Source organism: Acipenser ruthenus, chromosome 42 (genome assembly GCF_902713425.1).
Source record: "Acipenser ruthenus chromosome 42, fAciRut3.2 maternal haplotype, whole genome shotgun sequence".
Taxonomy (NCBI): Eukaryota; Metazoa; Chordata; class Actinopteri; order Acipenseriformes; family Acipenseridae; genus Acipenser; species Acipenser ruthenus.
The window spans coordinates 5,176,172-5,248,025 of record NC_081230.1 but is presented as its reverse complement, the minus strand read 5'-3'; the positions used below and the strand labels follow the sequence as shown (position 1 = coordinate 5,248,025).

The window sequence follows — 71,854 nt, the reverse complement described above, 5'->3', positions numbered from 1 at the left end:
TCAGATTTTACATTAGACCAGTGCAGCGTTGCCTTTGTCAGAAGGTACAGTAATCTGACATACTGTAACACAGAACACATATTCCTGTTTGTCGTGGAACTCAAATACAGTACATTAAAAACATAAATACATTTCTCAGTTTGCAACCTATTACACAGTACAGCATTGTAATAATTAAAAAAAAAAGCATGCTGACACATACAAGGCATTGTTTGATACCGTGCTGCGTTTCAGTACTGTACAGCCACCAATTTACAGCTAAACCTTCTATTTGTTTCACAGGATTTTATACTTAATTAACAGTGAACGTTGTTTTAATAGACCTATTTTTCTAGGTCCATCTTAACCAAGTCTCATGAACCAGTACGGACGGCTGAAAACCAGTCAAACAGCAGCTCACACCAGCGCCGCTCTCGGGGAATTACAATAGAATCAACTGCAGTCAATTGTCGGCAGTGTCGGAGTTAAGCAGCTGTGTGTGTGTGTGTGTGTGTGTGTGTGTGTGTGTGTGTGTGTGTGAGTCTGTGTGTGTGTGTGTGTGTGTGTGTGTGTGTGAGTCAGTGTGTGTGTGTGTGTGTGTCTGTGTGTGTGTGTCTCTGTGTGTGTGTGTGGTGTGTGTGTGTGTGTGTGTGTGTGTGTGTGTGTGTGTGTGTGAGTCAGTGTGTGTGTGTGTGTGTGTGTGTGTGTGTGTGTGAGTCAGTGTGTGTGTGTGTGTGTGTCTGTGTGTGTGTGTCTCTGTGTGTGTGTGTGGTGTGTGTGTGTGTGTCTCTGTGTGTGTGTGTGTGTGTGTGTGTGTGTGTGTGTGTGTGAAACATGACACGCTGCGTGCGGCTCCCTGCGCGGGGGGTCCTGTGAAATGTATCCTCTGGCGGACACGCCCACCGGCACAATTTAAACATTCCGCTTACAGGAAGCGGCTGCAGCTTTCTAGAGTCCAGGCGTGACACACGGACAGACACTAAGCGGACTTTACTCTGAGTACGACGTTAAACTTACAAAGGTAAGGCTTCTTATACAGATATACAAATTCATTTTTAAAAAGATGTTATTCTTCAGCTCGAAACACGGATATGTATGATATTTCCACCACGACTCTGAGCGTTTAAAAAACGATTTCAAATAAGCAAGGAATGTGCTTTCAAATAATATTTATTTATATATATACACACATACGCTTACTGAGGTAAACCCTGCGTTGCAATTTGTATGATCTATTTCAAACAGTAAGCCAGTATGCAGTGCCGTACCTCATACTAAACTCGTAGAATGCGGTTTGAGTTTTTTTCGTTCACTTGTATTGCTTATTGTTATGTTTTTCAATATTTGTCAATGTTTGTGTCTATGTAAAGCGCTATAATGTTAGTTCCAGGGCACTTTTGTAGATTCTTGGCAGTTCAAACAAATGTCAGGATTTCACACACATTCAATACAAACAAATATCAATGAAAAACCTAGAACTATGTGGAATTACAAGTTCCCTTTAAAAAAAATGTCCTCTTTAAAATAAATTCCACAAAGCTATTGCACATTTCAAATGAAGCAGTGGACATGCAACCTGCCCTGGTTCCCGATGACATTTCTGCTGACAGGAAGTCACATGACAGAGTGAATTCGCTGCATAAAGCTAAAGGTACAATAAAAGATCTACTGATCTTCGTAAACTCTCTGCATGTACAAATTCAGATCAATTCTCAGCCTGAGTTTGTAAGGCTTTACAGAATCAGAATTGGTTGTCAAAATGACTAAGATATGTGAATTTAGAAATTGTTAGTAAAGTAGAAATTATTACTGATTTACAAATTGTTTATGATGAGCTAATAACAATGCTGTTGTGTCCAAACATGGATGGTACCAACATATATTGAATCTTTACTGGCAGCCATTAAGTTCTATATACAATATTCGGTTTGTTGCCCCTTTAAAAATACTGACCCAGACACAAGAAATTGATTTTTCAAAGCGCTAACGCGCTATTTTTAATAAACACAACAAAAATAAAAATAAACACCTTGCTCCTTTTTGGAGCACTTACTAACCCTTCTTTGTGCAATGAAAAAATATGGTAATAAATTACATATTTTCATAACAACATAAATTCTAGAACTAGAAAAGGCCATTCAGCCCACCTGTGCTCGCTCGCTTTGATGCAAGCGTGGTCCGTTAGCACTCAGGAGAGGAAAAAAAAAAACAGGTTAGTAGAGGAAATGAAACCTCTGGGAATCCGTGGCTAAACGGACCGCCCTTCCACCAGGCAGCTAGCTAAAGGTCTTATGGTCACAGAGAGGGTTATACAGTATTGTTCATGACAGCATCCAGTCTGTTCTTGAAGGATCTGATAGTCTGCTTCAACAGCTCTGTCCGGCAGCCTGTTCCAATGGTTCACCCTCCTTTCTGTGAAAAAGCTCCTTTTCCCCTCGGTTCTGAATATGCCCTTCTTCAGCTTCCACCTGTGACCCCTGGTTCTGTTCTCTGTGACCTGTGAAATATTTCTCAGCAGTTACTTTGTTAAACCCCTTGACAATTTGAAATACCTCTATTAAGATGCCTCTGACTCTCCTTCTTTCTAGGCTGTACAGATTCAGCTCTTTCAGTCTATGTTCATTTGACATGCCCTTCAATCCTGGAATGAATCGTGTTGCTCTCCTCTGTACTCTCTCCAATGCCTCAATGTCTTTCTTATGATATGGGGACCAGAACTGAACACAGTATTCTAGGTGTGGTCGTACCAGTGCATTGTATAATTTTAATATAACTTCTCTTGATTTTAATTCGAATGTCTTAGCTATAACCTAACTAGGGCTGCAACGAAGGGTACGTTTTGACCTTCGAAGGTTCGAACCTTCAATGGTGCTCATTTGCATAATTTACTGGTGACATCACCATAGCTACTTGTTTATATTTAATTGAAAATCCTATTTTACAGGTAATCCATATAAATGGAATAAAAGTCACATGTAGTTTAAAAATATGTTATACAGAACAGTAATCATGTTTTTATAATTTAAATAAAAATACACATTGTTTATTTACACATAATTGATGCTGCTGTCATTGAGGCAAAACAAAGCTTTATTTAACAGTCACCGTTTCAAGCAGGTTTTCAGTCACATTTTACTACTACTAAAAATATTAATAATACTAATAATAATATGAGATTGGTTATGCCTCCATGATACGAGTCGCTTGCACAGTTTACATTCAACTTTTTGTTTTTGGTCGTCTGGGCATTTAACAAAAAAATCCCAAACAGCAGAGGGGTTTCAAGACATTTCTTTCAATATAGCTTACGCTACACAACGTTTTGCTGTCAAGACGGTGAATGAAGAAATTAAAGGTTTGCCTCTGGATAACACGAGCTGGAGGCGGGAGGGGCGGACAGTGTTCAGTTTTTTAAATTAAAATTATTAGTTAGTGGATATTTTGTATGATTCAAACATGTTCTACCATAGCACTTCTCTTACACTGTCTTGTACACTAGGTACTCAGCACATATTTTACCCTGCTTTGGATACTATACCTGCTCCACACACGGCAGCGGCGCCATGTAGAGTTACTATACATATAACGATGTGCTAGCGGGTTATAATAACAGCTTTTGTTTACGTAATGTGCATTCTACAAATCAAAAGATCGAATTTTGCATGTGAGTGACATTTAATGTGTGATTTGTAGTATTCACACACTGTCATCCATTTCCACTTACTGAATACCAATACATGAAAACGATTGAAGCCGGGAGCTTTTTCTGACACAGTAATCGGAAGAAGAGAAGTAAAACAGTGGCGAGCATGCGCAGCACAACAAGAAGCAAAACCTGATGAGAAGCAAAACCTGATGCAACAAATGCATGTCGACTGTGTACAGCAGCATTCCTGTTTTCAATCAGACCGGCTCACCCCAGTTACAGCAGCATTCCTGTTTTAAGTCAGACCGGCTCACCCCAGTTACAGCAGCATTCCTGTTTTCAATCAGACCGGCTCACATCCAATTGGTGTAGAAGTTGCTACAATTCTCAGCAATTGTAGAGAAAGAATATTCAGTCATCGGTAGTTGCTTGCAAGAATGATTCAGGTAGACAGGATTGAACCTGTGCTCCTGTCAATCTCATTCTTACAGCATTGAACCTGTGCTGCTCGTCGATCTCTCATTCTTACAGGATTGAACCCGTGCTGCTCGTCGATCTCTCATTCTTACAGGATTGAACCCGTGCTGCTCGTTGATCTCTCATTCTTACAGGAATGCTTTTTGAAGAAGCAGGGTCGACCTGCATTACAGAAGACAGTACGCAATGCCCCAGAAGCAGCAAGCTTCACATCTTCCATCTGTTCAGCTTCTCTGGATTGAACCGTCGGCCCAGATGTTGATGAGAGCAAATTTTTCTTCATTCCTGCTGCAATCTGGCTCATGCTGTGTCTCAGTCAACAGAAATATGGCTAAACAGAATAAACAGAAATGTTCCTTGTGGAAGTGAAACCTTCGCACAGGCATGGCTGTTTGTTATTGCGTCGGCTCGCAAACGGCCGTCAAGCATTTTGTCTCGCTCGACCCGGGTCACAGCGTGTCGACCCACATACTGAGGTGGCGGTTTCACAATCCGCAGGATTGTGATCCGGGTAGCCAGAACCCGGGTTGAGACCCAGGTAGGGGCGCCAGTGTGAAAGGGCCTAATAAGTCAATAAGGCTCAAGACCTGATATTAAGAGACATTTCTTCACACAGAGAGTGGAGGAGGTGGAATGGGTCACACAGAGAGTGGTGAGGGGGTGGACTTGGTCACACAGAGTGGTGAGGGTTGAATGGGTCGCACAGAGTGGTGAGGGTGGAGTGGGTCACACAGAGTGGTGAGGGTGGAGTGGGTCACACAGAGTGGTGAGGGTGGAATGGGTCACACAGAGAGTGGAGGGGGTGGAATGGGTCACACAGAGAGTGGTGAGGGGGTGGACTTGGTCACACAGAGTGGTGAGGGTTGAATGGGTCGCACAGGGTGGTGAGGGTGGAATGGGCTGCCTAGCCATATTGTTGATTCTGAATCACCAGGCTTGACAGCGTTTTGAGATCAGTCAGCTTCTTGGAACTGAATGAGCACTGATGGGCCGAATGGCCTCCTCTCATTGGTAAATCTGCTGCTGTTCATATGAAATATTTTGAGAGCGGGGCTCACACGACCCTGTGAAGTGTTTAATCAGGAAGCAGTGGCTTTAGAGCAGGTGTCATTAATTAGTGTCATTTCGGTTGTTGTTAATCTAGGGCGATGTATGGTTTGTTTTTCTGATTGGAGTTTGACAGCTTGATTCTAGCAGTTGTTCTTTTCTGTTTCAGCAGTCTTGCACCCTCCCTCTCTCCCTCTCCACCTGGATGGCAGGGGTGTTGCGAGCGCTTCTTAGCGCCTCAGAGAAGGCTGCAAACATTGCTCGAGTGTGCAGACAGGAGGGGGCGCTGTTCCAGCTGCTCATCCAAGAGAAGACGGGAGCAGACAAGAACAAAAAGTTCATCCAGGACTTCAAAACCCTGGCAGACGTCATCATACAGGAAGTAGTGAGACACGATGTCGGCAAGCAGGTCTGCTTAATGACTTATAAAAATACAAGCATGAAAATAGAGCTGTCAGAATGGAGCTGTCAGAATGGAGCTGTCAGAATAGAGCTGTCAGAATGATGACAAGTACCAAGATGTATATCAATAGCACATGCAGAACAGTACATGCAGTAATTAGAAATAGCAATTCATATTTTAATGTAAATTGGATAAGTGGTACAGTATTTAAGATCTTCATTAGGTAAGCAAATGAGGTGTCCTGGTAAAGTCTATTAAAATGACAGATGTACAGCGTGTGGAACAGTGTGTTTTTAGCTTAAAGTGTGACATATAGACACGTCTGGTTTCCATGTTTTCCAGGCATATGCAAACATTTGCAAATGTGTGCTCACCCTCATACACCCCCAGGATCTGATACTGTCAATAACTAAATACTGTTAATACCAAGTGTCAGCACAATCAGATAAGCAATTTGAGATATATGCAAAAAAGTAAAGTGTGACATAGCTCTGCCTATAGGGTCAATAGGTCCAATCCCCAGGGATTTCACAGCTGTGCGTACAGGACCAATCCCCAGGAGATAAATTACAGAGGTGACAATTTTTTTTTTTTATTCAAAAAAATGATTCATAGTAGCTATAAAAGTGAAGCTGTGCAGTACTGAAGGAGTCAATGTTGAGATATATGGACAGCTGGTGTATAAATCTGTACCTGGATGTTTCATTCTCTGTGGTACAAACCACATGCCATGAATATAACAACCGTGTCTGCTTTCAGTTCCCAGAGCTCCTGCATGCCATCCATGGAGAGGAGTCCAATACGTTTGAGAACAAACTGGGTGAGTCTTCCTTCTCCTCTTGGCTCGTGTTTCCATGTGATGGACCCTTTCTTCACTCCCCTCTCCCGTCTGGTCTCTCAGAAGGGCGTGTGGAGGTGGTCGACCCTTTCCTCACTCCCCTCTCCCGTCTGGTCCCTCAGGAGGGTGTGTGGAGGTGGTGGACCCTTTCCTCACTCCCCTCTCCCGTCTGGTCTCTCAGGAGGGCGTGTGGAGGTGGCCGACCCTTTCCTCACTCCCCTCTCCCGTCTGGTCTCTCAGGAGGGCGTGTGGAGGTGGCCGACCCTTTCCTCACTCCCCTCTCCCTGTCTGGTCCTTCTCCACTTGACTATTGGCTTGTGTTTCCATGTGGTTCTTTCCTCACTCCCCTCTCCCTGTCTGTTCTTTCTCCTCATGGTTCGTGTAGTGTTTCCATGCGGTCGACCCTTTCCTCACCCCTCTCCCTGTCTGGTCTCCAGGAGGGCGTGTGGAGGTGCAGGTGTGCTCCACGGAGACGGACACCGCCGCTCTGCTGTGCTCGGTTCTGGATGGCAACAAGGAGGCTGCAGGGCTGCTGGCACAGACTATTCACCAGGAGATTGAGCTCCGAGACCCGGCTGCAGAGAGGCTCGAGCTGGCCATTCCTACCAGCAGCATGGGCATCTGGATCGACCCGATTGGTACGAGCACACTCAGCACACTCACACAGCACATACAAAACACTCACCTCTGGTTACAAACCCTTTTCCTTAACTACCAGACCACACAGCCTCCACACAGAGCTTAAGTGAGGTATTCAAAATCTTAAAAGGAGGACATCACTAACCCAATACTTTAGTGCAGCACAGACACAAGGACCGGAGGACACAGGTGGATATGAAGATAGACTTAGAAGAGGGTAGCAGACACTTCTGCACACAGAGTGGTGAGGGTATGGAACGGGTACCCAGTCCTGTTGATGCTGAATCTCTGGGATCCTTCAAGACCTGACTTGACAAAGTTCTGAGAGCAGTCAGCTACTAGGAACCGGATGAGCTTAACTGGCCAACTGGCCGACTGGCCTCTCATTCGTAAATGTTCTTTATGTAAAAGATTTTATGAAGCAACTTGACTCTCAGTAGGTAGATGGTCTGGTTCAGCCAGAATGACCTGTGCTTGAAGTGTTAATATAAACTCTGGAGATGGCATTGTCTCTGTGGGTGTGTTTGCCTGGTTGCTAAGCGACAGGCCCTATACACTCTTAGTAGAGGCCCCAGGCACAAGACACCACACATTTCATTGGAATTGATTGTTTTCAGTAAAACAAGTTGTATCTTGCTTGTTTCCCCAAACTTATAAACAGGGCAAAGTGTTTCTCAGTACACATTGTAACTAACAAAATAATAACAAAAAAACATGCTCAACTCAAACCTTAATGACTGTGGGGCTGAAACTCAAAAAACATCAAAAAGTAGAAAGAAGCCAGCACTCCTTATAAAATAACTTTTTTTATTAAAGAAAAAAATAATAATAATGGCAGAAACACAACAAACATGTTGCGGCAGTCAAGCCTTACCTGATGTTTCTGCCATTTCAATCTTTTATGGGCTCACAATATACCGTAATAAATGCCTCACCATTTAGAGTACATGTTTGACTGGAGTTCATCATTAGAACATCCATGAATCCTGATTATCACACAGCAGATTCCACCACTTTCACTTTATAAGTGGTTTCTGGCCAGCTGAGGTGAGCTGAGCTGAGCTGTGATTGAGTGGGGTGGAGATACCGGAATCCATCAGGCATGATTGACACCCGTTGCATCTGATTTTCCATCACTTGGATATCTCCACCCTGACAGTATTGTTCAGCTGCTGATCAGAAACAAATAATACATTGAGAGTGATGGCATTGAGTAGCAAAGCCCTGCACCCGGTGCACAATGAACAGCTTTCATGAGGTTTCAATATATAATGATGACTCTAAAGGCGAGTGATTTATTACGGTATTTTTTGAGCCCCTGAAAAGTAAATGTTGAAAAGGAGCGAGCCTAGTTCTAAGAAACACTCTTTCCCTAGAATGGCTATTGCGAGTGTGGTGATGTTCTTGTCTCTGCAGACTCCACCAGCCAGTACATTAAGGGGCGAGGGGATGTAGAGCCAGAGAAGGGGCTGTACCCATCCGGCCTGCAGTCAGCGCTGGTCCTGATCGGAGTGTACGATCGGGGGAGTGGGGAGCCCATCATGGGGGTGATCAACCAGCCCTTCAATCAGTGCGACCCGGGATCACTCAGGTACAGCAGCACACCATCCCCTACACTGGACAGTGTGCAGCGAGCACGGAGTTAAGAGATAGCATTCACACCATCCCCTACAAACTGCACAGTGTGCAGTGAGCATGGAGTTAAGAGATAGCATTCACACCATCCCCTACAAACTGCACAGTGTGCAGTGAGCATGGAGTTAAGAGATAGCATTCACACCATCCCCTACACTGGACAGTGTGCAGCGAGCAAGGAGTTAAGAGATAGCATTCACACCATCCCCTACAAACTGCACAGTGTGCAGCGAGCAAGGAGTTAAGAGATAGCATTCACACCATCCCCTACAAACTACAGTGTGCAGTGAGCATTGAGTTGAAGAAATAGGATTCATTGTGATTCTCTCTCTCTCTCTAGAGACTTCTGCATGTTTGAGGCCAATGTTGCTAATGGTAGTGCAAAATGGGGAAGATTTATGGAAATGTTTTGTAAGCTACAGTCACTAATACGATACGAGGTAGCCCAGCAATGCACAGGGTGCCACAGCACACTGCAAAGAGGACATTGTGGCAGAGAAGAGAAACTCCACCAATCACAGGGCTAAAGGGCATGGGTTTAGGATGAGGGACCCCGTAGAACTGAACTGAAACCCCAGTGTTGAAGTCTTCGTTTGCTATTAGAACCACTCAGAGGGATTGCAATCGAATGTGTTCCTTTTAGTGTTTCTAAAAACTGTTTGTTACAAAAGAGTGTTCCAAACATCAGAAAAGGGTAAGGGGACAGTGACAAGAACATGGAATTTGAAGCCTGTTTTATCCGCGGTGTGAACAGATGTTTTGGAGACTGTTTAAGTTTGTTTCCTGTTGTTCCAGGTGGCAGGGCCAGTACCATTGGGGAGTCTCCTATCAGGGCCTGAGCGCATCATCGCTGGCTAGACCGGCACCCCCTCCTCACAAGGAGCTCTCTGTGGTGCTGAGCAGCAGTGAGACGGAGACGGTTAAGCAGGCTCTGATGCCCCTGTGTGGCCGGAGGATGTATCGCGCCTCAGGAGCCGGATATAAGTTTCTCTGTGTAATTCTGGGCCTGGTGGACGCATATGTCTTTTCTGAAAACACGACCTTCAAATGGGACTCCTGCGCCCCTCACGCCATCCTGCGCTCCCTGGGTGGAGGGGTGGCAGACCTGGCAAGCAGCCTGAGTCACCCCCACGGGGGTCTGCCCGAACTGAAGTACCACCAGCCACGAGATGGGGTGCAGGGGGTGGAGAGGTGGGCGAACCACGGGGGCTTGGTGGCTTTCCTCTCTGAGCAGAGTTTGAAAGAGATTCTCAGTGCTCTGTCTGGAAATGTGCTGCAGTAGCTGCTTGTACAGGGGTTGGGAATGAGCTTGGTTGTGTTTAAAGTGCAGCTAACAAAACAGATTTAAAACCTGGTATCTGGTGCTACACTTGGGAAAGCCATGCTTTCAGTCAGGGTTTCACTTCCATGGTCACCTGCAGGGTGGAATTATACCCATCTAGGAAGTGCAAGTGGAGCAGATGGTTTTAATGAGGAATATACACTTTCTTTAACTTCTTGTAGTTCCACATATCATGTTTGAAAATGGAAAGAATGTCTGTTAAACTGCTCCTTTGAGACGAGCGAACGGAAGTGAAAACAAGATGTGTGGAATTATTTTGTTCACTCCAATATAACCTTTAACCCAACCCCAACCCTAAATATTGGGATGCTTGTTGTAATGAAGAGAGTTATTTAATAAGTGGATATGTACAAGAGTGCTGACTGTACTGGATTAACTTATTCATCATGTTTTAAATACAGGATTCAAAATGTCATATTTGCGGGAAACTGGTTCTTGGTCCAAGAGAGCTGGTAGCCAAATGTCGTTATACCAAACTGATGGGATGGTTACGTTTGAAAGATTTTTGGAATATTAGGATTTATGAAAATTGATCTCAAGTATGATAGAACTAGACACGGTCAGGATGTCTCGCCCGAGTGGCTGAGCGCAGCGATCTGCTCAGGGTTTGCATCTCATACTCAACATAGCCAAACAAAGGAAGCGTGTCATCATGTAGCCAGGAGGTGCGTGTGGAGAAGAAACCGGCAGGGAAATCACTGCCATTGTGGCTGATTTCCTTTCATATAGGTAAAGCACACATGGGACATTCTCTTCATTGTTTTACTTTAAGCTTTAGAGTATTCACCGAAGCCAGAAAACTTTGTTGAATTGAACAGTGCTGACGCTGCTCCGGCACTCAGGACACAAGTCTGAAGCCACATTGCTTTTTGTTTTTTTTATTCATGATAAACACAATGACAAACCCTGGCTGCTTGTCTGGCTGTGCTCTCCTTCGAACAGCTTCCTTTCTATTTGGATGAGCCGATGGGTGCATTTATTTGTTACCGCCGGTTTATTTAAAACAAAACAATACAATCCCACAATCCCCCAGTGACCTTTGACACACAAAGTATTTCCAAGGTTGGCCAGGTTTGGAGAAAAGCCCCGAAACGCTCTTTAGATTTCGGAGGCTCGCCGTGGGCAGTGGAAATGAGGTACAGGTCGATTAGGTGAAAATAGATGAATAGTACTGTATTTGATAATGTCTGGTGCTCGAATTGTGAATGTAACACCATGCTGCGTGTACACCGTATTTCAAACTATTTATTCATATGTTATAAAATCTAATTTGTGTTAATGGATTGCAACTGCACTTCATCTGAAACCACACACCTCCTGAAACCGCTACTCCATCCTGAAACCGCACGCCTCCTGAAACCGCTACTCCATTTAAAACCGCACGCCTCCTGAAACCGCTACTCCATCCTGAAACCGCACACTTCCTGAAACCGCTACCCCATTCTGAAACCGCAACTCCATCCTGAAACTGCAACTCCATCCTGAAACCGCACGCCTCCTGAAACTGCTACTCTATCTGAAACCGCACGCCTCCTGAAACCATAATGTTGTTGTAGCTGACAGTAATGTTGTTGACGCTGACACCCTGGGATCCTTCAAGAAGCTGCTTGATGAGATTCTGGGATCAATAAGCTACTAACAACCAAACAAGCAAGATGGGCCGAATGGCCTCCTCTTGTTTGTAAACTTTCTTATGTTCTTATAACTCCATCTGACACCGCAACCTTATCCTGAGATCGCAACTCCTATCCTAAAAATAACAATAACTGAAACTATAACTCCATCCTGAAACCACTACCCCATCCTGAAACCACAATTCCATCCTGAAACCACTACTCCATCCTGAAACCGCAATTCCATCCTGAAACCACTACCCCATCCTGAAACCGCAACTCCTTCCTGAAACCACTACCCCATCCTGAAACCGCAACTCCTTCCTGAAACCACTACCCCATCCTGAAACCGCAACTCCATCCTGAAATCACGCGCTTCACAATCACGTGACCATTAGCTGACGGCCAGATTCTGAATTCCACTATCACCACTGCCCTGGGACAGACTTCCTAAGCGCACATCGACGTGGTGAGAACGACCCAAGTACGTTTTGGTTTGTCTGTTCAACAGTTTTATGGCTACAATTTGTTGGTTTTCAACTTTTAGTTCTAAGTAATGATTTAGACTGTCCTTAAAATGAGTTTTATTACCTTTCCTGACAAAGCATTAAAACACATTTATGCTAAAACTCGGGTTCATTCCAGCCCAGCAGCTATGCTGTGTTTACACACTGAGTGTCTTAATTCCTCAGACAATGTCATTGTAAACTGAATAATATGTACTGTATTTTTATTTTGGGAGAGTGGGGTTGAGGGTAGATGCTGGTGGTTAAAACACCTTTCTTTAAATTATTTATTTATATATAAATATATCAAAGTTTAAAAGTGTAGATTTTTAGACATTAATAATTCTTCTGAAGTGCTGTTGTAATGTTATTATTATTTTTTTATGTATTTCTGTATTTTGTGCTGCCATTAGGTGACCTGTAAACAAGACCTATAGTGTCAGTGGTTATGCTGTACAGTGTAATAAAAAATAAACGGTTATTCTGAGCCAGTGAACTTTCAGTAGTGATTGTTTGTTAGTGTCAGAGAAGTCACATTCCAGTGGTATTCATCTTTCCTGAATTCTGGTCCTCTGTGTTAAACACTATAGCGAACAAACTAATTCCAGTAAATCAAACATGTAATACCATCACTTCATACACCTCACATGTTCTGTATGAAAGAGGCACACATTATGTTAACGTGTGTTTGATTAAGGGTATTTTTTCATAGCATTTATAATCAGTAAGACTGGTGAAGGTCTCCTGCACCAGAAGAAACTCATTCAACACAAGCGAGTTGCTTCAGGATCCTTGCAGGAAAATAACAAAAATCGGAACAGTTTGGGGTGTTAGACTCTTCCTTAGTACATTTTCTTTAATGTTTCTCCAGAAAAAAAAAAAATTGCCATTTATTTTCTTTAAAATAACTCCCAGACGCATTCCAGTTGAGCACCGCTCACGGCTTTTCCCATGACACACATGATTTCAATGTCTACTTAGATCCTTCATGCCACCGAAGTTGACCAGCGTGTTCGATAAATATTCTTCACTACAGCTTCAAATAAATGACCAAATTAACAAATTCCTCTTTACTGCAGTGGGTAAGGTGGTTTTCATCTGGGAAACTTTGAGACCTGCAGGATATGTACCTCTATGCACATCCCCAATGAGATCCTGCACGTTCAGGGTATGCACAGCCCCTAATCTGCCCCTGCTCGTTCAGGATACGTACCTGTCTGCACATCCCCAATGAGCCCCTGCTCGTTCAGGATATTTACCTGTATGGACAGCCCCTAATCTGCCCCTGCGCGTTCAGGATATGTACCTGTATGCACAGCCCCTAATCTGCCCCTGCTCGTTCAGGATATGTAGCTATATGGACAGCCCCTGCTCTCTGCTGTGCGCGAGAGTCGCATGCTTCTTGTAGCCGGGGTCTGGGCCCCCCACAGCTCTGGGGTTGTACATGTCTGGGGGTGTCTTCCCCCCGCAGCTCTGGGGTTGTACATGTCTGGGGGTGTCTTCCCCCCGCAGCTCTGGGGTTGTACATGTCTGGGGGTGTCTTCCCCCTGCAGCTCTGGGGTTGTACATGTCTGGGGGTGTCTTCCCCCCGCAGCTCTGGGGTTGTACATGTCTGGTGGTGTCTTCCCCCCGCAGCTCTGGGGTTGTACATGTCTGGTGGTGTCTTCCCCCTGCAGCTCTGGGGTTGTACATGTCTGGGGGTGTCTTCCCCCCGCAGCTCTGGGGTTGTACATGTCTGGTGGTGTCTTCCCCCTGCAGCTCTGGGGTTGTACATGTCTGGTGGTGTCTTCCCCCTGCAGCTCTGGGGTTGTACATGTCTGGTGGTGTCTTCCCCCTGCAGCTCTGGGGTTGTACATGTCTGGGGGTGTCTTCCCCCTGCAGCTCTGGGGTTGTACATGTGTGGGGGTGTCTTCCCCCTGCAGCTCTGGGGTTGTACATGTCTGGGGGTGTCTTCCCCCCGCAGCTCTGGGGTTGTACATGTCTGGGGGTGTCTTCCCCCTGCAGCTCTGGGGTTGTACATGTCTGGGGGTGTCTTCCCCCCGCAGCTCTGGGGTTGTACATGTCTGGTGGTGTCTTCCCCCCGCAGCTCTGGGGTTGTACATGTCTGGGGGTGTCTTCCCTCCGCAGCTCTGGGGTTGTACATGTCTGGGGGTGTCTTCCCCCTGCAGCTCTGGGGTTGTACATGTCTGGGGGTGTCTTGCCTCCGCAGCTCTGGGGTTGTACATGTCTGGTGGTGTCTTCCCCCTGCAGCTCTGGGGTTGTACATGTCTGGTGGTGTCTTCCCCCTGCAGCTCTGGGGTTGTACATGTCTGGTGGTGTCTTCCCCCTGCAGCTCTGGGGTTGTACATGTCTGGTGGTGTCTTCCCCCCGCAGCTCTGGGGTTGTACATGTCTGGGGGTGTCTTCCCTCCGCAGCTCTGGGGTTGTACATGTCTGGGGGTGTCTTCCCCCCGCAGCTCTGGGGTTGTACATGTCTGGGGGTGTCTTCCCCCCGCAGCTCTGGGGTTGTACATGTCTGGGGGTGTCTTCCCCCCGCAGCTCTGGGGTTGTACATGTCTGGTGGTGTCTTCCCCCCGCAGCTCTGGGGTTGTACATGTCTGGGGGTGTCTTCCCCCCGCAGCTCTGGGGTTGTACATGTCTGGGGGTGTCTTCCCCCCGCAGCTCTGGGGTTGTACATGTCTGGTGGTGTCTTCCCCCTGCAGCTCTGGGGTTGTACATGTCTGGTGGTGTCTTCCCCCCGCAGCTCTGGGGTTGTACATGTCTGGGGGTGTCTTCCCCCCGCAGCTCTGGGGTTGTACATGTCTGGTGGTGTCTTCCCCCCGCAGCTCTGGGGTTGTACATGTCTGGGGGTGTCTTGCCTCCGCAGCTCTGGGGTTGTACATGTCTGGGGGTGTCTTCCCCCTGCAGCTCTGGGGTTGTACATGTCTGGGGGTGTCTTGCCTCCGCAGCTCTGGGGTTGTACATGTCTGGTGGTGTCTTCCCCCTGCAGCTCTGGGGTTGTACATGTCTGGGGGTGTCTTGCCTCCGCAGCTCTGGGGTTGTACATGTCTGGTGGTGTCTTCCCCCTGCAGCTCTGGGGTTGTACATGTCTGGGGGTGTCTTGCCTCCGCAGCTCTGGGGTTGTACATGTCTGGGGGTGTCTTGCCTCTGCAGCTCTGGGGTTGTACATGTCTGGGGGTGTCTTCCCCCCGCAGCTCTGGGGTTGTACATGTCTGGGGGTGTCTTGCCTCCGCAGCTCTGGGGTTGTACATGTCTGGGGGTGTCTTGCCTCCGCAGCTCTGGGGTTGTACATGTCTGGGGGTGTCTTCCCTCCGCAGCTCTGGGGTTGTACATGTCTGGGGGTGTCTTCCCTCCGCAGCTCTGGGGTTGTACATGTCTGGGGGTGTCTTGCCTCCGCAGCTCTGGGGTTGTACATGTCTGGGGGTGTCTTGCCTCCGCAGCTCTGGGGTTGTACATGTCTGGGGGTGTCTTCCCTCCGCAGCTCTGGGGTTGTACATGTCTGGGGGTGTCTTCCCTCCGCAGCTCTGGGGTTGTACATGTCTGGGGGTGTCTTCCCTCCGCAGCTCTGGGGTTGTACATGTCTGGGGGTGTCTTGCCTCCGCAGCTCTGGGGTTGTACATGTCTGGGGGTGTCTTGCCTCCGCAGCTCTGGGGTTGTACATGTCTGGGGGTGTCTTGCCTCCGCAGCTCTGGGGTTGTACATGTCTGGGGGTGTCTTCCCTCCGCAGCTCTGGGGTTGTACATGTCTGGGGGTGTCTTGCCTCCGCAGCTCTGGGGTTGTACATGTCTGGTGGTGTCTTCCCCCCGCAGCTCTGGGGTTGTACATGTCTGGGGGTGTCTTCCCCCTACATGTCTGGGGGTGTCTTGCCTCCGCAGCTCTGGGGTTGTACATGTCTGGTGGTGTCTTCCCCCCGCAGCTCTGGGGTTGTACATGTCTGGGGGTGTCTTCCCCCCGCAGCTCTGGGGTTGTACATGTCTGGTGGTGTCTTCCCCCCGCAGCTCTGGGGTTGTACATGTCTGGTGGTGTCTTCCCCCTGCAGCTCTGGGGTTGTACATGTCTGGTGGTGTCTTCCCCCTGCAGCTCTGGGGTTGTACATGTCTGGTGGTGTCTTCCCCCTGCAGCTCTGGGGTTGTACATGTCTGGGGGTGTCTTGCCTCCGCAGCTCTGGGGTTGTACATGTCTGGTGGTGTCTTCCCCCTGCAGCTCTGGGGTTGTACATGTCTGGGGGTGTCTTGCCTCCGCAGCTCTGGGGTTGTACATGTCTGGGGGTGTCTTGCCTCCGCAGCTCTGGGGTTGTACATGTCTGGGGGTGTCTTCCCCCCGCAGCTCTGGGGTTGTACATGTCTGGGGGTGTCTTGCCTCCGCAGCTCTGGGGTTGTACATGTCTGGGGGTGTCTTGCCTCCGCAGCTCTGGGGTTGTACATGTCTGGGGGTGTCTTCCCTCCGCAGCTCTGGGGTTGTACATGTCTGGGGGTGTCTTCCCTCCGCAGCTCTGGGGTTGTACATGTCTGGGGGTGTCTTGCCTCCGCAGCTCTGGGGTTGTACATGTCTGGGGGTGTCTTGCCTCCGCAGCTCTGGGGTTGTACATGTCTGGGGGTGTCTTCCCTCCGCAGCTCTGGGGTTGTACATGTCTGGGGGTGTCTTCCCTCCGCAGCTCTGGGGTTGTACATGTCTGGGGGTGTCTTCCCCCCGCAGCTCTGGGGTTGTACATGTCTGGGGGTGTCTTCCCCCTGCAGCTCTGGGGTTGTACATGTCTGGGGGTGTCTTCCCCCCGCAGCTCTGGGGTTGTACATGTCTGGGGGTGTCTTCCCCCCGCAGCTCTGGGGTTGTACATGTCTGGTGGTGTCTTCCCTCCGCAGCTCTGGGGTTGTACATGTCTGGGGGTGTCTTCCCCCCGCAGCTCTGGGGTTGTACATGTCTGGGGGTGTCTTCCCCCCGCAGCTCTGGGGTTGTACATGTCTGGGGGTGTCTTCCCCCTGCAGCTCTGGGGTTGTACATGTCTGGGGGTGTCTTCCCCCTGCAGCTCTGGGGTTGTACATGTCTGGGGGTGTCTTCCCCCCGCAGCTCTGGGGTTGTACATGTCTGGGGGTGTCTTGCCTCCGCAGCTCTGGGGTTGTACATGTCTGGGGGTGTCTTCCCTCCGCAGCTCTGGGGTTGTACATGTCTGGGGGTGTCTTCCCCCTGCAGCTCTGGGGTTGTACATGTCTGGGGGTGTCTTCCCCCCGCAGCTCTGGGGTTGTACATGTCTGGGGGTGTCTTGCCTCCGCAGCTCTGGGGTTGTACATGTCTGGGGGTGTCTTCCCTCCGCAGCTCTGGGGTTGTACATGTCTGGGGGTGTCTTCCCTCCGCAGCTCTGGGGTTGTACATGTCTGGGGGTGTCTTCCCCCCGCAGCTCTGGGGTTGTACATGTCTGGGGGTGTCTTCCCCCTGCAGCTCTGGGGTTGTACATGTCTGGGGGTGTCTTCCCCCCGCAGCTCTGGGGTTGTACATGTCTGGGGGTGTCTTCCCCCCGCAGCTCTGGGGTTGTACATGTCTGGTGGTGTCTTCCCTCCGCAGCTCTGGGGTTGTACATGTCTGGGGGTGTCTTCCCCCCGCAGCTCTGGGGTTGTACATGTCTGGGGGTGTCTTCCCCCCGCAGCTCTGGGGTTGTACATGTCTGGGGGTGTCTTCCCCCTGCAGCTCTGGGGTTGTACATGTCTGGGGGTGTCTTCCCCCTGCAGCTCTGGGGTTGTACATGTCTGGGGGTGTCTTCCCCCCGCAGCTCTGGGGTTGTACATGTCTGGGGGTGTCTTGCCTCCGCAGCTCTGGGGTTGTACATGTCTGGGGGTGTCTTCCCTCCGCAGCTCTGGGGTTGTACATGTCTGGGGGTGTCTTCCCCCTGCAGCTCTGGGGTTGTACATGTCTGGGGGTGTCTTCCCCCCGCAGCTCTGGGGTTGTACATGTCTGGGGGTGTCTTGCCTCCGCAGCTCTGGGGTTGTACATGTCTGGGGGTGTCTTCCCTCCGCAGCTCTGGGGTTGTACATGCGCTCAGATACATTGAGCCATTTATACCACTTTAAGAAGCAAATGTGAACTTGACTTTGTAGAAAAAGAAATTCAGAAATGACTCCACTTACAACTTGTCATTTTACCAGCTGAACCAACCTGATAAACCACACAAGGCTTCTTAACAAGCATAGTGTTTGAAATGTTACTCATCAAACTTTTCCAGGTATGCCCAATTCACATAATATTACTTCTATAAAACCTCAGCTACACAAGCCATATACAACCTCTGCTTAACTCAATGAGATGTGGTAAATACAGGGTTCAGGCAGTTTTTCTGATATAAATTTCTAGGACTTTAAGAACCATTTTGACAATTTTCAAAGACCTAATTTAAGTTTGACAGATTTTCAATGTTGATAACCAATAATCAACTACAAAGAAATCAAGCTTTTACATTGACATTTTATTAACAAAAATTTAAATTATACTCACTTTGAATACAGAGAAGCTCTGGACCAGTAAACTTTCATATTCAGTAACAGTCATTTTTGGTACCTATAGGTGAGTGTTTCATTTTAAAGCAGTAATTCTGTGTTTTAATCAATGTCAGAAGCAATAGTCAAAAAATGGTGCGCCTCAAATCATAGGAGTCTAACTTTAAGTGGGGGGGAAACTAAAAGGACTAACTGCTGAGCATAGAGAAGCAAATGTATTTATATTTACAATTTAGAAGCTCTAAGAAGCCAAGCAAACTTTGCTATTGTGAAGTTATAGTTTTAGTAATTGCAAGCCAACACAATTGGGCAGGTGTTCCAGCATAAAATGTTCAATTTGTACCTAGTGAGCACGCATTAATTACAAACACATGCAAGTAGCAGCAAATGGAACAACCAGTACCAATGCACAGAGCTGCACCTGGACTTCCAACCCGTACCAATGCAGAGCTGCACCTGGACTTCAAACCAGTACCAATGCACAGAGCTGCACCTGGACTTCAAACCAGTACCAATGCACAGAGCTGCACCTGGACTTCCAACCTTTACCAATGCACAGAGCTGCACCTGGACTTCCAACCTTTACCAATGCACAGAGCTGCACCTGGACTTCCAACCAGTACCAATGCACAGAGCTGCACCTGGAATTCCAACACTTACCAATGCACAGAGCTGCACCTGGACTTCAAACCAGTACCAATGCACAGTGCTGCACCTGGACTTCCTACCTGTACCAATGCACAGAGCTGCACCTGGACTTCCTACCTGTACCAATGCACAGAGCTGCACCTGGAATTCCAACACTAACCAATGCACAGAGCTGCACCTGGACTTCCTACCTGTACCAATGCACAGAGCTGCACCTGGAATTCCAACACTTACCAATGCACAGAGCTGCACCTGGACTTCCTACCTGTACCAATGCACAGAGCTGCACCTGGACTTCCAACCTGTACCAATGCACAGAGCTGCACCTGGACTTCAAACCAGTACCAATGCACAGAGCTGCACCTGGACTTCAAACCAGTACTAATGCACAGAGCTGCACCTGGACTTCCAACCTGTACCAATGCACAGAGCTGCACCTGGACTTCCAACCTGTACCAATGCACAGAGCTGCACCTGGACTTCCAACACTAACCAATGCACAGAGCTGCACCTGGACTTCCAACACTTACCAATGCACAGAGCTGCACCTGGACTTCAAACCCATACCAATGCACAGAGCTGCACCTAGAATTCCCACATGTGCTAAACGAACAAACAAAAGTCCTGTTCTTTTGAAGGGAAGTATTCTCTAAGTAAGGCAGTTCAAAATACTTGCCATGTCAGAAGCATTGGTTTACTATATTAAAAAAAGACTTAATTCTGAAGCAAATGCAAATTCAAAAAAAAATAATACACATTTGCATAAAAACAAACTAAACTAATAGCTACCTAGCCAATATTTAATTCATAATTTTTTATAGTCCCACAAACTGGCCAGCATCTTACGTGCTGCTTACGTTGGCTGTTGTAATTAGCACAGTACAGGCTATGGGTCAAACCACTGTTTGTGTAGGATGCATTTTATTGTGTGTGATCATTAAAATAAATACATTTTAAAAAAAAAAAGTCAGATTTCTGGCGTCTACTGAATGACTTTCTTTTTTTATTACATTTTTAAACCATTTAAAAAGGCAAAACCATGGGTCTCTCGAGTGGCGCATCCAGTAAAAGCACTCGCTAGAGGGCAGGATGCGCTCTATAGTCTGGACGTCGCGAGTTCGAGTCCAGGCTATTCCACAGCCGACCGTGGACGGGAGCTTCCAGGGGGCGGAGCTCAATTAGCCGAGCGGGGGAGGGAGGGTTAGGTCGGCCAGGGTGTCCTCGGCTCACTGCGCACCAGCGACCCCTGGAGTCTGGCTGGGCGCCTGCGGGCTTGCCTGTAAGCTGCCCAGAGCTGCGTTGTCCTCCGACGCTGTAGCTCTGAGGCAGCTGCACGGTGAGTCTGCAGAGTGTAAAGAAGTGGGCGGCTGACGGCACACGCTTCGGAGGACAGCGTGTGTTCATCTTCGCCCCTCCCGAGTCAGCGCAGGGGTGGTAGCGGTGAGCTGAGCCTAAAAATAATTGGGCATTTCAAATTGGGGAGAAAATAATAAAAACTAATTGGCAACGACTAAATTTATAAAAAGGAGAAAAAAAGGCAAAACCATAACAAAACATACAATAGCAGTATGTATACACAAAGCAAAAAAAGTGATACCTTCAACAAGAACACACACACACTGCTACACTGAGACCTTCAACAAGAACACACACACACTGCTGCACTGAGACCTTCAACAAGAACACACACACACTGCTGCACCGAGACCTTCAACAAGAACACACACACACTGCTGCACTGAGACCTTCAACAAGAACACACACACACTGCTGCACTGAGACCTTCAACAAGAACACACACACACACTGCTGCACTGAGACCTTCAACAAGAACACACACACACACTGCTGCACTGAGACCTTCAACAAGAACACACACACTGCTGCACTGACACCTTCAACAAGAACACACACACACACTGCTGCACTGACACCTTCAGAACACACACACACACTGCTGCACTGAGACCTTCAACAAGAACACACACACACTGCTGCACTGACACCTTCAACAAGAACACACACACACTGCTGCACTGACACCTTCAGAACACACACACACACTGCTGCACTGAGACCTTCAACAAGAACACACACACACTGCTGCACTGATACCTTCAGAACACACACTCTGCTGCTTTCAGTCGATTTACTAAGAGCTGCAGGAGAGAACTGCTGGTTATCAACACAGTCCGAACTCAAAGCAATGCAGTGCAGTGTTTTACTGCCTGGTGCTCTGTCACGAATGAATCTAAAACCTGTCTTCCCTTGTACGAGGTGTGAGCACCTTTTTTGAGTGAAAGGTGTATGTGGCAGAGATAGATGTGTCTTTGATAGAAACAGTTTAATTTATTACTGATGATGCGAATGGGAATGTAGAGATGGAAGCTCTGCTAACAAGATTTAAGTTTTTGCAGGTATCAGGCTTTTAAAGACACACCTGTAGTGGCTTTGACAGACTCATTGAGAGCAGAAACTGATCCAAGACAATGACAGCTACTGGAAGAAGGCTTATCTTTGGGATACAAATTGAACATTTATGAACCTGTATGTGTGTTAAAATGTTGTCATAAATGTTGTGTTTTAAAGAATATAAAGCCAGCTGAAATACACACTGTTCATGCAAAAAGTTACAATATGCTATTAACCTATATTAACCTATAGTTATGCTAGAGAATTCTACATTTCTGTTTAGTCTATTATAACCTTGAGCAGAAAGGCAGACGTGAGCATCAAGTCTCTTATTTAGAGAAGTAAGCTAGATCTGAAAATAGTCTTTAAGCTAAACACAGGTATTCTAGAATAATTCAAACAGAATAGAAGTCTAAATGTTTTATTTTAACAGAACTGTAAGAGTTTGAAACTGAGAATGTCGTGCAGAAATTCACTTCAAGTGAGAATGTTAGTCAAAATAGAATTGTACCAGTCTGTGTCAGGCACACCGCAAGCTTGCAGAAGACAAGGCAATTAAACTGGTAACCCTTACTTGCAGTACCAGACGGAGGGTAATGTTTGGGGGTCTGGAATCCAAGGTTTATATAATGAGTGATCTATTACATATAAGAAATATAATTTGGAACAAATGAGGGGGGCTATAGCATAGGACCATGGAATGCCAAACATCTGAGAAGATGCTTACAAAAGAGTCTTCTATCAGTGATGGATGACCTTGATAGAGAAGCAGGTGGTTCAGAATTTGCTTGAACAGGATTTTTGTAAAAGAAACAGAGCGGTCACTTTTAGTTTAAAGCACTGAGTGGCTAAAATGGGACTGTTATATTTTGATTATGTTCCTGATAGACTTGATTTAAGTGAGAATGCTTGAATATATAGTTGCCTGCTTAAGAAGTTTGCTATGAGCCTTCTACCAGCCTCTATCCAATATATTTTAGTTAACTGTTAAACCACATCTATGCATGTAACAAAGAAAACCAAATTAGGGGAATGTGTTTTGATGTCAAAAGGGACATCAATATATTTTTTGACTTAGGATTGGGATAATTACACCGATTATATATATATATATATATATATATATATATATATATATATATATATATATATATATATATATATATTAAATAATCACATCTTTCTATGTATTTTTTATATACTTGTATGTATTCACATGTGTGCTGTGCTCAGGAACTCTGGTACTAAGAAAAACACATGTGTTCAAAAGTTCACCTAACATATTTTAGAGATGAAGTAAAGGTGGACTAGGGGATGATGGTGTTTTAAAAATGTTATTAACTCGAGGGACAGGAGCTGTTAAGGCTGATTAATGTTCATAACTTAACTGAGACTTCAGACGCAAGAAGTGAGGGCAAAAACTCTAAAAACCGAGGTAAAATCCTAGTCAAGTATCACCAACTTGTGAACTACAAGTTGTGTGGTCCATGCTCTGAAGATCTCTGATCAAACCAATTGCTGTTGGTGCCGTGTTCAGAAGTCTTTGCTTTTGAAGACAGTTCCTGTCCTTACAGTATATTCTACACTTCCATATATATTTTTGGGAGGTAAGAACTATTTGGAATCTATCTCTCTCCTATATTGATGCATTGCTATAAGGTATAAGACATGTTATAGTCTATGAGATTGATATATTGGATGTTTTAAGACTTAGCGGTGGGCATCTTTAGTTGTATGCATCCGTAGCTTTAGAGCAAAACATGTTGTAAACATAAAATGTATTTGAAGTATTAATGCTAACAACTGTTAAGGCACTGAACTGCCCAGTTTGCCTGTCACTTGGGATTCGACGTAGTCTGTAACTACTCAATCCATTTTTTAGCAGTTAATAAACCGAAGGGGTACTAATACTAATACTAATAATAATAATAATAATACTCTGATTTGTTAAAACTTCAAATCGAATGAGTCTGTGTGAGTTTATTGATTATTAAAAGTCATCTGGATACGTTGCAAGCCCAGTGCACGAACAATCCACTTACAGCAGTCTGAAACATCTTTATGTCCTCCTGAACGTCTCCCGAGTTTAAGAGTGGGATTAGAGTGTGTATATAAATAAAAATAGTACGTGCAAACCTGACAGCTCTCTTAGTGTTAACCCTAAAAACCACCTTCAAAACATGGGGATCCTCATGCACTGATCGTGTTCCACTGTCACACTCTACAACGCCATATCGGCCTTGATTTTGCCCCAATCTACACTAAACTTTTAGCACAGCATCCTGTGCTTCTGTGGTGGAGTGCAAAGCAATGGCAAATCATGTGGTAATTTGCTTACAACCCTACTAAGCAAACACCAACAAGCACTTTGTATCAATGAATTCCACACTGCAGAATGAGGCTGGTAAACTAACAGGAATACCAGACATACCTCACCATTCCCAGGTGATATGAGCAGAGAAAATAAAAATCAACAAAACTTAATATTTCAGCAATGGCACGCAGAATTAAATATATTTGAAAACAAAAAAAAGGAATTAGGTCTTTGACACTACCATCATTTACACACACCTGCTAGCTTCCTCTGGTGTGCTACAGGCAAATGTCTCATGCAAATTTTGTATCTGTCATAGTGGCTGTGGTGCACACATGGCTTTGAGGGAAGATCCTGTATGTAAAGCGACAGGAAATAAAGCTTTGAGGTACTTTAGAGTTCATTTCCAAAGTTTACAAGAAACTCTTCACCTTTGCTGTGATATGGACAACTCAGGATACAGCAATTTATTTCAACATGTTCATTCATATTTTCCATGTTTTTATTTACATCAAAAGGTAAATCAACTAGGGACTTTTTTCACTTTTACTCCGAACATTCACCAGGAGAAAGATCATTTTTCTTCTAAATATCGCAGTGTATCCAGTTCACAATCCCTCCTGCAACAATGCTGCTCATTGAAATGAGTGGCCTATAACGGGACCAGAAAACCAGCCTCGTTGCAGGTGGGAGCGTGACCTGGATACACTGCGATCCTCAGATCATAATTTTCTCTTGGCAAACGCACCTGAGTAAATGTTGAGAAATGTATTGCTGCCTGGTTGATTTATGCCCCAGATGTGAGATTAAAATTCAATATATGACACCGATACGGCCAACACGGGACACAGCAAGGGCAACAATACGTTTGTTGTAAACTTTGACTTACCTGTGTTGAACTACATGGGTCTCAAATGTGACATGTTGTAGAAACCCATGTCACAGCAAACCTGCTGTTATCTGTTGCTGCAGGTTGCTACATGATCTTACAGGTGGATCTGTTTCTATGCCTTATTCTCAGGAAAGCCGTTACATTTGCACTTCCTGGATCATTTCGCCTGTCTTCTGGCTGAAAGCAGGTCAGTCAGCAGGGGAAGCAGCTGGTTGGTTTGTGACAGAAAAGAAGCCCTCAAGGGGTGGGGGCAATTTCACCTACCAGGTGACACAGGAAGTGCAGCTATCCGAAAGCAAGGCCTGCAAACAGAGATTTCTGTAACCCAGTGTACCACCAGACAGCAGCTTTTAAAATGAAAATGCAGGTTTGCTAGAAGACACTGAGAAAGACTTCGTCGAAACGTTTGTCATCGAATTTATTAAAGTTTCTTTTAGTATTTCTAACATGAAAAAGACCACGCTGACTTTCTGCAGGATTAATTGCTTCAATGTAAAGTGTGATCAAATCAGATGACTTAAAGTAACCAAACACCACTTTCATAGTCTGGGAAATTCATTTGAGATCATTTGTGTTGAGATCTAGCAACAAAACCTTTTCATATTTCACGTCTCATTTTGTCATCTTGCATTCATTCACGAATCGCACTGTTCCAAATGACATTGCTAAGCACATGCAGAGCTTGATCTCAGAAAAGTGATTCTCTGAATTCAGCTTCAGGTTTCATTCTGCTTTCTTTGCCAAACAGAATACTCGTTCATAGAGCGCTCTGGGTATTTTACAGCCGGAAACAAGCCTCTTGGGTTATTTGGCTTTGCTCGTTCATGAAATAACTACTGGACCCATTCCCGGTGTATCCTCTATCAATACCATTTGCAAAACGTGGACTGCGGCCAGACACAGGAATACAAATGTGTGGATGCGAGAAAAAACAAAGAGATATACAAACACATAACAAACTCATTTATTTTTATTTTGTCGCACATATTACAAAGAGTTAAACAACATATTTTCACAAAAAAATCATATTCACAATTTGTTTGTACTTTTCTTGTTAGTGAGTGCAAACAGGCCTCTATATACACGTTCTGTCTAAGAATATACACCCTTTCCCCAAAAGCAGAGCCTCTGTGCTGCATGGATAGGCCGACACTGACAGCGCCGGCTAATACTGCTGTCCATTGAGTGCTCAGCAGAATTACATTTCCTGAATAAATTACCTACATGAAGCAACTGGGACACCTACTGCTAGAGCAGAGTCACTGTTTGCCACACAAGTAAAATGCAAAAGACGGAATAACACTTGCTGGTACACCGGTACTAATCTACAGCATGGAAAATATATTTGAAGGGGTTCCGACTATTAAAATAATTCAATCTTACCGTGCACTTCCATTTGCTATGGAGATCTTGTGCAGTTCTGAAAGAAGCAAACATTATAGCAAACATGTTTGTTTTATTTAAAAACTCCACTTTGCATGTCTTGGAAAGAATGACAGGGAGGACCCTGGGAAATGCAAGTGTACAGACTAGCTCTCAGTGAGGCATGCAAACTGATTTCTCTTACAATGAAACTGCATGTGCTTCTTTGAAAACAGCAGTAAGATGTATTATTTTAGCAGCTTCCAGTGTAACACTGTTATCAACTCAATACTTACAATACAAATGCATCTGGTGGAGAATTGCTTGTTGCAGTTCTGCTACAGGCCAGGTCTTTGGTTTAGCTTCTGTATACCTGTATGCGTCAGCGTGACACAGAGGTATTCAAACCAGCCAAAATACAGGGTCTATTCTAAAGAGCAGAACACTGCAGTGAGTAGGGAGTTTATGATGACAATGCACACTGCTCTGTGTGGTTTTAATGGAAGGGAATTACAAACGGTAAACTGTTGGGTCACAGCAATGCTCTTTGTCGTGTTTCTGGGTGAATAAATCCATTTTAAAATGTCCAGTTCTCTCAGTTTCTGGAATGTCCCCCTGCTAGTTTCAGGTCTCACATTCCCATCACAGAGGGGAACACAGCAGTATCTGAAAAATCAAAGTCAGGTACAACTTAGAGTTTTTCTTCTTGCAGTATTGCACCGCTCTTGTTTAGCACATTACAGCAGATAAACACATTCAGAACAAAAACAACAAATGACAACAACTCCAGAAAAGAAGAACTTAAGCAAGCATGTCTATTCTTAATGACACTTTGTAAATAAAAAGAAGTGGTTATTGCTGTATTATAGACTGCTCAGGACCTTCAGCCAATCACAGCACTCGTTTCACCTTCTGCACGATACATCAGAGCAACCCTACTCATGACCTGCCACTTTAAAAAACCTGAGGCTCATCCACAACGCTGACATCACAATCAGCCGTGTACCGCAGACACCGTATTCTCTTCAAACCTTTACTTCTTTTAATGAAATTGACAGCGGACTGAATACAGGTTGGTAAGGATTAGCAATCAAATACAGCTGGATGTGTAATAATAATGCAGCCTCGCTCCGTTCACTTTTAATTAAATTATTATTATTATTATTTATTCCTTAGCAGACGCCCTTATCCAGGGCGACTTACAATTCTTACAAGATATCACATTATTTTTACATACAATTACCCATTTATACAGATGGGGTTTTACTGGAGCAATCTAGGTAAAGTACCTTGCTCAAGGGTACAGCAGCAGTGTCCCCTACCAGGGATTGAACCCACGACCCTCCGGTCAAGAGTCCAGAGCCCTAACCACTACTCCACACTGCTGCCCTAAATGTCTGAATGACATCACAACTCCTGTGCTGGCTTCTCTACACTGGCTTCCAGTACGATTTAGAGTTGATTATAACCTACTTTTGATTTACAGAACACTTCATGGCCTGGCACCTGATTATCTATGAGCTCTCGTCCCTACATGTACCGAGACGTGCTTTAAGGTCGGCTGATTCTGCTCTTCTGTCCCTCCCAAAGATTAAGACAAAAGGAAAGGAGACAGAGCTTTCAGTTACAATGCTCCCAGATTACAGAATAAACTACCATCTGACATTAGAGATGCAGAGTCACTTCATATTTTGAAATCAATATTAAAAACTCACTTAAAGAGAAGCATTTTATACAAAATGTGGTGTTCTCTTTTTCTCTCTACTAATATATACATTTTAAATGTTACTATCACATGTTCATGTTCAATTGTTTTAATTAACTGTACTGTAATTTTGGTTTTTATTGGCTTGTAAAGCTCTTGAGATCCTGTTGTATGAAAGGCGCTATATAAATAAGCGTACTTCCTTCTGCTCGTGCTGATATTCCACCACACAGGTGCTCGCTGTCCTGTAACCCTAAAGCACCTCCTTGCTGGTTGTTATTGACGGGAGGTTTGAAGGAAAGCTCTTACTCTTGGGGCTGTTCTGGTTCTCTGCCCCCTCGCAGTCCGGTACCTTCCAGTCGATCTTCCTTCCTTTCTCGTACAGCCCTTTCAGCACCTTGCGGAACTCCTCCGGCCTGCTGCCCTTGCTGCTCAGCATCAGGTATTTCCTGTAGAGCTGCAGAGCTGTGCGCGCATCCTCAGTGCTGTCGTGAGTCTCGCTCTGAATCTTCAGATCTGAGAGGAACACGTTCCACACAGAAACAGAGCAGTTATACAAGGCAAGGATCGGCCGCTAATTCGTCTCAATGGGCTGTGTGATGTCATTCTCTTTAAAACTATTTTTGTTTGTTTGTCTTTAAAAGCATGATATCTGGTACTATGCTGGTCAAACACATCTCTTTGCAAGGCACCTGGTGAAATCGGCCCCACCCCTTCAATGGCTTCCTTCCTGTAATTAACCAATCAGCTGCTTCCCCTATCGACTGCTTTCAGCCAGTAACACGACTCCAGGCAAAATGATACCAGAAGTGAAAGTGTACCAGACTTCCTGTCGGTACGTTATTTCCCCCCAAGAACTTTCTTTAACCTAAAAAGTAAACATCATGTTTTAAAATAGGTATTTGCTATACCAAACGTTCAAAACTGCATGAGACCAATGTAGGCAAGTGCGAACAGGTAGGATGTATGGAATGCTACATTCCGTTTACGATGGATAAATAATTAGATAAGAGGACTGACCCAGGAAGTACCAGGCAAGGAAGCGCAGGGAGATCATTCTCTTCCGGGGCATGTGGAACAGGTACACCGTGTCAATCACCTGGTCCTTTAACACCTAAGCCAATCACAGACAAGACGACGCTGTGATTAGGCCCACCCACAAACAATGTGAACATGAAGATGTGACGGACACAGCGTTTAGTTTATCCCACTGCTAAGGACGAGGGTTCAATCTCATTGTTCTGCATGAAGACCGGCTAATCACACGAACAGTGCATATGCTTGTTGGAAGAGCTGAAGAGAAAATCTATTGGAAAGTCTTTAATATGGTATTTTATCAATTTTACCAACACAAACTATCACCTGTACTGTAATGCAATATAATGTAATGTAATGCCCCACACTCTGCATGTGTGCTCATTCATCTTCAACAATAGGACAAGCTTATGAAAGCAGAGGAGTATCTGCATTGTGAAAACAGCCTCTAGCCAGCTCTGAGTGCATCCGACTGTGAGCAATTACACAGTGCTGTCTGTCTGGTGTCTTGTGATTACACAGTGCTGTCTGTTTCTACCATTTTAGTTTCCTGAAAATGAATTATTTTATGTATTACTGTATTCAGAAATGGCTGTTGTTTACTCCTGCTCAATAAGATCCAAGATTGTATTGCTGGTGAACTCTGCTTGTGCTTGATGAAGGATCCCAGTGGACTCACCAGCAGGTTGATGACTCGGAAATCCTTCTGCAGCCCGTGACCTACGAACTTGACGCCCACGTCGATGAGGAAGCGCAGTTTGAGGTAGGTGGATTTGAGGGTGGTGAGGTGTTTGGAGGAGATCTTGGCATCCAGGTCTCCCGGTTTGATCCCCGAGTACTGAGTTAGGTAATCCACAACCTGACCAGGGGAAATATATCAGGATGAAACCACTGCACACACAACACCTGCCCTTTGTATTTCAATTCAGTGTGACATGCTGATCTGCCGAGGAACTTATGAGAGCAGGAACAACCCCAAAACTCCCCCTCCCAACCATGTGATGCAACTGGGACCCCCTTTGAACTCAAAACTTTGTTGTTTACATTATTATTATTATTATTAGTTTATTTAGCAGACACCTTTATCCAAGGCGACTTACAGAGACTAGGGTGTGTGAAATATGCATCAGCTGCAGAGTCACTTACAATTACGTCTCACCCGAAAGACGGAGCACAAGGAGGTTAAGCGACTTGCTCAGGGTCACACAATGAGTCAGTGGCTGAGGTGGGATTTGAACCAGGGACCTCCTGTTTACAAACCCTTTTCTTTAACCACTGGACCACACAGCCTCCCATGTTCACGCACTCCCGGTCAGCACAGCCAGTAAGATGGACAGTTCTGACCTTGTATAGTGGTCATCAGCTTGTCGGGTACAGAACTCTAAACGAGGTTCTACCTGGATTTCATGTTTCATGCATAAAATAGGATAGGAAATATGATTTTGGACCGTGGGTAACAATAAATATTGAGCCCATTTTCTTTGCTGAAGCGGATTGCACACCTGCTCCTGTGTAGAGATGTAGTCGTCGATGAAGGGAACCCCCTCGTTGGGCCCCTGTCCTCGTACACAGGTAATCCTGGCCACAGACATCTGGCTTGGCTTGATGGTCGACTTGGTGCCGTCACTGCGTAGCTCCGCCTCCTCCTGCGGGAAGCATTAAATACACCAGAAAATAAACCAAAAGAGAACTGCAAGTACTGCTCCTCTATACATAAACCAGACCTGCAGCACTGCCCTCTATACATAAACCAGACCTGCAGCACTGCCCTCTATACATAAACCAGAGACCTGCAGCACTGTCCTCTATACATAAACCAGAGACCTGCAGCACTGCCCTCTATACATAAACCAGACCTGCAGCACTGCCCTCTATACATAAACCAGAGACCTGCAGCACTGCCCTCTATACATAAACCAGAGCTGCAGCACTGCCCTCTATACATAAACCAGGGACCTGCAGCACTGCCCTCTATACATAAACCAGGGACCTGCAGCACTGCCCTCTATACATAAACCAGGGACCTGCAGCACTGCCCTCTATACATAAACCAGGGACCTGCAGCACTGCCCTCTATACATAAACCAGAGACCTGCAGCACTGCCCTCTATACATAAACCAGACCTGCAGCACTGCCCTCTATACATAAACCAGAGACCTGCAGCACTGCCCTCTATACATAAACCAGAGACCTGCAGCACTGCCCTCTATACATAAACCAGAGACCTGCAGCACTGCCCTCTATACATAAACCAGAGACCTGCAGCACTGCCCTCTATACATAAACCAGAGCTGCAGCACTGCCCTCTATACATAAACCAGAGCTGCAGCACTGCCCTCTATACATAAACCAGAGACCTGCAGCACTGCCCTCTATACATAAACCAGAGACCTGCAGCACTGCCCTCTATACATAAACCAGAGACCTGCAGCACTGCCCTCAATACATAAACCAGAGACCTGCAGCACTGCCCTCAAAACATAAACCAGATCTGCAGCACGGCCCTCTATACATAAACCAGACCTGCAGCACTGCCCTCCTTACATAAACCAAAAGGGACATTGGTTCCCGCTCCAATTATAATTTTTTTTAACTGTTTATTAAATGTTCTAAATTGTCATTAATATATTAATTGCAACTCAACTCCATCTGATACCACACGCGTCGCAATTAACTTTATTTTTTTTTTTTTTTTTAATGCCTCTCTGTGCTGTACAATGCTTATCTATGCTTTTCCATGCTTTCACTGTGCTTTATTGCTGAGCTTTTACAATGGGAATGTTTGATCCTTGACTTATATCTCCTGTAAACCTCAACACGCTGTCATAGCATTGACACACTGTCCCCTCCCCACCTGATTCAGTGTCACAAACTCAGCATCCAGCCCCACAAGGTCCCCTGCCTGAGGCATCTCGCTCAGCATCAGAGGGATGAAGGTGGCGTGGCTCTTCCGCTGCTTCCTGGCTAGAGAGGCTTCAGCTAAGAGCACACTGGCTTCGATTGGGTTCTTTACTGGGAACAGGAAACAGCATGGTTACATCAACGCTGCAAGCAGCATTTCTATCAGTCAACCTGATTATGCTGAAAAGATTATCAAATGAAATGTACAAGACAGGACACAAATTGATTAGAGCTGACAAAATATTTCCAGAAATGTTACCCATGCACTTCTATTAGCTACAGAGGTCTCGCATGTTATAGCAAACATGTGTTTTCATTTTAAAACAAACATCTGGTACTACACAAAGTTCTCGGTTTGCTTTCCTTGCCTTTCAGGAAGTCTCTGAAACACTGCATAAAATAAAATGCAGAACACATCTTAAAATGTGTCTCTTACAATTTGTTAAATATATACTTGCAAGTGATTGAGAAACCAAAATTGGACAATACACGTAATCATGAGTCTAGAGTTGAGAATTTCGAATGCAGATTTGAATGTTGTGATGCACAATCAGGCAGTAACAATCCTCTGTTGTCTCAGAGATTAACATAATCCATAAGACTCCCCTTCAAAAAAGACAGCGTTGGAGCCGATGGAAATTGAGGGAACTAAATGTATTGCGCCTATTACAGAAGGAGCCGATACAGTAAACCCTATCACTGCTTCAAGCAAAGCGCAACACACAGCTGGAGACACCAGAAGAGATACCGTTCTGGGATTAACTGACTACTAGGAACCAGACACTCATTGGCCTCGTTAGTAACTTTTCTAATATTTTTCCCACTGTCACAAACTCCCTCATGATTTCCAATATATAAACACAGGTCTCTTACTTCGCAGGTCATATTTGGAGTGGCAGTTCCTCTTTGTGTAGTACAAGATAGCAGGGACCTTCCAGCTCAGGTCAAACTGTGCTGCTTCACACTGGAAGAGAAACAAAATGACAGTGCTGTTAGAACGCATCCCTTCGGCATGCAGTGTCTTAGTGCTCCTGAACCCCTTGCAGTGTTTACCTGCTGAATCCAGTGTTGCCCGTATCACAGCGGTAGATTTTTAAACATATTGCCGACTTCTAAGATTTTTAAGCACACATCATGCTTCGTAACAACTGGACAATACGTTTCTCAACATTTACTCTAAAGGGTGGGTTTACACCAGGCAATATTGCTCCCGAGTCAGACCCTCTCTGAATTGCCTAGTGTAATATAGTGAGCAAGATCGCTTGCTTGCAATCGTGCCGAGAGAGTCGGAGAGGCTCTGACTCGGGAGCAGCATTGCTAGTGTTTTATAGTGAGAGAGTCAGTGAGGGAGCAGTATTGCTAGTGTAATATAGTGAGAGAGTCAGAGAGGGAGCAGTATTGCTAGTGTAATATAGTGAGAGTCGGAGAGGGAGCAGTATTGCTAGTGTAATATAGTGAGAGAGTCAGAGAGGGAGCAGTATTGCTAGTGTAATATAGTGAGAGAGTCAGAGAGGGAGCAGTATTGCTAGTGTAATATAGTGAGAGTCGGAGAGGGAGCAGTATTGCTAGTGTAATATAGTGAGAGAGTCAGAGAGGGAGCAGTATTGCTAGTGTAATATAGTGAGAGAGTCAGAGAGGGAGCAGTATTGCTAGTGTAATATAGTGAGAGAGTCAGAGAGGGAGCAGTATTGCTAGTGTAATATAGTGAGAGAGTCAGAGAGGGAGCAGTATTGCTAGTGTAATATAGTGAGAGAGTCAGAGAGGGAGCAGTACTGCTAGTGTAATATAGTGAGAGAGTCAGAGAGGGAGCAGTATTGCTAGTGTAATATAGTGAGAGAGTCAGAGAGGGAGCAGTATTGCTAGTGTAATATAGAGAGTATATTGCCGTCAAATTTTCAGCCTGCGACATCATTTTCCTCATCATTCAAAGATGGCAGGGCCCAAGTATAAGTGGAGCATCGAAAGAGAGGCATCGATTGTTTGAAGTCTTTGGGGCGGCAAACATTCAGAGTATATATATATATCTATAAACCTTAAGGATATGCTATATTCTCTACTTACCTTAAAATCCAAAACAGTCAGGATAAGCAACATATTTATTGTCTATTAGTGCTGGGATGAACACAGGATTTTCATGTTTGGATATTCGCTCATAATTTATATAATTGTTTGGATATTCGTTTGTTTTCAAAAAGTAATAAAAGCCATGACATTGCAGGCAGAGACAGCGCAGCAGCAATGGCAGGGGGGCGTGGCCCCGGTGTGTGTGTGTGTGTGTGTGTGTGTGTGTGTGTGCGTGTGTGTGTTTCACAGCAAGACGTTGCACTCAGGGTTGACAGCCCTGCTTAAAACTAGCGGAATTGGGCTTGCCCATGCAGGCAGTCATCATTTCTTTTGTCGCTTTTAGCACATATTTGGGGCTTTTTTTGTTCCTGGTCGCCTATGTCAAAAGTAGAAAACATAACCACGTTTGTGGTCAATGCATGCATAAAAACTGCAGGTTCCCGGACCCCTCCCCTGGTCTGCTTCTCACACCGCTGTCGTGCTAAATTCTGTCCATTGTTGAATTTTGCTCTACTTTGAGATATGTGCATGTGTCATTGTTTTGTTGAAGTTTGTCTGTGCGATTACTTAAGCTATTAAATGTATTCATCACCGTGGTTTACTGTGAACTTTCGGTATTACAAATTAAATGTTTATTTTGGACATCGTTATATATCTATGTTCGAATTACATGTACCTGTTGTCTCATGTGTGCAGTATTCTGCCTTTGCTTTATCCCAAATTGAAGCTGAACATTTATTTAAAATCAATGTGACATGAATTGTTTCAAAGTGCACCAAATCTTAATCCAACATGCAAAATCCCTAACTGAAGTTTTACTCAAAATCAACCAGTTTGATATGAAAGGTTGGTTGTTGTTTTTTCTTTAAATCAATGTTGCTTTGCCACATGGTTGCTGAACAAGCCAAAAAAAAAAAAAGTGTCTGACACCCTATATTCTTATTTTCAAACAGTTTTTAGTTTCCAGCTGGTGAACCATGGATTACCCTGTCGACCTAATCCCTCCCTACCCGGGCGGCGCGTGGCCAATTGTGCAGGAACCCCCGGTCACGGTCGGCTGTGACATAGCCTGGATTCGAACCTGCGATCTCCAGGCCATAGGGCACATCCTGCACACGGAGCGCCTTTACTGGATGCGCCACTCGGGAGCCCTTTAAAAGGGGGTTTTTAATCTTGTTTTAAAAGCAGTGACACTTGGTGCTTCCCTTACAGAGCTAGGAAGATCATTTCAGAGTTTTGGGGCCCTATAACTGAATGCTCTACCACCTGTGGATTTTTTTTTCTTTTGTAATTTGTAGGACAATAAGCAACCTGGCATTCTGTGATCTGAGTGTGCGTCTATGAATACATGCTATTAAAAGATCATTTAAATACGATGCTGCCTTTAAATGTCTAAGCAGCGAGAACAGAGTACCTTGGCTGGCCCGACAGTTCTTTCTCAGGGTCCAAGGGAAGTCTAGAAAGGGGGCGGGACTCCGGTGCATTAACTCATCGACCCGGAAGGGAAACTATGTGGCAGTCGCAGATTGGAGGAGCGGCTGCACTCGTTTACCAAGGGGTCATGTGTGACGGAATGAAAGGGGACGGAGAGATGCAATCTGTTCCTTCACTTTGGTTAAGAAATAGAACCCGGAAGGACCTGTGGAAACTGTGATAAGGTTTGTTATAGCGAGGGTGTGCTGTACTATGCTGCTTCTGAGATCCCAGAATCATCACTTCTATTTTATCTGAATTTAGCATTAACAAAGTTTTCAAGCATGCATTTAAGTCAACAAGGTGCTCAAAATACCGTAAACAAATGCTTAAAATATCCGAGGCATCACCCTGTTTCAGGGATACATACAGCTGTGTATCTGTATCTAATGAGTTCTTGTAAACACTGCAGGGGGTTCTGGAGCACTAATATCATAAGAGAGATGCAGCATCTATAGCAAACTTCTGGATGTCCTTAAACTTAACAGCTGTACTTCTGCAGGAGAGAAGGCATTTCTTACATTTCAGAATATTTTTAGAAGGGCTTTCGACAGCTTTTTGAAGTCAAGAACGACTACATCTCTACACGGGAGCAGGTGTGTGGGCAGGGCCCTTTAGAATCTGCTGCTGTTGTTGTTATTTCCAGTCATACTATGCATACAACCTGAAACACATTTAGAATATCATGAAATGAAGGGCTAATATGGCACTTAGTCCAGGCCTGTAATTCCGCCATGGTTTAGTGTTTCTGAGCTTCATGTCCTACCTTGTCGATGGGTTCGATGAGAAAGTCGTTGAATAGATACCATTGCTGGTGAGTCACTCCCTGAAACAGAGACACTTCCAGGTTAGAAGCTGCTGTACACAAATATATTTCAGCTTGTTTGGGGATGTTGGGGTCCTTTAAAAGTACATTAGGTTTTCCTGATTGCTTGTTTTGATGTCAGCCATCAGCATAAGAAACGTTACAAGACGAGGGCATTCGGCCCATCAGAGCTCGTTCAGTTCCTGTCGCTGATTGACCTCAGAAGTTTGTCAATCCGGGTCTTAATGGATCCCAGTGATTCCATCTCAACAACATGGCTAGGTAACCCATTCCATACTCTCACCACTCTGTATGAAGTGTCTCTCTCCTTCTACGTCATTGCCAACTGTGTCGTGGTTTCTGTGCTGCACTAAAGTACTGGCTACCTTTCTCAACTCCTTTTAAGATTTTAAAGACTTAAATCAAGTGCCCCCTAATTGTTCTTTGTTCTAAACAGATTGGTCCCGCTCTTCACAGCTCGTTGCTTTAAGCCCTGGGATTGGTCTTCTTGCTCTTCTCACCTCTTTCCTCTGGTGGTAGGTCTCTCCCACTTTGATGTGTGCCACGAGGTTTCCACCAGTTCTAGGGTCTAGGACGTGAGGCACCGTGACCACGAGATCATACACCACAGCGCCCTGTGCTTCTTCAGAGGAGCTCAGCTGTGGAACACACACACACACACACACACACACACACACACACACACACACACACACACACACACACACACACACACACACACACACACACACACGTTACGTTTCCTACCCATGTATTAATGCATGGATGTTTTTTCAAAGTTTTGGCAGGGCAACTTCTTGAACCCAATAGAGTTCACACTGATTAAATTTTTCAAAAATGTGATTATATTTTTAAAAAACAGGACCAAAGAAATATTGAATGTTGTGCTACTTAAAAGCATGTAAATCAAGACGTCAGTTTGGGCCCCCCCCCCCCCCAAAAAGAAAACCAAACAAATCTAGCAGCCCATCATACCTTATATGGTGGGTTCAGTACAGTTATTTATCATGTCCTTTCTATTGCAGGGACCCAAACTGAAATAAATCTACACTTTCAAACTCAACAGTGACCCGCCCATCTCTCTCACCTCCTCCCCTTCGTTCCAGCTCGTCACCTCCAGCTCTTTATTCTTGTTCATGGTCATTTTCAGCGACAGTGGGATCCAAACATGCCTCAGCTCTTCTACAGAAGTGTAGAGGCTCAGCCCCTCCGCAGTGCACAGCTCCTCCCTGCAGGGGGCAGCGCACACACAGACAACAGCAGCCTCAGCAACAACACTGTAAGCTTATACAATTTGTGTGAAAGTTTAGAAGATAAACTATATCAGAAAAAATATTTTAGGGGCCGTCAAAAATAATTCTGGCACTGAACAGAGAAGTTTTTTTTTTTTAATTCAGAAATACTAAAAGAATTCAATGACAAAGGTTTTGACTAGAATTATTTTTTAAACATTTGTCACTGAATTCAATTTCTTTTTATTGTATTTCTAGATCCTTTACCATGCTTACTTAAGCAAAACATTTTCAACAACTGGGCCTGCTTCTGAAATGACTCCATACAGCTTTTGCAGAGATTTTGCATCGTCTAACTCAGCGGGTTTTTACCTAATTATTTTATTTTTTTTTTGTAAAACTGTACCACTTTGTCTGAGGTTTCATCTCAAGTACCCCTTTACAATTTTCACCCTACTGAATGGTACCAGTTAGGAAAAAAAGGCACAATAATCTGATTAACAGATACATTATTTAAACATTGTAGCAGCACGTGGGGACGTGTAACCCCACTACTTACTCCAAGATGAAACTCTAACAACTAACAATGATAAACTTAAAGCCAACATAAAAACGATCCAAACGGACACGGTGTAACTTTCTATAGACTCTTGTGCTTTCTTCCTTTGTTCTTTTGCAAGTAAGAAATGTATACATTTATTTATCCGGATGTTATCACAAAATCATGCATGCGTACAGGTGGATGATCATTTCAAAACTAGTCGTAACCTTTGAGCTGCTAATCAAAAATGAAATATTTATGCACTGTGGTTTAGAGAGAATATATAATACCGTTAAATAAATTCAAGATCATGATTTTCTTTTACTTTCATTTTTGCATTTCTGAGTGGTCCAGCGTACCCCCTATACCTTTAGAAGTGCCCCAGTACAAAACCCCTGGTCTAACTCGGCACTGCCAAAGCTGCAGAGGGGACAGGACTGCAGCTATCTTCACAAATATAAAAGGGAAAATCTCAAACCAAAATGACAACTTAAGAGAAGTAGTTTTACTTGCCTAAATAGTAAAGCGATCACTGCAAGCATTTTCCTGTAATGTAACTCCTGCCCTACACAGGGATGCACCGTACGTAGCACTCAGCTGTAATGTAATGTAACTCCTGCCCTACACAGGGATGCACAGTACGTACCACTCAGCTGTAATGTACTGTAACTCCTGCCCTACACAGGGATGCACAGTACGTAGCACTCAGCTGTAATGTAATGTAACTCCTGCCCTACACAGGGATGCACAGTACGTACCACTCAGCTGTAATGTAACTCCTGCCCTACACAGGGATGCACAGTACGTAGCACTCAGCTGTAATGTAACTCCTGCCCTACACAGGGATGCACAGTACGTACCACTCAGCTGTAATGTAACTCCTGCCCTACACAGGGATGCACAGTACGTACCACTCAGCTGTAATGTAACTCCTGCCCTACACAGGGATGCACAGTACGTAGCACTCAGCTGTAATGTAACTCCTGCCCTACACAGGGATGCACAGTACGTAGCACTCAGCTGTAATGTAACTCCTGCCCTACACAGGGATGCACAGTACGTAGCACTCAGCTGTAATGTAATGTAACTCCTGCCCTACACAGGGATGCACAGTACGTACCACTCAGGGGGGTTGGGTTCTCTCGGTTTAGGCGGTTCCATCTCTTCCTTCTTTATGGCCTTTTTGAAGGCATACTGAAAAAAAGGAATATATGAGCTTGTTTTATTGTGTACTTCATAAACCCGTCATTATCTGCACTTCAGTGCAATTCCGTTTACTAAGCATATCAGTAGAATCTGCAGCTGTTCCCTATCCAACTTTTTCTTGTGGTTAAATATTAAAAGGTAAAATGAAGTGTCTAATTTGAATATAATTACATATGACCGTGCATTATTATCTACTGGGTATTAAAACATGGACTTCATTGTAGAATAATGAAAGCACAGCTGATCCTGTGAAAGAAAAAGGTATCTAGTTTTCCTTTAACAAGGCTTTCTCTGGACACTGTGAAATTTTGGATTATGTGGCGGGCAGAGCCCTGCCTGTAAACAGTCTCTGGACACACTGATGTTTTGGATTATGTGTTTACAGGCAGGGCTCTGCCCGCCAGTCTCTGGACACTGATGTTTTGGATTATGTGGTGGGCAGAGCCCTGCCTGTAAACAGTCTCTGGACACTGATGTTTTGGATTATGTGACGGGCAGAGCCCTGCCTGTAAACAGTGTGGTGTTCATGTGTGTTTTGGTGGTGGTTGGCAGGGACGGGGTTAATCCCTAGCCCTGCCAAATACATGTGAGAATGTGGCTGTTCCCAAATAAGATCATTTGGGTGTTAACTGGGAACAACCATAGAATAAAAGGAGAGCCTGAAGCTCCATTAAGGAGAGGACTGCCAGGGAGCTGGTACTGTGTGTTCAGCCAAGGCGTGCTGTGTATCAAGAAAATATAGCTGTCCGATGTTGTTCAAAGTAAGAGTTTTTAATAAATAAAACTAGAAATGAGAAGATTCCCAGGGGAATGTGATCTTTGATCGAACGTGTTTAACTGGAACTGGTACTGTATGTGCAGAGGTTGAAACAATGTGACAGAATACAGTGAACTACAAATAAATACAGTGAGTATCAACTATAAAGCGTGTGGTTTGTATCGCTGACATGGTTGCAAGCTCCCTTCAAAGGGATGCTTCATTAAAATGAATTTTAAACCAGTCAGGTTTTACCTGGGCTTGGGCCTCCCAGAACTCCGCCTCCTTTGTGCTGTTCACCTCACAGTTAATGACCAGAACATCAGGCAGGCAGCGGATGTTGCGGGTTTGGACCTGAGTACAGACAGCACAATGATTACACACACACGCGACTCAAACAGAAAACTAGAGATTCATGATTACAACACTGTCCTGAATACCACAAACAGGTCCCGGACTGGTAGGGTTAGAATTAAATCAGGTAACAAAACTAAACACTGAGGGGTAGGCTTGAGAACCATCACTTAGCACCACTGAGGTTGCCCGGTTGCTCTGCTTTGGTCTAGAAATGTTGATTTAGGGACGTACAAGACACAGTCACCACCGCTTACAAAGGGTGTGTTTGTGTTAGCGATGGACGGTATAAACTCCCACACAATAACCTGACATTAAAAATGTCCCCCAATCACCAGTACAGCAATCAAAACAAACAGGAGTGTATGCAGTTAAAAATCTTTATTAAGACACGCATTACACCAATAAAAAAGATGTATTAAAACCTAGGAGTGTAATAAGTAAGAGCAAAAAAGTACCGCAAGTGCAGAAATGAACAGTACAGGCAGGCAACATGACTGCAAACTGTTTCCAGTGAAGAACTCTGGGATAAGCATCTGGACGATCTTTTTTTTGAAAGTATAGACGGCAAACTTTCAGCGTTTTTTAAAAAAATCCCCAAATTGTCTCTCTATCCAGATGCTGCTCCATATTAGCAGTGTTACAAGCGCAGCACGCATGCTTGTGTTATCGATGTCTGTTTCAGGCAGAGCGTCCTGGTCGCGAAGGTGACACAGCTGAGAATTCCCCTTTGGTGTTGTCCGAGTTTCAGTTTCGGTTGTATTTTCGTCAGCACTCTTTTTTTTTAGAAGAATAGAAGGACCTGTAACTTTTTCATTTAGGAATTGAGTGCACATTCGTGTATTTGTGTACATTTACGCAATAGTGCCCGTCGATGATGGCTCTACCGTGTGATAGTTGACCGCGACGGGAGTTATGCGTCCAGAGCCAAAGGCTATAAGAACATTTTTACAATTGTTTTCTTTAAAAAAACACCTTAACCTAGAGCTAGAGTTACCCTGAACTCATACTAATTCGTCGGGTACCTTTCTGCTGAGTAAAGACGTTATAAGAAAATAGTCCCAAACATATTTAACATATTTTATTTTTATTAAATGTGTTAGGGTTTTAAAGCCCTATTTATAATCTGGACATTGCCTGAGAAATGAACACAGCAAGCAGTCTGAGCAGTCTGAGTGTTCTTGTGAGCTGACAGGGAATGGATTGGCTGGTACGGGAGTGACAGGAACAGGATTCACTGCTTGATTGGTTGGTTTTGAGTCTTGTTTGTGCTTACCTATTTTTCAGGTTAAAGGAAATCGGCGATCTATTTTCTAAACTTATCCTTCCCCGCCCCCCGCCTGATATTTACAGTTCATTTGGTCTGCTGTATTGCAGTGTCAGTGACGTGTCTGTACTCACCGTGGGCTGGTATTTCCAGTTCATTTGATCTGCTGTATTGCAGTGTCAGTGACGTGTCTGTACTCACCGTGGGCTGGTATTTCCAGTTCATTTGATCTGCTGTATTGCAGTGTCAGTGACGTGGCTGTACTCACCGTGGGCTGGTATTTCCAGTTCATTTGATCTGCTGTATTGCAGTGTCAGTGACGTGGCTGTACTCACCGTGGGCTGGTATTTCCAGTTCATTTGATCTGCTGTATTGCAGTGTCAGTGACGTGGCTGTACTCACCGCGGGCTGGTATTTCCAGTTAATATGATCTGCTATATTGCAGTGTCAGTGACGTGGCTGTACTCACCGTGGGCTGGTATTTCCAGTTCATTTGATCTGCTGTATTGCAGTGTCAGTGACGTGGCTGTACTCACCGTGGGCTGGTATTTTCAGTTCATTTGATCTGCTGTATTGCAGTGTCAGTGACGTGGCTGTACTCACCGTGGGCTGGTATTTTCAGTTCATTTGATCTGCTGTATTGCAGTGTCAGTGACGTGGCTGTACTCACCGTGGGCTGGTATTTCCAGTTCATTTGATCTGCTGTATTGCAGTGTCAGTGACGTGGCTGTACTCACCGCGGGCTGGTATTTCCAGTTCATTTGATCTGCTGTATTGCAGTGTCAGTGACGTGGCTGTACTCACCGTGGGCTGGTATTTTCAGTTCATTTGATCTGCTGTATTGCAGTGTCAGTGACGTGGCTGTACTCACCGTGGGCTGGTATTTCCAGTTCATTTGATCTGCTGTATTGCAGTGTCAGTGACGTGGCTGTACTCACCGTGGGCTGGTATTTCCAGTTCATTTGATCTGCTGTATTGCAGTGTCAGTGACGTGGCTGTACTCACCGTGGGCTGGTATTTCCAGTTCATTTGATCTGCTGTATTGCAGTGTCAGTGACGTGGCTGTACTCACCGCGGGCTGGTATTTCCAGTTCATTTGATCTGCTGTATTGCAGTGTCAGTGACGTGGCTGTACTCACCGTGGGCTGGTATTTTCAGTTCATTTGATCTGCTGTATTGCAGTTTTAGTGACGTGGCTGTACTCACCGTGGGCTGGTATTTTCAGTTCATTTGATCTGCTGTATTGCAGTGCCAGTGACGTGGCTGTACTCACCGTGGGCTGGTATTTCCAGTTCATTTGATCTGCTGTATTGCAGTGTCAGTGACGTGGCTGTACTCACCGTGGGCTGGTATTTTCAGTTCATTTGATCTGCTGTATTGCAGTGTCAGTGACGTGGCTGTACTCACCGTGGGCTGGTATTTTTCACAGTTTTCACACCACGCCTGTGTGTTCTGCTCCAGGCAAATACTTCTCTTTAGGATTTCAGAAAAATCATACTCCTTTATAATTTTGTCTAAAAATAAAATAGAGAGAGATAAAGAGTCAGGTTGCAAATCCCAGCAGCCCAGCACCCTTGTGAACTGCGCGTGCAATGTGTACATATTGGGCATGTCTGAACTGCACTGAGCAATGTGTATGTATTGGGCATGTTTAGTATGCAAGGCAATACCAAAGGACTTTAAGGCAGGGGTTCTCTGGGGTCCGGAAACTATTTCAGGAATAAACAAAACAACGTTTAACTTGAACTGCTATTTGGCATCCTTTGTTTTGCAGTGAATTCACTGGGGTAAAGTAAGTCCTACACAACTTATTCTTTACTCCTGGGATATTTTTCTATTTTAATGTGTTACATACTGTAAGGTCTTGCTGTTAAATAAAGGCACACACACACACACACACACACACACACACACACACAGGGGCCACGGCCACGCCCCCTGACCCTGCTGCTATGCTGTCTCTGCCTGCGTTCAGAGCAATACGACGGCTTTTATTACTTTTGGAAAAACAAACAAATATTTAAATTATAAGCGAATATCCGAACATGAAAATCCTGTGTTCGTTCCCGCACTAGCATATTGTAGTTGGCAATTGTTTTTTTTTATAATTTTTTCTCCCAATTTGGAATAGCCAATTATTTTTATGCTCAGCTCACCTCTACCACCCCCATGCTGACTCAGGAGGGTGAAGATGAACACACGCTGTCCTCCGAAGCGTGTGCCGTCAGCCGACCGCTTCTTTACACTCTGCAGACTCACCGTGCAGCCGCCTCAGAGCTACAGCGTCGGAGGACAACGCAGATCTGGGCAGCTTACAGGCAAGCCAGCAGGATGCGCCACTCGGGAGCCCCCCGCACCATATTGTGTATCGAGATGCATGCGACGGGCTACTTGTAAGATGCATAATAAGATCAAATGGTCTTTTAACCCTTTGCGGTCCTATGTGGGACTTGGTCCGACATCGCAATTTTCCCTTTTCTGGTCCAATGTCAGACCCTGTCCGACATCATCAAAAAGACGCAAAAAACAGGTCTCTAGTCATTTTTTCTCCGGAAAGCGCCGAGAAAACCATTCAATGGCCGAGTGAAGCCAAACAAAAAACTGATAGGAGCCGAGAGAAGCCGAAAAAAAAGGGGCGTATCTCATGAATACTGATATACCCGACACCACATAGGTAACACGGACATAAACAAACAAGATAGCTGCTTCTGCATGCAGTGCTCAAAGAATATCACAGACATTTGCAGAGCTTTTTTTTTTTAGATGTTATAGTAATAAAATAACGACTTGGATCGCATTATTGAGGAGTTTGGTGATAAAACGAGTGATCAAGAGATGATTTATCGGTATGTACTATTATTAAGAGGCATTTGAAAAATACAGCGAACAAGGGGTGGGGCAGGGCTGGAGATGCAGTTGAGATGCAGTGCCTTTTAAACCTGTTTTACTGTGAAAAAAGTACTTTTAAACAGCGCGTGTAAAATAAACTGTGCGTGTGAAAAAAAATTGGACCTGACGCGCCTGACACCCTGAATAAATGGACCGCTAAGGGTTAATGGACTGTTTTGTTAAAGGCAAAAATGAAATGACAGGGAGCGTATGTTTTCATACCAACTATAAAACACACTTCATTCAAGAACTCCTTGGTGAACTACAATGAGCCATGCTGTGGTCCTGTATCACAATACAAACGATGCACAGCTCTTACAATACGATATGTAATGTTGTTGAAGCTGACACCCTGGGATCCTTCAAGAAGCTGCTTGATGAGATTCTGGGATCAATAAGCTACTAACAACCAAAATGAGCAAGATGGGCTGAATGGCCTCCTCTCGGTTGAAAACTTTCTTGTGTTCTTATATATCACGTAAAGAAAGCATTGCACTGAATCATTACACCTGTAAAAGGCATGGTACAGCATATTAGAAAACGTGAAAACCCACGGCAATCTGTGGCAAATGAAACATTACAACTATGGGAAAACTGCAAAAATCACTGTGCAAATTTACTGCGGCCGCCTGATACGTTCAGACAACATTATACCTTAAAAGATGAGTTTCCCTGCAGTACAATGCATTGAGATTTCAGATACAGGTTGATCTAAAGTTTCTACTGCTGTGAGTTGGGGATATCATATTCCAATACAAAAATACAGGACAGGCAGACTGAAATACTACAAATCTATCCTACTGATCCACCATCAACTTGACCAGGTAACCCCTTCCATCCCCTTACCACTCTCTGTCTCCTAGGCTCTGTCCTAATCCTCCACTCTATTTCCAGCTGTGTCCGCTGGTCCTGGTTTCTGTGCTATGCTTAAAGTAATGACCAGTGTTAACTTAAATCAAGTCCCCCCTAATCCTTCTTTGTTCTAGGCTGAATAGATTCAAATGTGCTTGTATTGCAGGGTACAGAACTGAACTCGGTATTCTCAGTGTGGTCTCACCAGTGCATTATACAATCACAGCCTCCTTTCATTTGTACACTTGACTATCTACCCAGACATCAGGCCTGCCTATTTAATGACAAAGCTATTCATTTTAATAACCAAACAAACAAGCATTCCTAACTGTGAAATACAATGGAAATCTTATCTTTGGAAACTTTTGAAAAATCCTGCTACAAAAACAACGGTGCAGTTCCACGGTTTACAGAAGCACTTTGTCACATTTGTGTGTTTTCAGAGTCAAGTTGGACCCAAGTTTATTGTCTGAACGATCCGACAGACACTCCTATACTCTCAGTAAGGTAAGCTACATAAATGTTAATCTCAAGTTTAAAGACAACCGGTTCTGCAGTGATATGGAAAGCGTATATGCAGAACTTCTGCCTCCACTGTATCCCCATCTAAAGATCACAGTTGGATTCAAGTTCATCCAATTCATTAGAAGCACTATTTCCAAATAAAATCAAAGTTGGTTGCAATGTATCTGATGAGCAATGCAGTTGCTATATTAAATTGTCACCAGCTATGACATCAAACTAAATGTGCCACTGCAAGCTAATTAAAGCAAAATTGAACATCTCGGTTTTTTCAAAGAAATCGGATGAGTTTGAGCACGTTCACAGTTCTTCAAAGAAATCACATGGTCTGTTTTCTTTGTCTGTTGCTTTGAATAAACTGGATGAAAGTTGTATCGAGTGTAATAAAAGAATGCGGATTACCAGCAGTGCTGAGGTCTGGGTAGTGCATTGTGAAGAGCAGAGTCAAGGAGGAACGCACCGTCTCCTTCCCACAGCGACAGGTGCTGCTGTTCTCAACCTCGCAGCCAAACAGACGACCGATCACAGACTCCCCAGAAGAGCCAAAAGCACTGCAACCGAAGCACAGAACAGCCAGATTAAACGCAGAAATGAGCCCTGCACACACACTCCAAACACAGAGCAACTCAATTAAACGCAGACAGGAGCCCTGCACACACACTCCAAACACAGAGCAACTCAATTAAACGCAGACAGGAGCCCTGTACACACACTCCAAACACAGAGCAACTCAATCAAACGCAGACAGGAGCCCTGTACACACACTCCAAACACAGAGCAACTCAATCAAACGCAGACAGGAGCCCTGTACACACACTCCAAACACAGAGCAACTCAATCAAACGCAGACAGGAGCCCTGCACACACACTCCAAACACAGAGCAACTCAATCAAACGCAGACAGGAGCCCTGCACACACACTCCAAACACAGAGCAACTCAATTAAACGCAGACAGGAGCCCTGCACACACACTCCAAACACAGAGCAACTCAATTAAACGCAGACAGGAGCCCTGCACACACACTCCAAACACAGAGCAACTCAATTAAACGCAGACAGGAGCCCTGCACACACACTCCAAACACAGAGCAACTCAATTAAACGCAGACAGGAGCCCTGCACACACACTCCAAACACAGAGCAACTCAATCAAACGCAGACAGGAGCCCTGCACACACACTCCAAACACAGAGCAACTCAATCAAACGCAGACAGGAGCCCTGCACACACACTCCAAACACAGAGCAACTCAATTAAACGCAGACAGGAGCCCTGCACACACACTCCAAACACAGAGCAACTCAATTAAACGCAGACAGGAGCCCTGCACACACACTCCAAACACAGAGCAACTCAATCAAACGCAGACAGGAGCCCTGCACACACACTCCAAACACACAGCAACTCAATTAAACACAGACAGGAGCCCTGCACACACATTCCGAAGCACGGTCTCACAACAGTTAAAGGAAATGTTTTTGGGGCCATAAATATCAGGAAATGGCATCTTGGATTAATTAAAATATAAATTCTTGAGTTTTATTGTCTGTTTGTTTTCTAAACCGGGAAAGTCCTTTCACTGTTTTGAAAAGCACACCAACTTATCAAATTGTAACGTGTACATGTTTCTTGCACTTCTCTATTTTCTACAGTGTTGGGCAGTAATGCATTACATGCAACCCATTAAGTAAATCGCATTACATTTTTGATGACGGATTCCATTTTAGGTGAAAATAGAAAGTAGTTACTTTTAGTTCTATTTAAAAAATAAGAAAGGACTACAGCTAATGCATACAATCAGAAAGCGTTTGGACAGAGCAAGTCAATCCTGTCACAGGAACGCGCTTTTCATATCATCCTGCTACAGAACGGCATCACAGGACAGAACAAGTGGGTTCAATAGCTGGATCTTAAAAGAATATTTCAAGCTGCAGTCTAGTTTGGGCCCAAACTAAAGGGGCACTACTGGTAGCTCAAATGTGCAGTTTTGAAAGAAACACAGACATGATTATAGCTTCTAGGGGTGTAAAGATTTATCCATATCCATGAATCGGGATGTTTTCCTTAGAGATATGTATCTGTATTGTGATACAATGAATTAGTGCATTTTACAGCTGGTATGAACAGATACTATCTCAATTTATAATTTATTTTTGTCTTAACAAAACATTCCTTCAATAAATGATCATTTGATCTTATTATGCATCACACAAGTAGCCCGTCAGGACCATCACATGTATCATGCATGACACATATCGTACCGCAATCTGCACAGCACGATACCCGACACTGTGACATCAGCGGCTCCCTACACCCCTAGTAGCTTCTAGAACCGACTAGGTCTCTGACTGCTACCTTTGCCGTCATATGGGACCATCCATCACTATTTCATAAATTACACCAAAAACTATTTGTGTAGAACATGTGTGAACAGCATTTATTTGTATATGGAAATGAGTGAAGAAATATTGAAAATAAAATTGGCCTACACAGTACACTTAGTATTATGTAAACACTAAGGCAAAAAGCTATATTTCAACAGTTACATTCGAAAAAAACAATCGCTATCCAGGTCCCTCCACTGGGGGCAGTGCTGTGTCACACCCTGTAACTCACTATCCAGGTCCCTCCACTAGGGGCAGTGCTGTGTCACACCCTGTAACTCACTATCCAGGTCCCTCCACTAGGGGCAGTGCTGTGTCACACCCTGTAACTCACTATCCAGGTCCCTCCACTAGGGGCAGTGCGGTGTCACACCCTGTAATCACTGTCCCCCCTCCACTAGGGGCAGTGCTGTGTCACACCATGTTAATCGCTACCCCCCCCTCCCTCCAGCTGTACCTGTTGCTGACTCCACGGTAGGCTTGCGGCCCCTCTTGCTCCTGGGTCTCCTGGTGCAGGTGGGTCAGGATGAATCGATTCCAGCTCTGGATCAGACGGCCCAGGTTTACCTTGCCTGTCTGCTCGTCCGAGTCGGCAAGGATCAGCCCCAGCGCAGAGGCTTCTGGAATTGTACGGAACGCTCGCAGGAAGTTGCTGGCCTAAAACGACGAAGAAAAGTTCTTAGGATTTGAATCCCTTTCCATGGTCCTCATTTATCAGAACTACGAAAACAAACGTACATTTACTGACGTCCTTTTTCAGCATTGGTTGCAAACAAAACTGAATATGATTGCCTATGTGACTAACTAGCCACTCCCAAATCCCAGCAGAATTCACGATGACATCACCAGGGTCACTTAAAGTGGGGGGAATGGCAGCCACGACCTTCCCGTGTTATAACAGACTCCACACTACAACAGGTCGTTATAACGGGGTAGCACTGTATTACAAGCCCCTTTTAAACCCTTGAAAAACAGGACTACCACTGACAGACAGAGAGACACACACACACACACACACACAGGTACCTGGCAGGGGTCCCCTCTTGACAGGTCTAGCATATGAAACAGGAACCCCAGCTCACAGGCCAGACAGAACTCTTTCTGACACAGGTGATTCTGTACCAGGCATCGGATTGGCTCCAGGAAATACAGCACCTGCACACAAGGGAAGTTGACTCCATGTATTTGATGCTGAACAATTAGCTAAATCTGTCATATTTCAATGCTGGATTGTGTACATATAACGAGAATTGCAGACTAGAAGTTTAAACAAGTCTAACTTCATTATAATGAACCCCCTTTTTTAATGACCCAAGCAGCAAGAACCGTTTTTTTTCAATGGAAATTAGCCCTTTTAGAACGATCACTTTTACAAAATGTACCTGGATAAAACGATCTCAGTAGTGACTGACACTGAACTTTCTCCTGTGTGAATGTGTTATTCTCTCAGTGAAAACAAAGACCTTGGTAGGCTAATTCGAAGATCAGGCTGATTCATAGATAACCTGTTGTAGTGTGAATCATGTGTGACGTATGCAACCGCTGCCATCTTCACACAAACTGCAACCATAGCAACAGGCATGAGGAGGGAACAAGATTGAAACAGCGTGCATTGAGAAAAGCATGGAAAATATGCTGGGTATGTTTTCAAGAGAAAGGGCATGTAATACTGTATTCAGCATGTTAGTGTACTTTTTATTTTTTTCATTTCTTTACTGTTTTCTTTTAAATATGCAGTTTAAATGTTGATCAATGTGTCTTGAAAGAATTACTGTATAAAGATGTTCAATTCAATTTGGGTGTTTCTTCATTATTCTGATACAGCAAATTGCCAAACCCTGTTATAGTGAACACCCTGATATAACAAACATTTCCCACAGGTCCCAGGGGGGATCGTTATAATGAAGTTAGACTGTGTGTGTAATTTTATATATATATATATATATATATTTTACACATACATTTTTTTTTATATATGTATGCACACACACACACGATATCGGATACGTTTCTTCAACAGGAAGTGTAGCGTTAAAGAGTGCAAGAGACATGCAGCAGTTTTGTTTAGAATTGCTATTAAAATAATACCTTTAAATGCACGTTTAACAATGTATTCACCTGGATCATGCAGTTACAGCAGCATTGTAAAACAATACCTTTAAATGCATGTTTAACAATGTATTCACCTGGATCATGCAGTTACAGCAGCATTGTAAAACAATACTTTTAAATGCATGTTTAACAATGTATTCACCTGGATCATGCAGTTACAGCAGCATTGTAAAACAATACCTTTAAATGCATGTTTAACAATGTATTCACCTGGATCATGCAGTTACAGCAGCATTGTAAAACAATACCTTTAAATGCATGTTTAACAATGTATTCACCTGGATCATGCAGTTACAGCAGCATTGTAAAACAATACCTTTAAATGCATGTTTAACAATGTATTCACCTGGATCATGCAGTTACAGCAGCATTGTAAAACAATACCTTTAAATGCATGTTTAACAATGTATTCACCTGGATCATGCAGTTACAGCAGCATTGTAAAACAATACCTTTAAATGCATGTTTAACAATGTATTCACCTGGATCATGCAGTTACAGCAGCATTGTAAAACAATACCTTTAAATGCACGTTTAACAATGTATTCACCTGGATCATGCAGTTACAGTAGGCATTGGGGATGTGGGGCTCCAATCCTGCAAACAGGGTTTTGTTGTAATGCTTGAAATCAAAGTCTTCAAGACCCAGCTTGGAGTATTTAATCGTGACCTATGAAGCATAAGAAATGAAAGAATGATACTCTACTTACAGAGATACTGTAAATTGTAATAATTTGAATGAAAAGGTTATCCTGTTAGGCCTTTCTCGATTGTAGACATTATGTACTGTACAGTGCTGAATAAAACTAGCAACTATGCTAAATGTAGTTACTTTAAAAATAATCTGCAAAGCAAAGACATTTATTTTGCACATCATTGTAGAATGGAAACAGGGAACTTTAAACAGAATAAAACATAAGACAGTGCAGTCCTATAAACACCACCAGGCACCATCAGTGTGTGGCACTGAACATTTGAACTTGTGCCTACTGTATAAACTTCTAGCAGTTTTAAAACAGACTCCAAACAGCACAGAACACCGACGAGTACAGCACCACACATTATCAAATATACGATTTCAATTATTATACTTTTTTTGATATTATTATTATTAAGTGGCGACCTTATCAATTGATAGTCGATCTAGTCCTAGTGTAGATGCAGTGACACACACAGAGAAACACACAGTGACAGACACACACATTGAGACACAAACACACACACACACACTACCTTTCTGTATTTCTTGGGCACCATGTAGAGGTGTGGTTCTTCCTCCCTCCCAATGGGAGACTCTGGAACCTGGTTATAGCTGTCATACTCATTCTCTGCCTCCTTGGTCTTGTATGGCACCTGGAGTTTCAACAATATTATTAAGAGAGTTCATTCCAGGATCAGTCGGAAGTCGGCCACCCAGAAAGGGGACGGAGTCACAATACCAGAAGTCATCACCTTAATGCGGTAGGTGATGTGTCAGTCACGGAGTGGAGGATACGTGATTGCACTCCCTACTGAAGGGGGCGTGACTGAAGGTATATAAGGGGATGTGGCCATGCTATTATTATTATTATTATTATTATTATTATTATTATTATTATTATTTGTTTATTTAGCAGACGCCTTTATCCAAGGCGACTTACACAGACTAGGGTGTGTGAACTACGCATCAGCTGCAGAGCCACTTACAATTACATCTCACCCGCAAGACGGAGCACAAGGAGGTTAAGTGACTTGCTCACGGTCACACAATGAGTCAGTGGCTGAGGTGGGATTTGAACCGGGGACCTCCAGGTTACAAGCCCTTTTCTTTAACCACTGGACCACACAGCCTCCCTCCATGCAATCTGTTCCTTTGTTATGGTTACGGAAAGACCTGTAAAGGACTGTGGCGGAGTGTCCCGCCCCTATGTATTTATTTATTATTATTTATATTATTGTTTGCGGCGCAGATAACAGCGCCACGTATTTGTTATTGTTTTTGTATTTTTAAAAACCTCGTGAGGATGCGTGGCTGATCAGCTACTAATTATTTAACTAGCTGACAGTCACGCATCCTTACCAAACGCGTGCAGACTCTGGCCGAGGGGTAATAAGATAATTAATAGCTAGTTAACCCCTTGGCCAGAGTATAAGAACCTGCAGCTGTCCGTGCTGCGGGAGTGAGTGTACAGAGGAGAGTACGTGGAGCGGAGAGAGCGAGGGAAAAACAATTGCTATATTTAAGATATACTTGTTTCTGTTTATTTGTTTGGCCAACGCGCCTTTATGTTTTGTTGTTTGTTTAAATCTTTTGTTTTGTTTATTAATAAATCCAGCTGACCGCCATTGCGTTCAGTTTCACCCGCCCATCCATTGTTTTGGTGCAGTTACTTCCTGGTCCGTGACGTCACCACACCTCACCACTGCAAGCCATCCCGTCATAAGGACGTACGAGTGTGATTTAACCGCAAGTGTTTTTCGTGTTGTTTTTGTCTGTCTATTAATAATTGTATTTGTCATTGTTAGACGGCTAAACTACCCAGGAGCAGTCTAAAAGCCAGCACCAACCCTGGACTACACCACTGCACTGCTGTTTCACTAATTACTGTATAATTCACCACTTGCACTAGGAGCACTCACTATTGGACTTAGTGATCGTGTGTGTGTATAAAGTGTGTGTCTTTATTAGGGTTATTTCGGGACTGAACCCCGTAGGTTTTAACTGTGCCAGACACATCACTGTGTAGGGCCAGTTACTATTATTTACAGCACAAATAAAGAGCTGCTACACCTGCGAACTGCAAACCACTTTGCCACAATAATATAGCATCATTTGTTGACACGCAGACTTGTTACAGGGAGAAGTTTCAGGTGACAATATGGATGGTCCCCCGGCATGTATTTGCTCAGGGCCTTGCCTGGTTTCGCAGTCTGTTCCTGGGATTGGGAGCATAGCCGATAAACCCAACTGTCTTCATAGTGCGGAGGATCTCAGGGTCCACAGGAGGAGCGTGTCTAGGGAAGAGCAGTTTGAGAAAGGGTTAGCACAAGCTGCCATGTACATAGATCTTACTGACTGCTAACTATAACATAAGAAAAATGAGCAATAAGAGGAGGCCATTCCATTCCCAGTACCTGACTCATCTCAAAACTCTTGTTGAGTCTTCATTTTATACAATGTCCTCTGATCCTGGTTTCTGTGCTGTGCTTAAGTACTGATTAGGATTGTTAAAGTGACTAGTTGACTGCGGGCTTGCCTGTAAGCTGCTCGGGAGCTGCGTTGTCCTCCAACGCTGTAGCTCTGAGGTGGCTGCATGGCAGGCGAGTCTGCAGCGTGAAAAGAAGCGGTCAGCTGACTGCACACGCTTCGGAGGACAGTGTGTTTGTCTTTACCACTCCCGAGTCAGCGCACAGGTGGTAGTGGTGAGGTGAGCTTATGTAATAATTGGATATTCTAAATTGGGAGAAAATGATTAAAAAATAATTGGCGACTACTAAATAAAAAATACTACTTGAATGCAGTCAATCAAGGCCCTCAAATTCAGTTAGCGTTTAAACGTTGATAAATATTAGTTTTGCAGCTCTGTCATTCACATCTATCACATAGCGAGCTGCCTTGCACAACTACAGCACACATAATGCTGTTCCAGGCACGTCAACATTGCATTAAACACCTGCACTGAAGAGAAAGTCTGCATGAACACTGGAAGCAGTCACTGGGTAGGCCCTGCTTCTCTTATGCTATGTGTTTGTTATATACTCATTTAAACATTATGTAATCATCTCAAATACACACTGTCAAAAAAAATGAATAATGGGGTCTCTCGAGTGGCGCATCCAGTAAAAGCGCTCCGTGTGGAGTGCAGGATGTGCCCTATAGCCTGGACGTCGCCGGTTCGAGTCCAGGCTATTCCACTGCCGACCGAGGACGGGAGCTCCCAGGGGGCGGCGCTCAATTGGCCGAGCGCCGCCCGGGGGGAGGGAGTGTTAGGTCGGCCAGGGTGTCCTCAGCTCACCGCGCACCAGTGACCCCTGTAGTCTGGCCAGGCGTCTGCGGGCTTGTCTGTAAGATGCCCTGAGCTGCGTTGTCCTCCGACGCTGTAGCTCTTGGGTGGCTGCATGGTGAGTCCGCAGTGTGAAAAAAAGCTGACGGCACACGCTTCGGAGGACAGCGTGTGTTCGTCTTCGCCCTCCCGAGTCAGTGCAGGGGTGGTAGCGGTGAGCTGAGCCTAAACAATAATTGGCCATTCTAAATTGTGGAGAAAATAAAAATAAAATAAAATTAGCAACGACTAAATTAAAAAAAATATATATATATATATATATATAAATAAATAAACAAAAGTGGAAGTCGCACTTCAGATAGTATCTGCATTCTTGCAAGCTTTCCCATTCCTGCAAATGGTTGTTTTGTTATGGATTAAAAATTGAACTACAATATAAAGCACGTCAACCATTAGTTTTACACGACTGTGAAACTTTAATAAAGGGGAACTATGGTGAGCCTAAAACATGATGCCAAGTACAAAAACAAACTGCAGTAAAACTCTGCATTAACTGTAGCTAAACAGACTCTGTGAACACACTGAAAAATCATTTTACATCATTCTTATATTAAACAAGGAATCAGTACCCGTACACAAGAATGTCAACATATTTAGTCCTTATTTTTGTGTCTCTGTGACAGAGATCGAATGATTCTTGGCGTTCGTTAACCTAGGGGTCATGAGGGAGGGTATATACAGGGATCGTAGTGTAAGTGATCTGTTCCTTTGTAAATGGTTAGAACGAAAACGTAGAAGAAAACAAAAGCTTGTGAAACCAAAAGAACGTGAGTGTTATGTTTTGTTTGTCAAAGTAAAAACTGTCTGTTTGTTATTTTAGACTACTAGCACGATCCGGAGCTGTCGCTACTCAGCCAGCATCAAACCCGAACACCAGCACTTTTCTTTTGTTCACAGAGAACTGTCTTTACACCACGAGCACTAATTCAATCACTGTAGGAACTGTGTGTGCTACATGTCAGTGTACACAGGACTTTTGGTTACGGGTCAAACCTGGGGATTACAAACAGAGTGATACACGAGATATCAATAAACACCCTTGCACCTGTAACTCGTTGTCTGACTGTTTTGTATTCACTCACCACTTTGCCACAGTCTCTTACCTGAAAGAATTTAAGCTGTTGAAACAGCATCCCCTTTACTGTTATGTATAAGACAGTTTCCACTCATCTGGTCTAAAACTTGAGACTCCAAATTACTAGTTGTTCTACCCCTTCTATATACCCAAGCACTCCGTTTGCCTTTTTACTTTCTTCCCCACCCTGTCTTTCCCCAGTTCCCCTGGTGTTACCTGGGCTGCGGGAGAATGTATGCAGAAGCCCAGTCTGACAGCAGCTGCTCAGGGCTGCTCAGAGGCACTGGGATGAGGGAGAGGGGCAGCAGGTCGTGGTTCCAGTCCAGGTGGGGTAGCGTGTCCACCATGCAGGGCAGTGCAAACTCGGGCTCCCGTGAATAGCTGTTGAAGGAGGCCTCGGCCGAGTCGCTCCACAGGTGCACACAGCCCCCCGAGTCTCCGAAAGCCAGCGCCTGCTTGCTGGAGGACACGTCGAAACTCATGAGCTGTCCCACCGTGTTCACATGGAACACATCAGCCAGGTTAGCCAGGCCTGTGGGCTCACAGAACTGACACTGCCCTGGGGAGAAAAGCCAAAGGGAATAAGAATCACAGATTGGGAAAGGCTATAGGCTGGACTAGGGGTAGCACCGAATAGTCAACTAGAAAAATGACAGTCGGCTTTAGAAACTGTCAGACTGATCCATGCTTCAATTTCAAAGCAATAGCAACACAGTAATGTTTTTGTGTCTTTAAAAACTGTAGTAGAGAACTAGCAACGTCAATATTTTGATTGTATTCAGCTGTTTGAATTGAAAGCAATTGTGTAGCGCACATAAATGACATTTAAAAACAGTGTACATATAGCAAAGTGTTGCAAAACATTCACCAATGGAGCACCAGATATAATCAAATACATGACTTATTAATATTTACCAACTTTTCAACTAGTCAACTATTTTTAGTTTGACAATTTGACTCTGCAAATAAGTTGTTATAGGAGACTTCTACACACAGAGTGGTGAGGGTATGGAATGGGTTACCTAGCCATGTTGCTGAACCACTGGGATCTTTAACCCTGACTTGACTAGGTTTTGAGATTGATCAGCTTCTAGGAACCGGATTAGCACTAATAGGCTCCTCCTCTTGTCCATACATTTTAAATAGCCCCCTCCAGGATTCCGCAATTCAGTGATCTCGGGAAAAAAAATCATGGAATTTGCTCTCTACCGCGGAATTCTCAATTTTTTGCAAAAAACCAAAATCTCAAACATTTGCTCCCTACTATCACTGCACATGTCCCTGCAGCGCATGCACTCTATTTGTATAGTGAGAAGTGTGGAGGGGTTTCAGTGCGAGCTTCAGCCATGGAGATGGCTATAGACCATCGGTGAGCTCCGGAAACAAATCTACATTAGCACCGAATATAACAGCAAAAGATAGGACACACATGCAAAATGCAAGTCCCGTATTTCCAATAACTCACCGTCATAGCTTCTGATAAAACAGCAGAAGACCGTGACAACGACCATGGAAAGACAAACAGTGGCTACTGAAGAACGAAATAAGGTAAGCTTATTACTATTATTATTTTACAAAAGGATTTCATAGTTTAGTCGCAAGTTCAAAGCGTTGTTCTGTTACTCCTATGTGAAAGGTCAGAGAAAAACAATTAGGACCTTGCTTATATCCCTATGTTGCAGGTCCTGAAAGATGTCATTCTAATTATATATGGAAATACACCACGTTTTCTGTACATGGTGTAGTAACATGAATGATCCGATTACTTGGGATGACAACATTCTTGTGAAAGTCCTCTTTTTTTTTTTAATCGCTACTTTCCTGTTTGTTTTGTGGTTTGTGATGGCAGCACTTTCACATTGTGGTCTTGGTCAAAGAAACAAAAAAGCGAGTTTATCAGCCAATCAGTGTCGCCTGTCACTGTTTCCAAGCGCTTGTCACAGCTTCCAAACTATTTCTATGTGCTGTCTTGATGTGGATATGTTTTCAAACTACAACATTGTGGTGAACAACACATGTTTCTAAAAATACCGTTACATCTGTACAAAAATGCTCCAAGCCTCGTACACATTTGTAAAACCAATGCTAATTTGAATCCCAGTGCACCACTACAATCTTTTCTGCTAGGAACTTTCACTAATGTGATTAAATATAGTCATATGTTTTGGGCATAACTAATTAATTTTTTAAGAATTATTGTTTTATTGTTTTAAGAAGTGGCAACCAATAGTCAGTGCTGTAGAGTTTTAAAAAGTGAACTCTTTGCTTTATTGTATGTTTTTTTTCTTTCTTTGACTTCCATAAAATATGGCAAACATGTTTGTTCAGATTTTAGTAATGCGATTTAATAAAAAAATAATAATTTAACTGTGACTTTATTTATTTATACTCATTAACACTTTTTCATTAAAAAGTCGTGGCCGCAGAATTTTGCAGATTGCTTTTCTTGTTGCAGATTTTAGGAAATTTTACCGCAGATTCCTGTGGGGACTATTTAAAGGATCACAATGATTTAGCATCAGCCATGTTGCTTATTGCATCCCATCACATCTGTGTGTGTGTGTCTCCTACGTTCTGTCCTAAGTCAACAACTGTGTCCCTTGGTTCAGGTCTTGGTGCTGGGCTTAAAAGTACTGGTTAGGGTTAACTGTCAACCCCTTTTAAGATCTTAACGACTTCAGTCCAGTCCCCCCTAATTCTGTTCAGCTCCCTCACTCTTCGTAGCGCATTCCTAGCCCTGGCTGCTTTTTGTTGGACTCTCTCCAGGGTCACAGTGTTTGGTATCAGAATTGAACACAGCAGTGCAGCAGCATTACCAGTCTGTGAGATGATGGCGAGTCTGGAGGTGTAGGTGGGGATGAAGCGCAGGAAGAGGGGGTCCACGTGCACCTGGAGGGGGGAGATGGCCCTCATCATGCGCAGGTCATAGACCATGAGGAAGCGCTCACAGGCCTGCCCGCTCATCCTGCTGGAGAAGCCGCAGGTCACCAGCAGGTTTCCGTGCACGTCAAAGTCAGACAGGCTGCCCGAGTACGCGTCGAACTCCTGCTCCAGCGTGAAGGAGCGCAGGTCTCTCAGAGACACCTGCAGCAGCACAAACATCAAGCAGCGAGACACAGCAACATTATTGCAGAACAGCGCCCAGCTCGTAACAGCACACAGTGAAAAACACAGCAAGTACCTTTCCAGACGTGTGGCCACAGAAGAAGAATCGGTTGGAATGCCTCATGATGGCCACCCCAGGAACCTCCACAGAGAACTAGGAAAGAGAAACGAAGCAGACTGAGATCACATTAAAACCTTTATACTGTGGTTAAAAGTGCCTGGTGCTAACAAAATCATTCCAGTAAATCTTACCTAACATACTGTATAATTAGGAGTAGAATGATTACTAATTTGCTGAATGGTCAAGGTAAAAATAGTTGTCACTTTAAAAGATATTAATAGTTTATTTCATGGTGCTCTACTTGTGAATGCACTGTCTGTGCACTCTATTTTAAAACTGCTTGTGCACTTATGAATGTTCTGAAATGTCATTTATAAACCACACGCAACACAATCGTTTTCAATTCAAATGGCTGAATACAAATAAACTACTGGCACTGCTAGTTCTCTACAGTTTAAACACACACTAACATTACTGTTGCTGCTGCTGCTTTGAGACTGAAGCGTGTGATTAGTCCAACACCTGTTTCTGTGGTCGACGAATTGGTGCTATCCCTAAAATGTATTATTATACTTCGTAGGTCTAATCTTCCTACATGAAAGATGCACAAATGCAATTATGCAATGCACTGGTACGACCACACCTAGAATACTGTGTTCAGTTCTGGTCCCCATATCATAAGAAAGACATTGAAGCATTGGAGAGAGTACAGAGGAGAGCAACACGATTCATTCCAGGATTGAAGGGCATGTCAAATGAACATAGACTGAAAGAGCTGAATCTGTACAGCCTAGAAAGAAGGAGAGTCAGAGGCATCTTAATAGAGGTATTTCAAATTGTCAAGGGGTTTAACAAAAGTAACTGCTGAGAATTATTTTTCACAGGTCACAGAGAACAGAACCAGGGGCCACAGGTGGAAGCTGAAGAAGGGCATATTCAGAACCGAGGGGAGAAGGAGCTTTTTCACAGAAAGGAGGGTGAACCATTGGAACAGGCTGCCGGACAGAGTTGTTGAAGCAGACTATCAGATCCTTCAAGAACAGACTGGATGCTGTCATGAACAATACTGTATAACCCTCTCTGTGAAAATAATAAGACCTTTAGCTAGCTGTCTGGTGGAAGGGCGGTCCGTTTAGCCACGGATTCCCAGAGGTTTCATTTCCTCTACTAACCTGTTTTTTTTTGTTTGTTTTTTTTCTCTCCTGAGTGCTAACGGACCACGCTTGCATCAAAGCGAGCGAGCACAGCTGGGCTGAATGGCCTTTTATAGTTCTAGAATGTCTTATGCTCTTACTGGTGTTCATTGCATTGCCTTGAACATGAGTAAAAACTGTTTATATGTACAAAGTGTTATAGAAATCATAAATTCACATCCGTTTTGAGAAACTTGAAAACAGGTTTGGCCTACTTTGGATAGCTTTCATGACCGATTTCCACTAAACATTTAATTCAAACACACTAGGAACTAAATTACAAAAAGTCTATTATGAGATTGCCATATTGGATCATCAATTCTATTGTGAGAACATTGAAAATGGAATTGGCCTTGTATACTTTTGGCTTGCGTGACAACCACTTTGCATGGCTACAGATAAGACAGCAGGCAGACCTCTCCATCCCCACTTACCTTCTGTGTCTCCTGCACAGTGTTGAGGTCGATCTGCGTCACGTAATTCTGCAGCCCTCCCACCAGCGCTGTGGTATTGTCTGTGAGGAGCAGGCTGTGCATGTCTGCAGATTCCTCCATCCTGAAACAAGCACCTGTTTATTCACTGAACTTCAGTGAACTGGCAGCTCTCTTCCAGATGAACAAGGAGGCTCTTTACTGCAGGCTACCCTCAAGTATTACAGAACAGTGAGGCATTTTAAACAGTATAGAAGTTAGAAACTTGTGCCAAAGCACTGCGAAAGGGGTCTGATGTGAAGATCCAGTGTTTAAATTGTTCTGGGGATACCTGACTGTTCCACAAGAATTATTTATTCCTTCTCAAGAACTGGAGATCTGAGCTGCACTTCATTCAACAGGAATAAGCACCAGCCAACTGATTACCTAGTCATGTAATTTAACTGTGCATCAAAAAGAGATCTGTCTCCTGCCTTCACTATGGGAGAGAACAGAGGTAAAGCCTTAAAAAACTAGCAAGTGAAAAACAGACCACGAAAGAGGAAGTGTGTGGGAGACTACTAACTAGGGAGAAAGTCGTGACTTAATAGTGGTTATCGGGATCCTTTTCAGAAAATTGAAAATGTCATTATAGTCCAACCCGAACAGGAAATCAAACACACTCCCTCCCACTGCATCACCCCTGGTCCCAGTGTTAAAAGGAGCTGGAAATTCAATGAGAAACATTTCATGCAACCGTGTAAAGCATTGAGTCTGTATCAGGATTGCAGTGTGTTAAACAAAGAGCCCCAGATTATACTAAATACATTTCACAAATGTCTCTACGAATGTGAAGTGACAGATTGGTGTAAATTGGTATTTTCACATTTTAAATACCGACCTATAGCTTTTGTAAAATCAGAGAATTGTTCAGTAAAACCCGGTAAATAAAGAAGTGACACTCACAGGTAATCGAACATGACGAGCCCCCCGCGGGTCACACATTTCAGGTTGCTCTTGGACAGGAACAGCACTCCGCTCTCCATGCTGTGGATCTGTCGGATGTCATCAGAGGCGTGCACCTGGAAGGAGGAGTAGCGGCCCATCGTGGGGCCGAAGAAGGAGGTGGCATGGCCCTGCATGGAGAGGGGAGGAGCTTGTTCACAACTTCATACATACAGGAACAGTTATCAACGAGAGGAGGCTATTTGGCCCATCAGTGCTCGTCGGGTTCCTAGTAGCTGACAGTTCTCAAAACTTTGTTAAGTCAGGTCTTACAGGATTCCAGTGATTCAACATCAATTACATGGCTAGGTAACCCATCCCATGTCCTCTGTGTAAAGAAGTGCCTCCTACTCTCAAAGTCCTCTCAATTTCCAACTGTCTTGGTTTTACTTTAACTACTTTAAAGATGTAAAGACTTCAATCAACAACATCCCCCCCCTTGTTCTAGGGTACACAGAGTTACCCTCAAGACTCCTGTCCTTCACATTATGGAGTGTGTTTGGCAGTGAAGACTCCTGTCCTTCACATTATGGAGTGTGTTTGGCAGTGAAGACTCCTGTCCTTCACATTATGGAGTGTGTTTGGCAGTGTTCTCTTACCCTGTGGTTTCCAATCCACAGCAGCTCCTCCTGCAAGTCGAAGTGGGAGGCACAGACCGGCACCCCCCCCTCCGATACCACACTGTGCAGCTCGGAGTACATGCCCTCCGGCAGGTGAACCGAGTCAGACCCCTGCACTGGCACAGGCAGCCCGGCAGGGTCGAGCTCCACACTCTGAAGCAGGGACGGGTCAAGCCGGGGGTCCAGGGACTGCTCCATGCCTGGATCCAGACTTGCGTGAAGAGCAGGGGGGTAGTCCCCCATTCCTGGGTCCAGCCCATCAAAATTCATCATCACACCCCTGTGCTGACAGCCAACAGAAAAAAAGTCATAAACATATCTCTCTTTATATATACATTTTTCTAATGGGGTCATCCAGTTGATATTTTCCCAGGCTGATTATTACAGGAAACACGCGCTCATTACCACCAGCAACACAGCACGACCCCACAACAACCAACAGAACTCTGGCAGGAAAAAATTGCTCACCAGAGATTATTTAAAAAAAAAAAAAAAAAACTGCATGGGGCAGTGTGTGATAAACCCCACCCCTAGGGTGGGCATTAAATTATAATATCACACATGCATTATTCTCTATTTATTAAATTCCTTGACTATTTTCCTCCTTAACCCTGCTGAACGGCAAAGGCCAATGCAGCACCCCTGAAAGGTTGGCAAATCGTAGATTAGAACCCAAATCCACACTCCAGCGGCACTGCTTTTCCAGAGGAACCACAGCATGCAATACTAAGTCGTGTGATAACAAGAACTTGCTGATAGTGACCCCTAGAGCCCTACAGCACGGCCCAGGTGCATCATGTAATTATCATCTCAAAATCAATATATCAAACATACCAGTAAGCCACCACTACCCAGGTGCACCTTCAAGAACCTGAAGTCTCAGTATGCGATTTCCATATAACCTGAACCGGTAAAAACTACCCATATGCTGCAGGGTTTCAACAGTCTATAACTATCCACTGAGGTATACTGTTAGGATTGGATTACTTGTTTCACTGTGTTGTTGTACCCTGTCTACACCGTTATTTCAATGAGCCGAGTTCTACTCGTAGCGTTTCATTTCTGATTACAGCAGGGCTGGTTTTTACTTCTCATTTAGATATGTCGCATCTTTAATAAGCCAAGCCCGTCCTACAGCCACATGACTAAGAACATCGAAGAAACCCCAACACAAACTCTCTTTTTATTTGTATTATTATTTTTTGATGAAAGCAGCACTATGGATGTCACTGCAAGTCGGCGAAACCCGATGAAGTCAGATTTCACGGAATATTTAACATACCTTTTGAGCTTTGCAGGTAACTTACCGCCTGGTATTAACTACAAATAAACTTAAACATAATTAGTTAGATTTTACCACATGCGTTACAACACCTTCAAAGCTGTATTACGAGTTAAAAACAACATTATTATATGCAGGCATTTTTATAGCCCGCGTGTTAAAACAATAAAGCCATTAAAAGACTAATTACCGTTTTAAAAATAAAGATGATTTAAATTCAACCGCTACATGTCTCCACTCACAACAATAACAGTTAACTACTTCCGACTAAAATCAGCCTCACTCGCAACCTAACTACGCCTTTCTCTTGATTGGCAGTTGTGTTATCCAACCATACCACAGTATTGTTACTCAACTCTCATTGTGTTTCAGCGACACCCAATCAAAAATTCCGAAGGGGAGGGAATTTTGAGTCTTATTAGGACCAAAGATCTTCCATCTACACAACATAGTCAACTCCGCCTTTTCTTGCGTCACTGTCGAACCGGTGCATCATGGGAACCCAGAGTTCTGTTACAATCTGCCTCGTTTCCCATCCCAAGCCTTCTGTTTGTAAAACGATTGCATTTTTAAACAGGATTCACCTGGATTTATTTAGACACACCTCCTAACACATACGTGTTATTATTTCTAGGATCGATGTATGGAAATGTGCATCTTTTTAAATGAAGCAGTTGCTTAATTAATAACACATAAATGTTTAAATCTGTAAGTGTCATTACCGTTACTGTAACTGTAATTAATGTTATGTAATGTTAAAAAAAGTTATTTTAGTGAATATAATTGCAGCAGCATTGGCAGGAGTGAAAGTTATATTAGCAAAGGGTTAAGGGGCTCATATTAAAATATATATATATATAAGTTTGGTATACTTTCTAACATATTTCATCATTGCTAACATAATTTCTTAATTAAAAATATCAGTACAAAACCTGATAAAAGTGCCAAAGCTAAGTTTAACTTTAATTTTATTAGTCAATAAATATGAAAATCAAAGTTTATCTTTTGCAAAATGAAATACACATTTTCCCTAATGTGTAATGTAATAATGCCTAATCAATGAGATGTATATTTCTCTTCATACACTATATAGTTTTTAGTTGTGTTACGGTAATGACAGGTTATGTGCTAAAACATTTTCAAACAAAATTATTTTTAAAAATACATTACAATTTCAGCTTGGATGAGTTGTTATATGCAGATAAGATTTTTTCTTATTTAATTTTGGTTGTTTCACTAAAAAAAATATCACATCAATTTCTCAATTTTTTGGTACCCCAATGTGTCCCTTTCTGCAGAATGACCCAAATATACAGTATTTAATAATAGACACTATTTTCAATAATAGATATTGTATTTTTAATAATAGACATTGTATTTTTAATAATAGGCACTTTTTACTAATGTGTAAATAATGGATCATATGTATAAGGAGAAAGGATATGAAGCAGACCACCCTATGACAAGCTTCTTAAAGAAATACATCTTTTTAATGAAGCAGCTGCTATTAATTAATAGATACAGACCATAAATAGACAATGCATTTTTTAATTATGCATTTATACAATAGATGCTGCTTATTAGCAACTCTGATAAAGACAACTTTTGGTTATTAACATTTTTACAGGAACCAATCCTATCCTATGGTTTTTCGCTTAACAACTTTCAGATAATGACAACTTTTTGATGGCTACCAAGCAGCATCTACTGTATATAAATTAAAAGCCGAATTCATTTTGTAAAACTTACAAAATATTATTTCGTGGAAAATTGAAAAGGGAGATATTACAATTTTGTTTACTGTGTCGCCACAATTAAATGCGGAACACCTCGGAGGCATTAGTACTATTTGTAATAGTGATTGCAATAATAATAATAATAATAATAATAATAATAGCCCTAATCTACCCGCTCCCAAACCACGCCCCAGTCTTGACTGCTCATGAATATGCATGACAGTGACAATTTCTCACAGCACTTCGGCGATAAAGAGCTCGTCAGGCCAGGTAAAAACATTGATAGTAGAAATAATAGCACGTATGTGTTAATGAGGGTGGTTTCTAAATAAATCCAGGTGAATCGTGTTTAAAAATGCAATCGTTTTTAAAAGAGAAGGCCTGGAATAGGATATGAGGCAGATTTGACATTATTAGGTGATGTAAATGTATATTTGTATTCAGGCACAGGGGTTGCACAATCACTTCACGTGCAGATTAAAGTGTGTATTTGTAAGGGTGCACGGGGAGCACAATTAGTTCACGTGCAGACTGTGCCTGCTCAAATTGAATGATTTAACAAACAATCGAGCCAGGCACAGCTGCATATAAGAGGCACTCATCTTTCACTCGGGGTTGCTGTGTTCAGGACATAGAAGGAGAGTAAGATCATTCTAAAACTGAAGCAGTTGCTGCTCGTGCTGACACAGCTCAGCACCATACTTGTGTGTTTAGTGTTCACTGTGTTTGTCTGTCTGTTTTGGCATTGTGCCTTTTGTTTTGTTCAGTGTTTTGTGTTTAAATCTTTTCTTTTCAATAAACTCACGCAGCAGCGCTTCCATACCACAGTACTGTTATGATTTTCTTCCTGGTCTGATGTCACCACACAAGCCATCGTGTCACAAGTATATCAAATAATCTCATACAGTATACATCAAAATAATCTCACAGTATATAGAATAATAATCTCATACATTATATCAAAATAATAATCTCATACAGTATATAGAATAATAATAATCTCATACAGTATATATCATAATAATAATCTCATACATTATATCATAATAATAATCTCATACAGTATATACAATAATAATATCATACATTATATCAAAATAATAATCTCATACATTATATCAAAATAATAATCTCATACAGTATATAGAATAATAATCTCATACAGTATATAAAATAATAATCTCATACATTATATCAAAATAATAATCTCATACAGTATATATCATAATAATAATCTCATACAGTATATAGAATAATAATCTCATACATTACATCAAAATAATAATCTCATACAGTATATATCATAATAATAATCTCATACAGTATATAGAATAATAATCTCATACATTATATCAAAATAATAATCTCATACAGTATATATCATAATAATAATCTCATACAGTATATAGAATAATAATCTCATACATTATATCAAAATAATAATCTCATACAGTATATAGAATAATAATCTCATACAGTATATCAAAAGTGAAAACAATTTCAGGGTATCTATAATCTTGACTATAACTAAAAATAAACACTGAAAAATTAAATTAATAACCACCAAAAAACAGCAGCCCTAAATATGGGTTATCGTTAGGTTACAGATGTAACCCTGAAAGAGAAGACGACCACCAACAATACAGCAGTGTGGAGTAGTGGTTAGGGCTCTGGACTTTTGCAGGGAGGGTCGTGGGTTCAATCCCAGGTTGGGGACACTGCTGCTGTACCCTTAAGCAAGGTACTTTACCTAGATTGCTCCAGTAAAAACCCAACTGTATAAATGGATAATTGTATGTAAAATTAATGTGCAAAAAAATAATGTAATTGTATGTAAAATAATGTGATATCTTGTAACAATTGTAAGTCCCCCTGGATACGGGCGTCTGCTAAGAAATAAATAATAATATGTCTGCCACAGGTCAGGTATTCATGTCAGCGCTGCTGATAGGCCCCTCCGGGGAGTGACGTCCTTGGTCCCACCTCCCGAGGGAACAAACAGTCACTCCACGGAGCTCACTTCCTCTTTTTGCATCGAACCAGGCTAAGGCAACCAATGCGACCTTGCAGGTTGGTGGCCGTCTTCTCTTTCAGGGATCCAGGGTTACATCCATAACCTAACGTTCCCTTTCAATTCAAAGATGACCACCAAAGCCGTAGCGAGGGTGCCACCTCAAGGACCCTTGTGCCTAATGAAGGCATCTGGCTCTACCACATTAAGTCGGTAGAACCTGGTGAAAGTATGCGGGGTAGCCCAGCTAGCCACAGTACATGTCGGATAGTGAGGTGGGGGTAGGCCGGCATCAGTATATGCAGTCAGAACTGTGTCCACAATCCAGTGAAACAACCACTGCTTTGAGAGGGCCTGACCGATGACAGATGAATAGTCCTTAGGGAGGAAGGCGGGGTTTGTATGAGCGCCGAGACCTGGAGAGGGTCGCTTACGGATGTAACCGTGATCCCTCGAAAGGGAGGAGGACCTGTGCGGAACTGAAGCGCGTAACTGGTGTGAACGGTGGCAAGCACCCAATTGTCTGAGGTGCAAGTGCGCCAATACTGTAGCTGGTGTTGTGTGAAAGGTTGGGTCTGAGGCCCTTCAGGGGCCCTGCTGGGGCTGTTGAGGCTGAGGCTTAGTGCGCTGCGGGGGCCACCTGGGGCGGTGTTGATTCTGTCTCCAGGAGCACTGTTGCATTGGGATCCCACGTCTGGTGCCCTCCCGTCGTTGTGGGTGGGCCTGGCTGTTAGCTGCCACGGAAGCCTGAAGGCGGTGCCTCAGGTCATTATGCGGGGCAGTGGGGATCAGGACCGTCCCAGCGTCTTGTTCTCTTCCATACCAGAGTACGGGAAAGGAGCATTGAGGCTACCTGCCTCACGTTCTCGGTGGGAGCATTGGATATCGGCGAGTCATCAGGGACTCTCACTTGGGACTGTAAAAGCTGCCTGCGAGCCACTACAAGGCATCCCAGGCTGGAGCAGCGTGCTTGGAAACAGACACAGCTCTGAAGCCATCGGTTCAGGGAGAGGCGGCGACTGCAGTATGCCATCTAAGTACGCCATCAAGAGGCCTGCCATGTTGGCCAGGCACGTGTCCTGCGCTTCTGCCACATAGGTCTTTTTAAGTGGGTCTCCATTACCCTGCATTGACCATTAGGGCATGCAGGGTCTTTAGGTAAACCCCCTGCTGGAGGGGCTCACACCAGGGCTGTGATGGTCGAGTCCACTGGTGTGAATTCCGTCAAGACCAGCGCCCCTGCACCTTCTAAGGAAGCCAGTGGGGTTGCTCGTTTTAGCACGCTTGGCACCAAGGCCGGGTGGTTCCAAGTGGACCGTACTTCTTCCAAAAAGTCAGGGCACACTGGGAAGGGCTGGGGGCGGGGAACGGGAGCTTGTGCCTTAAAGACCGATCGGCATGGTTCGTGCGCTGCCGCCCAAACTACCTGTAGCAACTTGGAGGCCCGCTCCATAAGCGCCATGATCGAGCATGGGAGAAGGAAAAGCTCAGCGTCCGAGGTTATCTCGGAGCCGGGACCCGTCCCAAGAGTCAGCTCCTGGACCTGTCCCACCTCCTCTTCCTGATGGAAGGAGCCAGGGCCACCGAGAGCCGTCATGGGCCCCAGGGAAGGATTGGTATGTCCCCCTCCCCCTCCGCCTCCATGGTACTACATTCATTCGACTTTGTAGTATACTGTAGTCTAAACCAAGCTTCTAAACAAAGCAATGATACTTGCAATCTTAGCAGTGTCTGAGGAATATCATTTCAACCGATACATTATTTTGATAATGTGAAGGAAACTGTCAACGACGCCTAGAAGTTTCAATATCTCCATTAAAATCTGCAGCAGGATAGTTTACTTTTTCTCAAAGTAGTTATGTTTAAGTTATTTACATTATTCAAACTTTTTTAGGTAAGTGAATGAATATTTTTTTTGTACAAACTCCACGTGTAATAGTCACTAATCGGAAGCTTACTTAACATCAAATAACATACATTTTTAGCATAAACTACATTTTAATGGTGTTGCTATACACTATTTTATTTATCCCCGTGCCAAAAATAAATCACTCATCTCTGCTCTTAACTAATAGCCTGTATTGGTAAATATATTTGTATTTTAAGCAATATAACCGATCATTCTCTAACTGTGTTTACCACCCGCTGAAGAAAGTACTTTATTTATTTTACACGATACAATTTTTCTAACAAACTGCTGCACCATGTTGTTTGAGTAAAATATGAAATGCGAAAGTTCAAATCACTGTGTGAAAGGAAGTGTTTGACAGCGCCTGGATACACAATCATTACACCACAGAAGCACATTGGCTCGGGGTGCAGTACTGGCGTTTTTCTTTTTAATGAGGTGGTGGGAACAAAGAGTCTTGTGCAGGGCTAGTTGTTTTAAAATATGTTATATATATTTAAAAAAAAAAAAAAAAAAAAAGTTCCCCCTTCGGGGCGTTGGGCCCCGGGGAAATTTCCCCATCCTCCCTGCCTTCTCGGTGGGCCTGGAAGGAGCCACCTTCACAGGAGGCCGCAATTGAGATTGCGTCCTGGTCCTCCTCAGCCACACTGACATCTGGCTCTGAAACATCCCAGGTGACCACCGGTGATGGTGGAGCTGGGGCTGGAGCAGGGGTTAGAGCCTGCTCCTTGCTCAAATACTCTAGGACTTGGGCCAGTTGGTCCTTTAAGTCCGAGATGTCCTGTGCCTGTCTCGAGAGCATCGGAGCCTGAGTGCGGGGAATGCTCTGCGAAGGGCTCAGAGACAGATTGAGGAGGGGGAGGCGTTAAACCAGTGGAGCACTGGGGTATCAAGGTGCCAAAGCAGCGAGGGCACTGAATGGGGGCGCTTAATGCCCGAGTACTGGAGTGCTGGGGCACCAAAGCACCGAGGCACCGAGGGTGCAACACCCTCATGCATTTCAACACAACCCGGGGTAGCACGTAGCATACACCGGGGTGGATACACAGGCTCGAGTGGCTGCAGAAGGCAATCAGGAGAGCAGTACAGGGAAGCGCACCAGGGTGCAGCGTGACCGATAGCCTGGCCTGGACCGCGTGCAGTCACACAAACAGGGCAGTGCGTAGCGAACACCGAAGTGGAGCACAGGCTCAAAAGCTGCGGTAGGCATGGGCTGAACTGTTAGTTTATACAGTAAGAAAAAGACAGTACTCTTTCTTTTTTGAAGGTCCAACGCACAGAGTAGTTATCCCAAATAAGTTTGAATGTACACTCCAACACCCATAAGAGGTCACCTTACTGCACAAAGACAGTCATTAAAAAAGCAACATGAAAGTGGCAGATCCAGGTGCTTAGTCACTGCCAGGGTCTCCCCACAATCTCTCCCCTTGGTACTTCCACTGAAGGTGGTGCACAGGTGCTGAATACGCTAGTCTTTATAATAACAGGTATGTCACTCCGCCACTCAGGGCTTTTACCTTTAAAAAAAAATATTAAAAAAATTCCAGGTTGCAAACTTTGGATCTTTGCTTGCTTCCACGAATGGAGATTTTCATCTTAGGTCACCAGTTGACATTCAGCCAGTGAGTCACTGTGGTTCGGTGGCCATCTGGCGGCTTGTGTGAAATACAGACTTGGACAGAAACATGGCGAATTAATAAATGTAAATGTGATAGGGGTAGCACCAAATACATGACAAGTCGAATACAAAGAGACAGCCGGCCTCAGAAACTGGTAGTGGACTGATCACACATCACGTGACTGTGAAGCATGTGGATTCAGATGGCAATCCATTAACATACATTTCAGAATGTTTATAAATAGTTAAAAATAAACCGTTTTCAAATAGAGTGCAATGCCATGGAGGTGTCACGAAGCAGTAAGTTCACAAACTGAGCACCAGATATCCAATGCATGATTTATTCAGTGGCAACTAGTCGACCTATTTGACAATTCAGCTCTGCCTGACTATATCATATGAAGAGTACAGCATGGTGCAAGGGGAGTCATTCAGTCAGGGCAGCGCAGGTTTCTGCCTCTATGAAGTTGACAGTTTTTGCTAGGTTAGGGAGGTAAAATCAGTAGGGGTTTTTCTCTTCACACAGCTATAGAGGACGCAAGTGGACTCCTGCAGGGCTAGCCTTTTTCCTCCAGGGGGCAGTAGCTCACATCCACTATGGAGCTCCAGGGTGTAAAGAGGCGATGATTGGCTTGGGGATTGGAGGACCCCCACTGACCTTCAGAACTGCTGTACAAATCTAAGGCGGTTATGATGAGGCTGTACAATGCACTGGTGAGACCACACTTTGAATACTGTGTTCAATTCTGGTCTCTCAGATACAAAAAGAACAGCTTTGCACAGAAGCCAGGACCAGAGGAGTTAGAATTGAAGTGGACTCCGGGCAGAGGGCAGGGGACACTTCTTCACAGAGTGCTGAGGGGACTAGTGATGCTGAATCATTGGGATCCTGTAAGATTCGATTTAGTTAGGTACTAGGAACTGGACAAGCATAGATGGGCCGAATAGTCTCTTCTCATTCGTACTGTTCTTTTTTGATTCTGTTCTTTTTTGATTATGTTATCATTTGATTCTGTTCTTTTTTGATTATGTCATCATTTGATTCTGTTCTTTTTTGATTATGTCATCATTTGATTCTGTTCTTTTTTGATTATGTTATCATTTGATTCTGTTCTTTTTTGATTATGTCATCGTTTGATTCTGTTCTTTTTTGATTATGTTATCATTTGTCTCCATCTTGGCCTGGTGAAGTAGATTTTTAACAGCATCACAGAACTGGCATTAGGCTTTTTTCAAGGAGCATTATTAGCCCTGGTGTCACCTACTATAACTTCCCCAATTTTGAGCCTACAGGAAGGAGATGTGGTAATAAATATATGGATGACATCACTTCCAGGAATTCCCGTTCAGGTGTCCACATGTATCAAGGTGATCCTAAGGTAATGTCCCTCATTTCAAAGCCAGGAAACGAAGTCACTGACTTGCCTTCA

General features: G+C 44.0%; 2 protein-coding genes across 10 annotated transcripts; one reads left to right on the top strand and one right to left on the bottom strand.

The window, feature by feature from the left end:
- Positions 1-792: 792 nt before the first annotated feature.
- Positions 793-12,612, top strand: LOC117400900 (inositol polyphosphate 1-phosphatase). Of its 4 annotated transcripts, none has more exons than XM_059011591.1 (6): positions 793-1,000; positions 5,322-5,558; positions 6,312-6,372; positions 6,828-7,028; positions 8,446-8,620; positions 9,460-12,612. In XM_059011591.1, exons 2-6 carry the CDS (start codon positions 5,355-5,357, stop codon positions 9,944-9,946), a joined length of 1,128 nt encoding a protein of 375 aa, XP_058867574.1. In that variant the 5' UTR covers positions 793-1,000; positions 5,322-5,354; the 3' UTR covers positions 9,947-12,612. The 4 variants fall into 4 exon arrangements, with proteins under 4 accessions (XP_058867574.1, XP_058867573.1, XP_058867576.1 ...); XM_059011590.1 differs by having other exon boundaries at positions 794-1,000; positions 5,319-5,558; XM_059011593.1 differs by lacking the exon at positions 793-1,000 and adding an exon at positions 4,017-4,640.
- Positions 12,613-25,824: 13,212 nt separating this feature from the next.
- LOC117401022 (PAN2-PAN3 deadenylation complex catalytic subunit PAN2) lies at positions 25,825-63,468 on the bottom strand. Of its 6 annotated transcripts, none has more exons than XM_059011357.1 (27): positions 63,341-63,462; positions 63,151-63,188; positions 61,848-62,153; positions 61,210-61,379; positions 60,268-60,388; positions 58,656-58,733; positions 58,291-58,558; positions 55,691-56,033; positions 53,254-53,350; positions 51,590-51,709; positions 50,907-51,026; positions 49,271-49,399; positions 48,702-48,901; positions 46,262-46,410; positions 43,004-43,110; positions 40,231-40,329; positions 39,133-39,206; positions 37,327-37,468; positions 36,740-36,877; positions 36,180-36,239; positions 32,750-32,840; positions 31,830-31,987; positions 30,477-30,620; positions 29,654-29,833; positions 28,960-29,053; positions 28,249-28,455; positions 25,825-26,900 (listed from the first exon to the last, which is right to left on the bottom strand). In XM_059011357.1, exons 3-27 carry the CDS (start codon positions 62,139-62,141, stop codon positions 26,866-26,868), a joined length of 3,618 nt encoding a protein of 1,205 aa, XP_058867340.1. In that variant the 5' UTR covers positions 62,142-62,153; positions 63,151-63,188; positions 63,341-63,462; the 3' UTR covers positions 25,825-26,865. The 6 variants fall into 6 exon arrangements, with proteins under 6 accessions (XP_058867340.1, XP_058867341.1, XP_058867338.1 ...); XM_059011358.1 differs by having other exon boundaries at positions 61,848-62,148; XM_059011355.1 differs by having other exon boundaries at positions 63,151-63,199; positions 63,341-63,455.
- Positions 63,469-71,854: the final 8,386 nt, after the last annotated feature.

What these genes read in the sequence shown, in the direction of transcription:
- LOC117400900 (XM_059011591.1), top strand. Translation starts at nt 5,355, where the DNA reads ATGGCAGGGGTGTTGCGAGCGCTTCTTAGCGCCTCAGAGAAGGCTGCA. An exon ending in CATCTGGATCGACCCGATTG is followed by an intron (nt 7,029 to 8,445) that starts GTACGAGCACAC and finishes TTGTCTCTGCAG; the next exon opens with ACTCCACCAGCCAGTACATT. An exon ending in TGCGACCCGGGATCACTCAG is followed by an intron (nt 8,621 to 9,459) that starts GTACAGCAGCAC and finishes CTGTTGTTCCAG; the next exon opens with GTGGCAGGGCCAGTACCATT.
- LOC117401022 (XM_059011353.1), bottom strand. Translation starts at nt 62,141, where the DNA reads ATGATGAATTTTGATGGGCTGGACCCAGGAATGGGGGACTACCCCCCT. An exon ending in TGCCCAAGAAATACAGAAAG is followed by an intron (nt 51,027 to 51,589) that starts GTAGTGTGTGTG and finishes TATGCTTCATAG; the next exon opens with GTCACGATTAAATACTCCAA. An exon ending in CAAGAGGGGACCCCTGCCAG is followed by an intron (nt 48,902 to 49,270) that starts GTACCTGTGTGT and finishes TCGTCGTTTTAG; the next exon opens with GCCAGCAACTTCCTGCGAGC.